A 60,948-nucleotide genomic window follows, 5' to 3' on the forward strand; every position below is an offset into this window, starting at 1 on the left:
TTACATCTGCAACCTATCAATTGGCAGACCAAGACATTTGACTACAGGGGGCCGCGGTGGCCGAGTGGTTAAGGTGTCCTGACACTTTATCACTAGCCCTCCACCTCTGGGTTGCGAGTTCGAAACCTACGTGGGGCAGTTGCCAGGTACTGACCGTGGGCCGGTGGTTTTTCTCCGGGTACTCCGGCTTTCCTCCACCTCCAAAACCTGGCACGTCCTTAAATGACCCTGGCTGTTAATAGGACGTTAATCAAAACAAACAAACAAACATTTGACTACAGTCAAACTTGTTATAGCGGACACCCGTATATAGCGGACATCTGCTCATAACGGACACCGCAAGGAATACACAATGATAATTAGTATATAAATGCAATGTATATAATTGACACCTTCCAAATGCGGAAAGTATTTTTGTCTGGAAATTGATAACATTTCTGTTTAACGGCCGTACGTGACACACAACATCTTGTTAGAAAGTTACAGTCAGTTAGATTTACCTCCATTTTCTCTGCTTCTTTTGTAATCGGTGACCCAGTGACCGGAGAAATTTAAACGATGTCGGTCTCGTTGTGTTTACTGTCTCCAGATGACTAATTACCCTTGTTTATATTAGCCAATGTTAGAACAGCATTTCTAGGCGCGTTGACACCTCACTCAACTGATCAAGCATGTGATTGGGACAATTTTATACCGATGATTGTTGTATTGCTGTGAATGGTCTTTACCTAGAAGTTGTAAACACCACATCGAAGTCTGGGACTTTACTTTTAATGACGTTATGGTTAGTCCAAAGCCTGCGGAAATGCTCTTTCTTTAGAGCAACAGGTGGACGTAATTAGGTAAATTGTAGGTTAATGTCGTGTTTTATTATAATATTGTAAAATCAGATACGATTTTGTGAATGTGAACACCGTTTATTGTTTTAGAGTGTAGGAATCGGATATTTTTTGTGTCGTATGACATGATATTTAAAAAATGATTTTGATATGCGATTCCAATACATAGCTAGAAGGGCTAATCTTTTTTTTTTTTTACATATATGGAGGAATTTGTATTATTCATCTGATTCGTCAACATATATTTCGTTCTGATTGGAAAATATCTGAATAGATCAGTCTCTTATCATTTTAAAATAAGAGGGCATATATTTTACCAAGAAATACAATCATTTATTTGATTAAAGAATGTCAGTATAGATACAAAACAATATAAAGACAATTTCCAGCATTTCATTTATAATAACACAAAAAAATGAATGTAACAATACTTATGATCAATTATTTGAACTCCAATTTCAGAAATTGATATTTATTAAAATAAGTAATATTTTTGTGTCAAATACTTACTGTTTTACAGTATGTTTAAGAAAGGCATAAGTATAAGAGCTGTAGCCGAAAAGTTGGTGTTGGTAAATCATAGATTAACAGTATTTTGAAAATAAAAGCAGATGTGTTGAGCGCCTATGAAAACAACGGACTATTAGATATCAAACGGAAAATGGGGAAAACGGGTAATGAGGAAATTAGAATTTTTAGACAGCTGTAACGTTTGTTGACGACTAACACTGCTACAAGGTATTCCTCCTTGGTGAAGGCCTCTCTAATAAATGTCTCGTGTCTAATGAGATGGTCATTTGTCCCTCCTCAATTTCTAAAATCTTGAATAGGGGATAATACAGTGTTGGCCTCGAGAAACCAAACTAGTCTTATGTTTATCATTCGTTCTAAAGTTTTACATACACAAGACATAAGGCCGATAATTGTTGGAATGGGTAGCCTCCTTTCCCGGTTTTGGGATAGGTTCTTCCACGAATCTGTAATCTTTCTGAGAACAATAACTTAGTTGGATACGTAAAGAAAGCATAATATTGACGAGTCCTATAAGTGATTATGGAATTGTTATAACATCTCATCAGGGCATATATTAGAGTTCTTTGATTTTCAGAGCGAATCGAAAAGTTCCGATAGGGTAGATCGTTCATAGCAACTTTCCTATGTTGTTGACTTTAAATGTAGGGTTTCAAAATTGCTTGAGAAGCTCATAAGATTGTATGTGCAATTGGTAGCCTATGTAGTCAAACGTCTGAAGGCCAAACATACACATTTATATTGCAGTCCTTTCGTAATTATCTGCTAAAACATCATCAAGCGGTATAAAGCATACTGCCCAAAATAGTACTTAGGAGTGTTTTCAGTAAAGTAATTAAAATTGATTAACAATATTACAATATTCTGTAAATCGGTGTTACATTGTGATATTGTAAAGTGAGCTGAAATAAAATGAGTATATTTGGTTTCGTTAGTACACAGGGACTGACACCTTCACTAATAACCCACTAATGTGAAATTTCCGCTTTTAAAATGACCGTCCTTTTCAAATATTAGATGTTCTTACAACTGCTAAATCAACTTTCTGATAATAACGATACATGATAGATTAATGTTGGCTTACATGTTTAATCACTTAATCTGGAAGCTAATATGTCTTCCTCATCCTAGAATTTGATTGGTCATGTCAGTGTTAGCCTACACCGTAGTTCTAATTGTCCAAGATGACCAAACCTAATACCTGGAAGATGACGGTTGGTAGCGAGAGCTACATTGCTTGAGGTTTGTCTTGTACCTGTTGACTTTTGGGTACAAGGGCTTACTGGTTTCTAAATGAATGAAGTCTCCTTATACTGGCTACTTGGGCACATACTGCCTTAAATCCCTGTTCAGTAAATCACTGGCAAAAATAACCCTATATGGGATTAATGGTGTCGGAGGTACCATGCTCGATCGAAAAAAAAAGTACTTTACACTGCTCTTATACCTCGAGTGAATCTGAACCTGTACATCCAGAAAGGAGTAACGCAGAGTAAGGAAGACTCCTGTTTTGATAGCATATGTGATATCTCCAAAAGATCATTGGTGATTTGCTTTGATCTGAACAATAGCTTGGAAGTCAATATTTCTCTTTCATCAGTGCGTTAGGGTTAAGATATCCCCCTATGAGATGTGAATCCATACGTCAGAACCAAGGATACCGCAGTTTTGTGATGAAAGATGAGTTGTTGGGTTTTTTTTGCTTGGGCAAAACTGTCGAGTTTTTATTGAAGCTATTCATACAAAGTGATCACGGTGTGGTGTAATATTTTCAAAGTTATCAATAATTTATATAATAATACTTATTCATGTGTTCGAAACGGAAGCGAGACATCTGATTTTTTTTCATGTGTAATGTCGGTTTAAAACAAGGCGAAAATTTGTCACCATTTTTGTTTTCTATATAACTAAACGATTTAGAAGTGTATCTTCAACAAAACAATGTTTCTTGTTTGCAAGAAATTGATTGTTTATGTGAACATACTCTTGGTGTATGTTAGATAATTGTTATTTTATATACAGATGATACCATATTGATTTCCGAATCTCCTGAAGGTCTACAAAGTGCTCTTGATTGTTTTTAAAATTATTGTGAACACTGGAAATTAACAGTTAATACCAATAAGACAAAAATTGTAATTTTTGATAAACGTAAAAATTGAAGACAGTTTCACTTTACCATATTTGATGAGCAAATAAATCGCAAATCACTTACAATTTTAAATATTAGAAGTAGTTCACCAAATTACATAGTTATGGCGAACATGGAAAATCTCCACTTGAATTGAAATAAAATTAAGGATGCTAATGTTTTGGCATAAATTAATCACAGGAGGCGATAAACTTTTCACTTCATTCTATAGCTTAATACTAAAAATGCACAAAATCAAGTAGCAGACTTAAAATAGTTTAGCTATATAAAACAAATACTTAATTATACTGGTTTTAACAACATTTAGATATACCAAAAGACTTTTACATTAAATAAAACTGTTTTTAAAACATTGGCTGAAAAGACGTTTATGTGACCAATTCATTCAAAACTAGTTTTCTACTATCCAATCATCGTCTCATGGACAATTTTATTCTATCTTTAAAATACATGGGATTTTTTTATTGTGTTTTTGTTGTTTTTTTTGTTTTGTTTTGTTTTGTTTTTTTTAAAGGTTCAAATTTTTATTTTCACAGACACGTGTCATATGCGGTTGTCTGGAGACTTCGCTTTACAGTAAGTCTTATTCGTAGTTATGTAAACAGTTAGACGATCGGTGACAAGACGGGAACATGTTCATCTGAGTGTGTTATAGGTGTATATCGCGATCGACGTATCACGTGCATTTCGGGCCGAGCAAGTCATTACGAACAGAGTCGCAAGATGGTAAGAAGTATCGGAGCACGTTCTCTTGCTTTTACGAATGTCCATGAATGAACAACATTTCATGAATATAGATGCTAATATGTAAATAATTTCAGATACTTAGTAATTGTGATGACCCTACTACGATATCAATTAAAAATAAGTTTTAAATGCCATTTTATGCAATAAAACTACTAAGTACCCAAACCTGATTGCGAATTATGTCAAGTGTCCGTCTGGTCCAGGTATGCCACCGTCTTCAATGAACCCGGATGTTGGGGCACACTCTTGCTCGGAATCTTCATCCGTTACAAAGGAGATTAATAGAATCTGTCCCTTCCTTGAGGGTGTGACAGAGAAATCTCAACCTGAGGGGGAGATTCTTGAATCCCCCGAAGGTTGAGATTTCTTTGTTACACCCTCAAGGTAGGGAATTATTATTTTTCTCCCACCTCTTTTCTTTATGTGTTTTCCCATCGGCGATCTCCGTCTGTTTGTAAACAAGTACACATGTCAAAAAAAACGCGGGAAATTGGCACACATTTCCATTCATCCATTTCACGTGGGGTGACGTCACTCACTCATCACTGTCCGACTCGGAGTAAATCACACGAGGTCGCTTTGAAATCGACTTTGTGTTGTCATTATGGCTGTGGAAATGGATGTTAAATGTTCCCCCACTGATTGTGGATCCATAAAACACCGATCTTGTGACATCGGACGGAGTTGGGCACAAGGAAATGCTGTTGTGCGATCTTTTTACTTGTGACAGTTGAACAATTTTGTCGCGATCGGTGCACTTGTGCTCTCAGTTTCAGTTGTAGGCCTACAGTTGGGGGATTCAGTTGTCTGTAGTTGTTTAGAGACTGGGGATTTTTGTATTATTGTCTAACACAATTTGTTTGTTGACGTAGCAGACGACGTAATGTAAACAAAAAAAAGTAGTTCCGGTAGTACTTCCGGTGAAGAAAGTGAGCGCGTGCAATCTGTCACACCCTAGGGTATGACAGATTGCACGCGCTAAAAAAGACAGAGAAATCGTGTACACTCAAAACGAGAGACAAATCAGTGAAAGGTGGGAGAAGATGTTATCTACGGAAACGCAGTACGAGCATATATGCATAGATAACCATAATTGTTATTTGGATGTCGGGAAACATGTTAAATCAACCAAACAAAGTACAGATCTTAACAATACTCAAATAATCCCGCGGTTCTAGCAGAAAAGGCGGGATTTATTTGTCTTATCGGCACATGGGAGCAAGTAGCACGTGCAGGTGGGTACACGTGTGTCGGGTGGAGAGCAGAGGTGGTCATTCTCTAGCCGTGCACCCGAGCAGTGCGGACGCATATTTAATTTTGGGGGTTTTTTGGTGATAATAAATCTACAGAGATAGATCGAATTTAGGGTTACAATTAGGGATAATTGATATCGCTGACATGCTTAGGTAGGTGTTTTTGCACATTTTTGTTTATTTTTGTATGTATAACGCAGGTCCAGCGTTACGCCTAGACTATCCTGCAGTTGGGAGATACATTAGTAGTTTCCAGCCAAACCGGGCACAGATTTCCGGCGATATTTATTGCCGGTTTTTTCTGGGCGGCAGGTTAAGTTGTAGATGGCGAATAATTTTTTGGAAAGAACGAGAGGGAGATTGAAATATCTGTGCTATATGCATATTATTGTAGATCGACAGGCTGCAGATATTATGTACTGTTACGTATGACATAATTTTTGATTAAACGCCGACTGCTCTACGGACACAGGGGCTGTACGGCAAATGTATATTTGCGTTTTGTTATGTTTGATCACGAAGTGGAGAGAAGACATGTATTGAACGAAGTTTTCGTTTATTATTAGTAATTATTTCAATGATATAACATTTATGTGTTCAATTTTCATTGTTATTGTGTATTAAACAAAACCATTTGAACACACAAAGAGGAAAACAAATCCCGGTGGCAATGTAAAAGGCCAGATGGCGACATGTAAGACCCATCATACCGGCAAATAGGGCACGCAGTATCTGACAGATAAGACCGGGCCAAAAGTTTTTATCAGAGAAAGCTTACATATAAGAAGAAGGCTGGTTTTTGCATTCTTTCTATATATCACGATAATTAACCTGCATATCCCAAACAAAGCACTGTTTACAATAACACCACTTTAAAATGCTAAATTGGGAGGTCCATTAACGTTCCATCTAGCAATCACGACCGGTATCCAATCCTAGAATCTATTAATATAACATACCTTGTCCCTCTGGTAACGGATCTTGCAAAAGTTTGTGAAATAAAATTTGAGCTTGCTTCGTAGATTTCTTAATCTGTGCCAGTTGAAAACCTCGGCGCTGTCTGGAGCAACCTATCGGATTTGTTGTAAACAAATGGTGATCATATCCATAATCTTCTCCTGTTTGGTTTTGCTGAAATAATCGAAATAAACAAAGTTCTCTAAATTCCGACTTAATTAATTCGTTTTTGTAGTAAAACCGAGGCGCGTTGGAAATAGTTACGCGTTTGAAACTCGAATCGATGGAACCGAACTTCACATCGATATAAATCAATTGACTTACTTCGAAATATTGTGGTATTCTGTACGATCTGATGGGAGCACAAATAAGGGTGCCAGTTTAGAATTTGTTCCTGCGTTGTTTTCATCACCAAAGGACTTAAGGTACATACTAAAGTTCACAAGGTCGTCCTAGTTGTCGATGGGCCGTAAAACATAAACAAACAATCACAAGGTCGTCATCTAGAGTGCTCCCACTAAAGTTTTTATGCTGCTTTTCACCTGATAATAATTTAAACAAATCATACTTTTTTAAATGCATGGGACATTAACATTTTTACAACATAGCATCACTTGTAACACAATGTAACAGATTTATTTATTGTTTAAGTATGTTTATAAACACTATTATAATAAGTTATTGTTTGACGTACTGTGAATGTCTTTGACATAAGAGCTCATCCTTATTTTACTCCTCCACTCAAGAATTTCTTCATTGAAATCACCATGAAACATGGCCAGGCTATCCTCCTTTATACCAATCTGTGACATCGCTTGGTCTTTTATCTGAAATATTAATATCATTTTACCATGCCATTTACCATGAAGTTTTAATTGCAATTACCAGGCAAAGGAACTGCACCAAACAACTGGGGCAGAGTTGTATGTGCAGATAAAATATGGTGAAACCCAGAGGTTCAGTTACAGCACCACTTGGTTCGAGGTGAATAATGATAACATTATAACATCGATAATCATCCTAGCAAAGCGATGCAATTTCATCGCACATATTTATGGTACATGTGTATTTGTTTCTCGAATTATAGTTTGCCATGGCTAATGGAAATTCAGACGTTAATATATCGTGACGTTATTGCTTTTAGGACCATGAACTGGTCAGGAAAACCGAGACGATGATTGCTCCTGAACCAGAAGAAACTACAGCAAGATCAAGCAAGTCTGATTCCCCAGCTCTCCCTTCGCCGTAAAAAAACTCTTTTTTTTCAAATGTGTTCGTCTACCCAAACAAAAATTCTGTTTTGGACACAGAGTGTGAAACCGAACAATGTCGGGTTTGTGGCGTGACATTTGGCGAGGATGAGGACGAGAAAGGTGTGTGGTTGGGTTGTGAGAAAGAGGTGAAAGGCAATCAGTGTCCCTATTGGGTACATGTCCAATGAATTGGAATCTATAATATCAAAAAAGGAAAGGTGACATTCGATTACTACTGCCCGGAACACAGACAATAAATCATATACAACATAATTGTTTTTAACTTGTTATTTCCACTTATGATTATTGCGATTGAACGTACATGTCAAATGTCCCTTACTATCCTGGTATTAGTATGTCCCAAGTGAAAGTTACCCGGAACTCCCTGATTGCAAGGGGGATTACACTGAGTATACCCGAGAAGTTTCGAATGTACCGGAAGCAACTCCTCAGCAAAAACGTCAGTAAACGTGGCTGAATGTTCTCAGTAAGCGAACAGAAGTAATCTATCAACATGGAGAATAAGAAAAAACAAAACATCGGATTGATTTACATAGAAAACACACATTACTTACTTTATCAAGACGTTCTAAATTTCGTGCCACTCGCAGCCACTGTTGTTCCGTATGATTACCCGAGGGAAGCCAAATTTTCTGCCGTCTGTTGTTTGCTTCCAGAATGAAATCTGCCCCCTCTCCTTTGATTGGATGGCCAGAAACACCGAATGAATCGTGCTGGCAAATGAACTCTCTAAATGGACCTGGCATCATCACCCTCGCGCTGATGTCACGGAGATGCAGTTCTTGGTAATGCGTCATATTCAGGACGTAAAACAGATTTGCAAATTTCACCCTGGAAGCTAAAATCAAATCATTCGTGTTGCAAACGGTACCGCTCCAACTATAAAAATCTTCGACGGTTGGGCGCTGATTACTTTCCCTGCATGATGTACACTATTCAAAAATGATTTCGTCTGCAAACGAAAACAGAGCAATATGTAACATCTGCATAGACTTGTGATGTTCCGATGCCGCTTGACACGCCGCCTGTGCCTTGATTCAACGGAACCCCATCAGAACAGCCAAATCCTTAAGGAACACGTCCCAAAACAACTTAAAACAACATTTTACCATATTAATTTCAATGTGGCCTAATCCAGGTTTTAATAAGACGTTGCCATATTTTAAACAAGATTTGGCATCAAACAAACTGTCAGGATGGAACTCTTGACCAGGTCCGTATAGTCTCCTGTCGACACCACAAAAAGCAATAATTGTATATTGTCATATTTTTCTCACATACAAAAAAAGTAAGAAAATAAGCTATGTGATGATATATGTTCAGATTCCATCCGATGGTGGACTCTTGTGTAGGCGGGGGGTATACAATAAAATGTATACAATAAAATGTACTTTTGCCTGCAGATGGTATGATTGTATCGGACTTTCAAAAAACCTTATCGGATTGCTATGCTCTACGTCATCTGCATTATTATCGGTATTTTCGCATTTATGTTGCTGGATAACAGTGGCTGTGACAGTCGATCGTTTTTCGCTAGTTAGTGGTGTGCCGTCCTTTAAAATTCCATCAGTCTTTAAAGTGTACCCGGAACGATTTGCTATGTTAAGTTTAACAAATGTGATTTAGGATGAAACTAAAAATGCTGAAAGTCCGACTTTCATAGCGACTTTTTTTTTAGAGTAATTGCAATTTTTCTCGAAAACACACCTGAAGCCCATAGCCGTTTACCTCGTTTCGTTGACCTCTGACCTGTGACGTCAGAGGTTTAACGGGATCGGAACCGCCATATAGGAAATATATAGAAAATAACGTGAACACGTGACTGTAATTAATGCGAATTAGACAACAATAATGAAAGTGCTGAATAAACTTTTTGAGTTAAATTTGTGAATTTAAGAAATAATTAACGATGATTCGTGTATTATTGCAAGATATACAACGAGGACGAGGATATTTTGCAATTGAATTAATAACGAAGGCCGCAGGCCTGAGTTATTAATTAAAATTGCAAAATATCCGAGTCCGAGTTGTATATCCTGCAACAATACACGAGTCAAAGTTGATTATTTCTATTCTACCATGTACTGTTTAGTTCTTAGATCGACCTCTTTCTAATAGAAAAACAGCAAAGAAACCCCGAGAAAACCTTGTAATTTATTTCTTGAGTATTGCATTATTTGTTGATGAAATATACAGGCAATACAGTACTACGATCAAGAGCATCTTTCATATGGCATTGATTTTGAAAATTAAAAAAAAAAAAGAAAAAAAAAAGGGGAAAAAAAAGGTGGGCCTCCGGAAGATTCGAACTCGCGTCGTGATAAAAATGAATGAAAGACTAACCCATTAGCCGACTCGGCTATAGTAACCTTTATTAATATGGGTGAATATTAGATATATAAAATTGTTACAGCCGTGACTCTCGACCGTGTATTATTGGCACGAGCGTGTATTATTGGAAAATAATACATGGTTTTAAACCAATCAAAACTGGCTTTGCATAGCAAACATGGTAGAATAGTTAATAACAAATGCTACCGAAACCAGGGACATGTAATTTTCTATTATAATGGGCCATATATAGCATGTAGCATCTCGCTAATTTTCTCACATAACGAGCCATATACAACATGTAACATCTTACTAATTTTCTATTAAAACGGGACAAATACAACGTGTATCATCTTACTTATTTTCTATTATAACAGGTCGTATATAACATGTAAAATTTGAATAATTTTCTATTTTAACGGGTCGTTGTTGTAACATGTATGACATTTGAATAACGGGCCGTTTATAACGACTTACATCATATAGCCTTTATTATGAGGGCATAACCGGTTTGTTACATACCAATATTGATTTCGGTTATAATACTTCTAGTAATAGAAGTTTAAAATGCAATTCATACACGATGTGAAATAAATGCTGAAAATTTTGAATTTTTATTAGCCAAAACAGCAATGATACGTTGCAAATACACTTGAAGATACCGTTATTTGTGATTTTCGGATAATTGTCCGAAATTGATCAAACTTGTCCATGAAAGATTAGTAACTCCCAGACAAGATTCATAGAGTAAACTTTCAGCATCGAGGGTATATAAAATGAGCCAACTTAGGTTAATTATTCTATAGGCAAACCTTTGAGGTACGATTTTTTTCGCTTGTAAGGAAAACGAAACTCACTGAATTCCAAAAATAATGTGTTTGATTTCAACAACTTGAAAATGTATATAGTATAAATGCAATTCTTAATAAAATTCAAGCTCAATTTACGTACAACCTGTAAAAGCATATCTTCGGAACTTGCTTGAAGTGCATAGATACCAAACGTGTGAACTCACAAGCAGCGTGTGCCGATTAGAACACCAGAAATCACAGACACCTGTGGTGCAGTGACAGGTGTGACGAGCTTGTGGACCGTAATTTCACACCTGGTAATTGTTTAGCGGTATACTAACCCACTCAAACTTGTGAATACATCTTTTAAAGTCCTGTTTTAAGTGAAGATTGATATGACTTGCGACACACGAATGGAAAGTAAAACAACAAGGATCTCGATAACTTCACGATAATGACACAATTACAAAAAAAAATAAAAAATAAATAAATAAATAATAACAAAATAATAAATAAATAAAATTTGAAAAAATCATATACGAAAATCATTGCGAGTTTATAAGTTTTAGTATTAATTATGATTAGTCACGATGAACTAAATTGTGTGTTTTTTATCAAAAAAACGGAGCTAAATACATAAAGTATCAATAATCGCCCGAAATCCCTGAGACCATGACATGTAAAATAAGGGATAAAATCTGTATATGTAGAAGTTTGTTGTAGGCTTCAACACTGGTATTCATACGTGAGAGATTTAGTCTATTGTAGATCATGATGATTATGATATATTATTTTCTGAATTAAAGAAAGAAACTACATGTACATGCAAAATTTTCAAAAGTAAATGGTCTATAATTTCCACAAAACGCAGTTACCTCAAGAGAAGAACAAAGTAGTTTGACGTCATATTCCATGTGTTAAACAGATTTTCGTTTAAAGGGAAGTAACTCATAAGAAGGTAAGACGTGCCTTACCCGCGCTTCATCGCACACTAACGTGTGTATTACTTACATAAGCAATATTTAGTGATGTAATATTTTGGAGTAATAATAAGTAATACGTGTTGTTTTATTAACACGTAATAGCATACACTAAGTTATAATAAAGAGTAAGGTTAAGTTTATTTTCGTACATATCATTTACTGGATTGCTGTAGATTGGACTGGTTTAGTTGAAATTATTACTTCAGCATTTATCATCATTTAGTTATGTTATATATGTATGATAAAACCGTTACTTGATATTCTATTGTATTACATATCACAAGTTAAATATAAACAAGTATATAACTTTGGTAGAAGCTTTATTATCATATCTTCACTACTGATTATCTAACTGTAGTTTTTTTTCCAGACCAGAGCGGTGGTTTCCAGTCAGTAAGACGTAATCCTCCTATATTGTCCGGTTCGGATCATGATGACCGAACGTAGCATATGTTTATGTTGTACACTTTTTAAAAATAAGTTTTGAAGTGTAACATTACAAGGAAAGATTTAACTACTTAATCCTTTATTCTTATCATATCGTCCTTTAACTGTACAATTTAATGCATACCCATGGTATGATAGTGTGCAATAGTCCACAGTGCAGGTCGAGTCGATCGCTAAAGAAGGACATAAACATAGATTTACGTCACCGACCTGTTATCCATAATGCATTGCGAGGTTCAGCCAATCGACTAAATGAGATGTGATCACATGATCTGTTTTACTACACAGTTACTACGCGTCCTGTTTCATTCATTAGATAATGATTTGTCAATAACGTTGCAAAAACTGCAGTGGGTAAAAGAATATGGCTTATCAACCGGTAAAAATTGTCGAAATGTTATCTATACACATAAATTCAATATTCTACCTTTGGAATTTGTAACTTAGATGTTAACAAAGACACAATAACTGGTATCCAAATTCAGTCTATTTATTCAGGAAAAATCGGGATTTTTTTTTGTTCATTAACTAGTTCCCGAACACTGGTCAAAAATTGCAGTAATATTGTTTTGCTAGCTGTTTTAATTTTCCCAACTTTCATTCCATTCATCTTTTACACTTTCAGGCATCACTCTCACATTCTCGTCAATCATCGTAATCTATTCCTGTATCATTCTCAGCTAGGGGGAATTTTCTTACTTTGATTTAAGGAATATTTTTGTATAAGTTCAAAAGACCAATTGTTTAACGCTTTTAAAAGTTGTGAGTTGTTGTCACATTTCAATTTTACTATCAATTGACTTAATTTTTCTATTAGAAACACCTAAAGGCCCATGGCATGTCAAATTATTGAACGAGTTTAATAAATTCCATATGACATAGCCACTTATGTAAGATCCTCTCTCTATATAATACAGGTACATACTAGGTTATCTATTGTAAGTTGGGGGCTTCTCGGATGGGATTCCCTTTCTTCAAAATGTCATTTCACTTTAATTTGTATACGGCAATTTCTAGCTGGAACTCTGGTATTAATTGTAAAACTGCTTAATTATCGTGATATGTGTGTTACGCGTGTTTGCACGATACACGCATTGATTGACACGTGTCCTAGCACAAAAATACATGTACATGTATGTGAATACATTATTGATAACGATTTCGGTGCTTATTTTCTCATTCTTTTATAAAAACGTGTAATTCCAAAGGTGAAGTTGTTTATAATCTTGTAAACTTTACTGATACAAAATATTGAACAATAAATTACATAAATGAATTACCCGGAGCAAAAAATCATATTTATGCACGCAACACGTGTTTTTCGCATAGTAAACACGTAGTAAAAGAGATCATGTGATCACATCTCATTAAGTCGATTGGCCGAACCTCGCAATGCACTATGGATAACAGGCCGGTGACGTTAATCTATGTTTATGTACAAGAGTAAAAAGAACAAAGTAGTTTGACGTCATATTCCATGTGTTAAACAGATTTTCGTTTAAAGGGAAGTAACTCATAAGAAGGCAAAACGTGCCTTACCCGCGCTTCATCGCACACTAACGTGTGTATTGCTTACATAAGCAATATTTAGTGATGTAATATTTTGGAGTAATAATAAGTAATACGTGTTGTTTTATTAACACGTAATAGCATACACTAAGTTATAATAAAGAGTAAGGTTAAGTTTATTTTCGTACATATTATTTACTGGATAAAATCGTTACTTGATATTCTATTGTATTACATATCACAAGTGAAATATAAACAAGTATCACTTTGGTAGAAACTTTATTATCATATCGTCACTACTGATTATCTAACTGTAGTTTTTTCCCGACCAGAGCGGTGGTTTCCAATCAGTAAGACGTAATCCTCCTATATTGTTCGGTTCGGATCATTTATATAGCGTCACAAGTGTTCAATAGTGTGACATGACCGTGCAATAGTCATTTTAGCCGTGCAATAATCAAACGCATTATGTAATTATTCAAAATATAGCTTATGTGTATAGTTATGGAAAATCAAACGCAATGAGTAATAAACGTAACATTAAACAGAACTGGTCAACTGTATAACCTGTAAGTGAATAGTATATATATATATATATATCAATTGTGAAACACATAACATATTAATTCAGTAATATATCTATTTAGTGATGAGCTTTTTAGATTAAATAATCAACACATTGTGCGTACTTCCCATCCGTTTAACACACATTAATCACCCCTGCGATTGTACACTAATTATATTTCAGATATGCTTATGATCGACAACTAATTCATAAGGTACCTTTAACATTTGAGCCTACAAGGAGTTAACTTAATATGTTACATGTACGATATAAATTCTATAGGTTATGAAAGTTATATTACATCTAAATTAACATTATATTATATTGATACTCGTGTAATATTGAAGATATGATGTAAACATTAGATCAGTATTGATCGTATGGGGAAGACGTGATAGATGGACATAGAATATAAAAATACATTCATAAATACATTATTTTAAGATAGAAAACTTGAAAACTATTATTTTACTCTATTAATTCCGGATTTCCTCATGAAGACGATTTACCTCCCATTTGACTTCAAAGCTATCATAGCTATATATGCACACAGTGATCTTGTTTGTGTCTCTCCTCTGTCAGGAGGTAGATATCATATTAATTCTATATTCAGCAAATGGAGCAGGCTGGTTATTCAATGGGAGAAAAAACCCTTCCTCCTCATCCCCTTATTAAACTTTATTATTAGATAATTTGTGGTTTCAAGATGCTGCTCGTTTTTTGTCTTTGTTTTTTGTTTTGTTCTATTTCATATTCCAGTTTCTGATCAGAACCAACCTTCCTCTTCGTCATGGCTTCATCCTTATTCGCTAAGTCATGAGGTAGCGGCTTCATCCTTATTCGCTAAGTCATGAGGTAGCGGCTTCATCCTTATTCGCTAAGTCGTGGGAAGGTGGTAGCATTCCATTTTGGATAATAGAATGTGATATTTTAGTGAAATAAGTAAATGACATTTAATACATAAAACATTAGAATTTTATGTTCCCAGTTTCCATTTTATTCTAGCCGTGGCAGCGTTCCTCTTGGCACGACGGAATTTAATATTTAATTGAATAGAAAATGAAATTGATTATATCTATACCAAATAGTTTTTATTAATTGGAATTCTCTGTACCAGTTTCCATTTAATTCTAGCTGTAGAAGCCATGGCTACCATACGCTAATTCATCATATAAATAGATTCGGTGATTTAATCAAATTTAATTCGTCCTGTCTTCTATGGGAAGACTACGAAATTATCTTAGGTTTTTATGTGTACTCGGTAATTTCAGTGTCCTGTCTTGTCGGCTTCGTCAAGAAGTTATGTAATCTCTTATCAATATAGCACTAAAACCACCAGTCACACAAAGAAACCAACGGCAACCTTGATCATTAGTCAACAAAAGAGATGACAACGAGATAACTTTAAAAACTGACCAATAACAAAAATATATGACAGAAATATATGAATACCTTACTATTCACTGTTTTCCTCGAGTCGCCTTTGTCGACATGAAGAATAAAATGTTCAAGTATTCCACAACACCAACCACTGTGGAAGTTGGCGTGTGTGCCAGAAATTGACCCGGCCGTGGTGGAGTGTGTGAATGTGTCTAGGTGTTTATATTAGGTAAAATACCTTACTGTTCGTTAGTGTCAGTCGTACGGCTACCGGAAGGGACTTCTCACTCTCTTTTTTCACTTTCTCTCCTATCTCTTATAAGCTCTATTTCTATTGGCTGTTACTCTCCTGCTCTGTCATTGGTTCCTTTCCTTATAAAAACACTACTCCCTCTCTATTCTAGCTATTTTATCCAACAATTACTTGAATCACACTCTTGTATGGAGAGGCGGTAACTTGGTGTTAAAGAATTTCTTTTTCTTTTACGGGGCTTTATAGTTTATTAACACACGTATGTACGTCAACAGTTTTCCCTACGAAAGCCGTTGATAATTCAACCGTTCGAGGATTCTTTTTATTTTGAAGAGCTAACCACTAACAAATCCTTGAATCAGTATGTAAACTATTTTTGCTTTTTAATTCAAATGCCTAAGTGTTAATCGATAATAACATATGGTCATTGGTACTATACCAAATACTAAGCCCTCTCTCCACTAAAAGCAGTAGTGGACCAAGGGAGGTAAATCTAACGGAAAATTCCGGTTGTGTTCTCATTAAATAGGTCTGGCAACATTCTCTCTGGCATCTATCATACATCTGATCTAAAATCCCCGGTGACATAAATCTTGTTGCATCAAATAATTTAATTTTTACATAGTACTTGTTGCATTAAATAATTTAATTTTTACATAGTACTTGTTGCATTAAATATATATATATTTTTTTTTTTGAAGTTACCAAATGTTTTTAAAACTTTATAATCGTTTGATCTACAATATGTCTATATTAAAGGGTTACCCCCCACCGAACGAGAGTGGATCAGGGGAGACCACCCATATATTATACCGGCCAGGATACTAAAGGGCTATAGCCGCCTGGCAATCTTTAATGAAGAATGTTTTCTTTTTCCTTTAAGTACTGTAAGAAATAATAGAGACAACAGTTATTGTAGCAGAATAACTTGTTGGAATAAGAAATATGAATACAGAAACACATAAGTACAATTATCGTACATTTTAACTATTCTCATATAAAATTGGTAACTTCATTCTTATTTTTTAATCCTTTTTAATTTTATCTTTTAATCCAAATTACTTAATATACGTAGAAACATACGTAACCAAATAAAAAGCTGGTTGGTTCTCCTCACATTTTACTTATAATAAGTATAAAACATTATTTTTGACGGAGTAAATCGAAATCCTCCTCCGTATCAGCAAACTTCGATATTCTTTTGTTTTATTAATCTGATATAAAAAAATTTTTTTTACATACACACTATAGATACAAGTTAAAACGCATACACCATAGGGACCCCCCGGACCATCTATACTTCTGGCCAAGCCCGCCAAAAGGACTAAGTACTGTACCTTACGGAAGCAGTGACGTCCTCTACTGTCGGGTGTAACCGGCTGTACTAGACCCGGGGCACATAACAAACCACTGAATAACTCCCCTTAAGTACATAAACATATACAATAATTACACTATGAACAGTTAACTCCGTTTTTTTGTTGTTTTTTTTTTATACAAATATATATACTTTCTGATAAAATAATTTTTTTTATAATATTCTTGGTAAGCCTTCTTGGCCCCTTTCGGTCGCCCTGCCACGACGTCGACATGAACACCTAAAACGTGGGACACCTATATATTACCATCATCAAGCGACTGGCGAATATGGGCCCGCCCAAACCGCCATAGAAAGAAGAAATCAGGTATTCTAGTTAGTTGGAACGGTAGCTTTGAGAGCTAGTACCGCTCATTTTCTCTCTGTGTCTTTCTTTCTGCGAGCGAGGTGGGTGTGTTCATTTGTTATCCAATGTATATGTGTGTCAGTGCCCAGGCAAAGCCCGTGAGGCTGCCCTGACAAGAGTGTGTGAGTGTACTCGTCCCTCCGGTAATAATTCTTAATAAAATGTCGTAAATGTTCGCCAGTCTCCATTTTTTACTCACTCTACGGAACCCCAAACAGATTCTGGGTATTGGAGTGCGATACGTCTTTCAACATGATCACTTTTTCGAAATTTTGATATACAAGGACGAAAGGTGAATGTAGTAACTCCAAAATTCGACAGATGTTAACTCGAATTCTTTTGGCAGCTATACGGCCTCTATCAAGACATGTTTTAGGACAGACACAGATGGTTTTTTTTTCTCTAATGGTGGAGGATAGGTTGTTCCACAAATGATTACTGGTTGGAATAAATACGTTTTGGAAGGAACTAGTATTAGTTTTGATGATGGGTAATTGGTATGTGTGTATAAGTTCCTAGGCTATGCATTTTAGATTTTTTTTCTGGGAAGATGCTAGAAAGAGAAGGAGGGGAATGATAACGAACTATGTTATAAAGTTCTACAAAAATACATTATTTTATCTGCATCAGTCATATTTCAGTCATTGCTACATACATTTAACATACTGTACGTCATATGATTAAACATAGGTCATATACCTTGAGCATAAATGTTTGTATTGTTATCAAACAAAAACCTTTTTGCACATGTTCATGCACTGTATAGTTTTATATATGTTCAGTACTATTTTTGAAATCGTATAACCCGGTAATACTTCTGATTTGCTCCAGATGACATCATTCAATTTATCCCGATAATCGTTAAAATCCCAATCTTTTTATAGCTATATACGACGTTTGGTGCATTTATTTGGTGAATGTTGGAATTTCAAATAAGCATGTAAATGACAATGGCATCTAAAATTACTATGAAAAGGATCACCTTCGTAGGAATGTCCAAACAATATTGTCATAAATAACCAGGATCACATCAAGTAAAGGTCCCGAAGGTCTCGAAACTTCAGTGAAAGTGGACACAGTTACTCATAATTAGCATATTGTCATTAAAATCACCAGTAATCAGGATGATTGTAATACCGGTGTTAAATGCAAGTTCTATAGAAAAGTGAGGCATGTTCCAATAGTGGCCGTAAGTGTCTGGAGGATCATAAAAAGTACCAAGTAAAAATTTCTGCGATTCCGACCAATAAGAAGCCTCTGTGTGATTGATATGGAAATAAACCCCATGCAGTTGAATTTGCAGTTCCCTAATACCCCTTACCAAATTTTCATAAAAATCGAATATCTAAAATTCAGCCAATTGGATGTCTTCATATGGGTTTCTATGGCAATGAACACATGTGGTTGAATTCGAAGTTCCCTTATACCTCTATGAGCACTACCACTTTTTATTCAAATCGAATAATATCTAAATCTCATCCAATTAGAAGCCTCTGTATGGTTGATATGGCAACGATACTTATGCAGGGGAATATCACCGTCCTCTTATACATCTATATACCAATTTTCATCGAAATCAAACAATATCTAAAGTTTCACCAATCAGTAACAAAGCTTGTGACGGTCATTTTGGTTAACTGATCTGAAAATTAAGGGTCAGTTGCGTACCCCATGACCATGATGAACACTCGTGTCAAGTTTCGTCAAGTGAGGGACGTAATTATGTATTTGTTACCTTGTAATAATTATCAAAATTCTAGTTTTCTAAAATATGGAACTTTGATTAATTAGTAAAATTAATTAGAATGATATTAAATATAAGGGGTATTTACACCAAAACATTCATTTTATAACAGAAGTATCGTGTACGTTCACCATCTGCACACAAGGTATGTCTAATATGTCATGCTTTTGAAAAATATTTTGATCGTATATAATTATATATATATATATATATATATATATATTTGTTCCCTGCATCATTTTTCAATTATTGAAGAATAAGGCTGGTATCACAGACGAGCAAGACAACGCATCGTTAATGATACACATGTTGTTTTATTTTTCTTGTGGCTTATTTATATTACATAACTAAATACATAATCATATACATATTTCTTTCAGTGATAGTTTAATTTTCAAGAAAAAGAAGTGTCATCATTAATCAATAAATGTACCTACGAGTACAGCTTATTGTTTATCTATATGTATAATGTCAAAGATGACATTCTAAATATCAGATATTACACACGAGTGCAGCTCCTCACAATAAATGTGATTCATGGCATGCATTGTTGAAAACATTTTTTTATCAAGCATAATTTTTGTATATGTAATACATGTAGCATAATAGAAAGAAAATATCTTAATTATTTATCAATAAATATAGCACACGATTGCAGCTCCTCACAATGTGATTCAACGCATGCATTGATGAAAAGGGCATCTATCATTTGTTTCGTTAAAACTAACGATCGTTTCCAGATGTCTTTATAATAAGTGTCCATATGAATTCATATCACGGCTGGAAACACAACTGTATGAATGTCCCTAGAACCAGAAACGGGGCGAAGATGTCTATCTTTGATGATCCGCTCTTGGAATCTGAAAAAAATACGTCGTTTTCAAAGATGCTGACAATCAAAATGTTCATCCTAAAAATTATAATAATCACAATCCTAAAATATACGCAAAAATAAATAGCTTAGGTAGTTTGAGGAACTAAGGGGAAATTGATTATCATATGAGTTTGTTTGGGGTTTTTTTCATGTTCGACTATTTTTTTAGATCATTTGGTGTCAGGAATGGTAAAGTTTAACATAAATACATGTACATTTATGATTCACTTTTCTAAGCTATATTATAAGAAAAATCTGAGTATACATCTTTATACTGACGCTGATAAAGAATGTACAACAACGGGATAATACACGTAGGTAATAGGCAAAGATTACTGGAAATAAAGACGCTCTGCTTCTGTGTTGTATACACATTGAAATTGCGTAATTGTGTTAAATTTGTAACATACCCATGAACATTAAACTTCAATTAAGCATTTGTATCAGACAGTTTGACCTTTTGGACTAACATTCATAGCTATTTAACTTAATATAATGAAAGACGTTATTTGGGAATCACAACCGAATTGCTGATAAATTAAGCTTAAGTCATATTAATGTTAATAACGCGACATGAATAGATTGCTTTTTACCTGGAACACACCCAGCTTTACACTTCCCGTTACTTGTTCCTTGGCCACAGGCTTCATCAGGACTTTTACAGCTAGACGTGTCAACTGGCAGATTAAGAAATATTCTCTATAGAACAATGCAATTGCTGAAATGATCTCAGATTGATATATCAGGTATACTCTGTTCTATTTCACCTGGATAGGAATTATGGTTTTAACAAGCTATGAATTTGGTATATTTTCTTTTACATGTTTCCAATAAGTATTCATATCTGGCCATGACGAGAAATAACTATCATCTAGTATACCTAACAGGTATATATTAATATTGTAATGTTTGCATTTGCATCAAATGTAATGCAGATACAGTATACAATAGACAGAAAACCTCTCTTGAGTATTATACGGTTTAAAGTCCTGTTACAATATTGCTAGACTGTTCTAAATGTTGATGTGAAAAGAATACCTACCACCAGATATCACATTCCCATCATCACCTGTTCAAAACAAAATTTATTTTTCTTTTAAACACGAGTTTACATTGATTTAATTACACTGTCTTTCAACCAAGCGATTAACCAAACTTCTAAGCGCAGGTCTGTTTGGTCAACGTCAAAATCATCGCACCAAAGAAAGAATATGTTTTAACGTATTTTGTATGCAATATTAAAATCAAACTAGAAACTGTTGACGAACAATTTGACAAAACGTTTCATATTTGAAATATTGTCAGTGTCACATTTGGAGATATCACCAAATTCACCTTTTTAGCAATAACTAAAGTAACATGATAAATTAAGCTTTTAACACCCCAACCCATCACTTAGTTCCTTTTGTTATGATTTACACCACATTAACATGACTTACACATATATACAAATGCACATTATGTTGGACAGGTACATGAAGATGATTTCTTATTTTGAAACATCAAAATTACGTCACAAGTCTCACCTGTAGTGTAATTTCAATATCATTCAGTTATATACATATTTGAGTGTAAATTTAAGTATGTGTCAAAATGAGTTATCTAATTTAAACTAGCTATATATGCAGTGTTTATGTTATACACCGTTAGGATATTTTCATGCTTGTTGCACTAAAATGTACAAGTAAAAACCTAATCAATATATATGTCATAAAATCTTAATACTGATAGAAGTCACTCAAATATCACAAAATTATTCTCGAAACTAGCAAAACAACTGTTTTAAAAATACCTTTCAGACATTATAAATAACTACACAAAGACAATGTAATCTTATTAGGTTTTTATACAATATTTAGAGTTTTATTCTATTTTATTTTCAGTTTACAATTTACAAACTGCCAACATTGCTGCATCGACAATAACTGCAATCATTATGAGGAATGAGGAAGCAATGGATACAATTTAAATAGCATATGCATTTCGGAATTTAATACAACGGAATATATATACATATTTGATATTTGAACATCTTGTTGACAAACCTGGAGATGGTTTATACACCTGCATAGCATAGTCTTTCTTGATACTAAGTTACAGTTATGTATCTCAACCCTTTTCAGTATTTTGAGCCAAATTAATACAATGATAAATATGGCTATGGATAAATGCAAAGTTGAACTGGATAGCTGAGGCTATTTTATGTTTTATCAGTAACAATGAATCCCTACCTTTAAAGAAATAATCATGAAACAAGTTCTTTAAACACTTTATTGTGCTTTTCAATATCTTAATAGCCATATTAGATAGAGCAGTACAAATTGTAACAGTACGATCAGTAAAAACAATTCACACAAATTAATTTTACACAAAAATGAGGTAACATTTCAGTAGAAAATTAATTATACAAAGAGAGGTCATTTTACCGAGTTTAAATATCAATAAAAACAATGAATTGAATATAGATATTACATTAACTATATGAGGTATTACCTGAAATAAACTGATTTATTTCATACTTTAGTTTATTTCAAAATATTTTAGGCTCTTTTTTGTGAAAATCGATCAAGGGAGATATCTATTTCTGACAATAACCTTTTTTAATGTAACCGAATTATATTTAGCCATGTATGCCTTATAAAATGGCAAAGTATGAAAAAAGTTTAATTAAGAAAATTATTTTTTCGCTCATATATGTCGATTTGTTTTGTGAAACTTTTTTTTTTTTTTTTTTTTTTCAGTTTTGAAATCTTTTTTATTCATCCTTTTACATATAGTATACATACAGGTACATTATATTACATGGTATAATAATGCAGACATATCATTACAGCAGTAAGATGTACAATACGTATTAAGTGATGAATAGAAAACTTAGTGACTGTGTAGAATATATGGATTTGAGTATTAATGGTCAATTTCTTGTGTTGATTAGAAACTTAATAGTGGGTTTTTGGTTTTTTTTTATATATATATTTTGATGTAATAGGATACAAATCGCATAATTGAATATATAAACTCAATGTAAGAAAATATTTTAGTGAATTAAACAGTATTTTAGAAGAATACATGCGATTTTGTGTGTTTTTCGGTAAAAATGCTCAAAATGGCTTGTGTTTTTCCAAGGGCTATCGCATAGAAACATTTTTTTTGCATTTTTTATCATGCCATAAACTCCTCTTTAAAAAAATATTAGAAAAAATATTTTCGCTTCTCAAAGATGTACATCCTTAAAAGGAGACAAAGGATTTATTACCTAGTTTAGTCGTTCAATCTCTGTTGGGTTTTAGTTAATAAGTCATAGTTTGCATTGGGGTGGCGCATGAATACCTGTAATTTTCGTTCAGATTTCTTACCTTCGCACGTCCAGGAACATTTCTCTGGTGCTGTACATTTTGAGGAGGAACAGTCAGGAATAGCTGAAATGAGTTAAAATCAATATGTGAACTTCAATATACATGTTATCGAAGTTTAATTAAAAAAAAAACCTGTCAAAATGCCACGTATATATATATATATTTATATATTTCTCTCGGTACAACTACGACAGGAAATTCAAATCTTTATCTTCGGTTCACCAACACTAAGTGTATATGATACATTGTGCTAATAAATAGATATAGCTTAAAAACACAAATGACGAAGGAAGACAACTTTTTGACTCGTGCCCTGACCGGGCCTCGAATTCACGATCTACGGCACCCAATCGCCTAGCCAGAAATATCCGCAGCCTATACCGCAGCGGTATAGGCTGCGGCAGCGGTATAGGCTGCGGATATTTCTGGCTAGGTGATTGGGTGCCGTAGATCGTGAGTTCGAGGCCCGGTCAGGGCACGAGTCAAAAAGTTGTCTTCCTTCGTCATTTATATATATTTATATATATATGTATAGAATAAAGTTAAAATATCCATGTGACGGTAAATAATAATAAAATAAAAAGTCTAACACAGATCTGCTGTCTCCCTAGTACTTTCGCGGCTACATCGTGCCGCTCTTCAGGGGATTATGAATTGTATTCGGTACATCATTTTATGACGTCATAGTTTGATGACGTTATAATAGTAGGGTACATAATTTATAAAACATTTATTTGTCCAGTTTAAAAGAGTTGTAACCAACTATATGATACGGTTTAAACAAAACAATCCATTAAAAACTTGATTGGAGCAATTACATCGTATAGATCTGTACAACAAATCTATAGATCCATACTCCGTAGTAAAATTAAAACCGGTCATGATATACAAAGATTTTGCCGTATAGTACATGTAAAATAGATGCGGTAACTTGAAATAATGTAAACTTTCAATAGTAAATTGCGTTAGTAAACACTATCAAACATAAGTTTCACATGTGTACATAAAAACAGTACATAAAATATAATATACATGTATACATGTTCATGTACATTCGGTAAGTTACTGAGAAATATATTGTATACATAATTTATTTGGTTATATCACGTTCAGAATTTAACATTGGCTTCATTAGCTGTAAGAAATACATTTCTTTATTATCTCTTTGTAATACATCAGAGTTGGACATTTGGTAAATTGGCAAAACAAAAAAATTGTCATCAGCACATATATGACATTGTTCGTTAACAGTCAAATATTGCAAGTGTTCCGTTTTTGTTTATATATATATATATCAAAATGTGTACAGTGTAAAGTATGTATATGAATAAAAAAAAAACTAAAAACTGTATCTGTTTATAACCACATTTGAAAAGTTTATGATTTCAACACAAGCAATCTTGATGTCTTCATCACAGTGTAACAAACTTTCTTCTGAAGAGAATACACATTGATGAAACATGGTCAATATTAAAATTAGATTAAAGTTATTGCAGTATTGTAATTAACAAAATGGAATTGTGTTATTGCGGTACATATACATTTGTTTGCATAATTCGTATCAATTTTCATTTTGGATATGTAGTTAGCTATCAACCAAGTAATGCTGGAGGAAGTTATTTGTTTATATTTCATTAACGAAAGCACATATACAACTTCAATTGCAATATTTGATATGCTGAGACGATCAATGTTTTTCATAAATGTAGTGACCAGTAATATAGTTTCAATGAAATCACCCGAGTTAATGAGATCTTACCAGGATCCTTCACACACCCAGCTTTGCATGATCCCTTATTGGATTCGGTTTCTTTACATTCAGCACCGTCAGCATTGCATGTGGAAACGTCAGCTGGCAAATATCATAAGAAACACAAAAATACAAAACATCAATGTGTATTTATGTTGAAAGATATGGGACTCTGTGATATATCTTACTTGACGTTACATTTTAGGAATGTTATATTAATTTGTCATTAGCAGTTATATATTTTATAGTATATCTAACAGCACAACGTGATATATAGTACAGTAGATATATTGATTCTGTAACTTGCATCGCTATATCGGTATAAAGTCTGAAATCATTATCATTAACCGCTATCCACGGACATACGTATATAACCTGACTTTTTAGTTGTACGTAATGACACCATTAATGCCAATAGACATATTAATAAAGATATTAGTACGTACCATTAGCTACCAGAGATCCTTGTGAATCTGTCGTAAAGACAATAGAAGACACCTCAGAATATACAATGCATATTAAAATGGTTTTATAATTCCTTTAATATTATCAATATAAATTAACAATAGCAAACCTAAGGATACGCGCAACGTTCCGGGAATAATAATTCAAAGTTAAATAAACTTTCTAAATGATATATATTCTGTTCAACTGCTTACCTTCGCATGTCCAGATGCATTTCTGCTATTCTTTGGACATTTTATGTCATAATTTGTTTTGGGATATTTGAACATCTTGTTGACAAACCTGGAGATGGTTTATACACCTGCATAGCATAGTCTTTCTTGATACTAAATTACAGTTTTGTATCTCAACCCTTTGCAGTGTTTTGAGCCAAATTAATACAATGATAAATATGGCCATGGATAAATGCAAAGTTGAACTGGATAGCTGAGGCTATTTTATGTTTTATCAGTAACAATGAATCCCTACCATTTAAAGAAATAATCATGAAACAAGATCTTTAAACACTTTATTTTGCTTTTCAATATCTTAATAGCCATATTAGATAGAGCAGTACAAATTGTAACAGTACGATCAGTAACAACAATTCACACAAAGTTAATTTTACACAAAAATTAGGTAACATTTCAGTAGAAAATAATTATACAAAGAGAGGTCATTTTACCGAGTTTAAATATCAATAAAAACAATGAATTAAATATAGATATTGCATTAACTATATGAGGTATTACCTGAAATAAACTGATTTATTTCATACTTTAGTTTATTTCAAAATATTTTAGGTTCTTTTTTGTGAAAATTGATCAAGGGAGATAACTATTTCTGACAATAACCTCTTTTAATGTAACCGAATTATATTTTCCCTTTCAAAATTTATTTTAGCCATATATGCCTTATAAAATGGCAAAGTATGAAAAAAGTTTAATTAAGAAAATTATTTTTTCGCTCATATATGTCGATTTGGTTTGTGAAACTTAGTGACTGTGTAGAATATACGGATTTGAGTATTAATGGTCAATTTCTTGTGTTGATTAGAAACTTAATAGTGTTTTTTTTTTGTTTTTCTTTTACATATTTTGATGTTATAGGATACAAATCCCATAATTGAATATATAAACTTAATGTAAGAAAATATTTTAGTGAATTAAACAGTATTTTAGAAGAATACATGCGATTTTGTGTGTTTTTCGGTAAAAATACTCAAAATGACTTCTTTTTTTTTTTGCATTTTTTATTATGCCATAAACTCCTCTTTAAAAAAATATTAGAAAAAACATTTTCGCTTCTCAAAGATGTACATCCTTAAAAGGAGACAAAGGATTTATTACCTAGTTTAGTCGTTCAATCTCTGTGGGTTTTTAGTTAGTAAGTCATAGTTTGCATTGGGGTTGGCGCATGAATACCTGTAATTTTCGTTCAGATTTCTTACCTTCGCACGTCCAGGAACATTTCTCTGGTGCTGTACATTTTGAGGAGGAACAGTCAGGTATAGCTGAAATGAGTTAAAATCAATATGTGAACTTCAATATACATGTTATCGAAGTTTCGATTAAAAAAGAAACCTGTCAAAATGCCACGTAATATAAATTTATATATATACAATTGAAATTGTATATAGAATAAAGTTAAAATGTCCATGTGAAGGTAAATAATAATAAAATAAAAAGTCAAACACAGATCTGCTGTCTCCCTAGTACCACTCGTACTACATCGTGCCGCTCTTCAGGGGATTGTGAATTTTATTCGGTACATCATTTTATGACGTCATAGTTCGATGACGTCATAATAGTAGGGTACATAATTTATGAAACATGTATTTGTCCAGTTTAAAAGGGTTGAAACCAACTATATGATACGGTTTAAACAAACCAATCCATTAAAAACTTAATTGGAGCAATTACATCGTATAGATCTGTACAACAAATCTATAGATCCGTACTCCGTACTAAAATTAAAACCGGTCATGGTATACAAAGATTTTGCCGTATAGTACATGTAAAATAGATGCGGTAACTTGAAATAATGTAAACTTTCAATAGTAAATTGCGTTAGTAAACACTATCAAACATAAGTTTCATATGTGTACAAAAAACAGTACATAAAATATAATATACATGTATACATGTTCATGTACATTCGGTAAGTTACTGAGAAATATATTGTATACATAATTTATTTGGTTCTATCACGTTCAGAATTTCACATTGGCTTCATTAGCTGTAAGAAATACATTTCTTTATTCTCTTTGTAATACATCAGAGTTGGACATTTGGTAAATTTGCAAAACAAAAAAATTGTCATCAGCACATATATGACAGTGTTCGTTAACAGTCAAATATTGCAAGTGTTCCGTTTTTGTTTATATATATATATATATATATATATATATCAAAACGTGTACAGTGTAAAGTATGTATATGAATAAAAACTAAAAAATGTATCTGTTTATAACCACATTTGAAAAGTTTGTGATTTCAACACAAGCAATCTTGTTGTCTTCATCACAGTGTAACAAATTTTCTTCTGAAGAGAATACAGTTTATTTCTTAAATACGGTATTGAAGTACAAATATATTGTCAATTTCTTTGGCACATTGATGAAACATGGTCAATATATAAATTAGATTAAAGTTATTGCAGTATTGTAATTAACAAAATGGAATTGTGTTATTGCGGTACATATACATTTGTTTGCATAATTCGTATCAATTTTCATTTTGTATATGTCCTTAGCTATCAACCAAGTAATGCTGGAGGAAGTTATTTGTTTATATTTCATTAACGAAAGCACATATACAACTTCAATTGCAATATTCAATATGCTGAGACAAGACGATCAATGTTTTTTCATAAATGTAGTGACCAGTAATATAGTTTTAATGAAGTTAATGAGATCTTACCAGGATCCTTCACACACCCAGCTTTGCATACTCCCTTATTGGAATCGGTTTCTTTACATTCATTACCGTCAGCATTGCATGTGGAAACGTCAGCTGGCAAATATCATAAGAAACACAAAAATACAAAACATCAATGTGTATTTATGTTGAAAGATATGGGACTCTGTGATATATCTTACTTGACGTTACATTTTAGGAATGTTATATTAATTTGTCATGAGCAGTTATATATTTTATGTAGTATATCTAACAGCACAACGTGATATATAGTACAGTAGATATATTGATTCTGTAACTTGCATCGCTATATCGGTATAAAGTCTGAAATCATTATCATCAACCGTTATCTACAGAGATACGTATATAACCTGACTTTTCAGTTGTACGTAATGACACCATTAATGCCAATAGACATATTAATAAATATATTAGTACGTACCATTAGCTACCGGAGATCCTTGTGTACCTGTCGTAAAGACAATAGAAGACACCTCAAAATATACAATGCATATTAGAATGGTTTTATAATTCCTTTAATATTATTAATATAAATGAACAATAGCAAACCTAAGGATACGCGCAACGTTCCGGGAATAATAATTCAAAGTTAAATAAACTTTCTAAATGATATATATTCTGTTAAACTGCTTACCTTCGCATGTCCAGATGCATTTCTGAAGTATTGTACAAGCTGGGGCAGTGCAGTCAGGATCAGCTGAATACATTGAAAATTTAATATAATACCTAGAATGTCGTGAACATGCAATCGAAATTAAAATCAATTGTCTTTGTGCATTGATACATATCCACGTCTCATATAATTATGTAGCATGCAAAATAGCAATTAGCACAAGCAAAATTTATTTTAGCATCATATTTTTAATGTCAAAAGTGGGAAAACAATTGTTAAGGTTTATTCACATACACAATTCAAGTTATCGATATCAAATAATCTGAATAATGATGGCGTATAAATAATATATTTTCAAGCAAAGTCTATAGAGCAATCATCAATGTTGCAGCTCTTATCAATATACAGCATACATTTTGTATAATTAACTTGTACCATTATCCCCCGCTTTGCTAGAGTGGATCACAGTGAGAGGGAGAGAGGAACAAGGGGACCAGATATGTGATATATCAGTAGCTGAATTGCAAATGTTAAAAGTTGTGTTATAGACTATAATTGAGAAATGTAGCAAAACATTGTGATGAAAATATTTCAGTGCTCGTGATATAACTGTATGAAAATAACCTTTATAAAGTTTATCTTAGAATTTGAATCGTTTTTCGCCATTTTTTCCAAAAACATCTGGCTAGCAGGAAACTTTCCAAATAACCACGAACGATGTATAATTCATGAGAGTAGAGTTAAACAATCGTTAAGTAATTCAGCTTATGAATTTTCATATCAAACGACAGATACTTCATTCACTAACTGATATGGGTGTGTGAGGTCAACCTGACCAACTACTGTAAATTCAATTTTAAAGAAATCTGCATTTTAAAGGCTGTTTTTTTTCACTTAAACCACGGATATATTCATTATGTGCATATCTACGACCCATGCTAACACAATATTCCTGTGAATAATGGTCAAGTATTTCATACTTATTGAGGAGATATTTTTTAAACAACTTTATCACAGACATCAATTTTCAGGGATTATTGGAAATGCACCGGCAATATTTTCATATTACTGTTGATATGTTGAACTTTATTTTGCTTTATGTCATATGGCTATTGTCTAATGTTACTTTTGCAATATTTAGGGTCCATACTCTTGAAATTTAATCGTATGTCACAAATGTAATTGTCTTTATTTTGAAGATTGAATGCCCTTTTTACAAAATATATCAGTTTTACAGTAAAAGTATCGCCATTAGTGATTCCATGACAAGATCTTTTTCATCTTCCCCATGCATTTGATACACTGCCATTTGTTGATGGGAGTAGACACTGTGGCTCCTCTTAGTACAACGAGAGAAGTATCTCCACTGTCATGTATGCCTCTTACGTTTTTGAAAGTTTTGAAACCAGAGGCTTGAAAAGCAAAATAAAAATTATTTTCACGAATAATCTGAAAGTAAGCCATCATAAAAAGATGTCATGGCTTTTGAACATTACCAATATATTCTGCCAAAGGAATTCGACATTTGATAAGACATTTACACGCAAATTGAACATATGGTTCGCTTCTATTTTCACTTTTCATATCTAATGACAAGATATGTAACTGCTGCTAATTCAATTTTGACATACTCGGACATCATAGACAGGTTCCCTCCATTGGTTCTATACTCAAGTTGGTTACTTACTACCGGTTATCTGGGTGGCGTACGCAATGGAGGAAACTGAGGAGAGAATCAGTCTATAGATTTCATGGATGATAGACGGAAATCTTCATAACAGCAGTGTAATAACAATGCAGTTAATATGTTTTAATACATTCATGCATGTAACTTTTACTTGAAAATATCTGTCCAAGGTTTGTTTTAAATCTATCAATTTATTGTTGATTTTATGCAAATATTTTATGCACAAAAGCAAATCAACTGTAATTCTTTTGTACAATCCAAGAATAATCCTATACAAACATTGGTTTAATCAGTTTCTATGTCAAAAAAGTAGTTCATTGCCTTCTCAATTGCCAAATAGCCATGTAGACTGATGGGTACTAGCTGATCCTTCAATAAACATTTTCGCCTTCCACAAAAGAGTTCCGACAAGGGAGATAGCCGGTAAAAAGTTTAATGATAGTAACGTTAAATCGTCTTTTATTTCAATATACAACCACAATAAAGCTAATGAATATATACATGTGTATTGCCTTTTTGTTTTAACTGTTGTATAATAACCAAATGAAAATGAAAAGATATAGAAACTTGACATCCCTGCTTAAATAGGTAGTTTAAGGGGCAATTTTTATTACACAGGGTGAAAGTATCAAAGGATGCAATAGTTTATCAATGATAAACGATATGCACTAAGTAAGGAAAAACCCAAAAAGTAAAAAAAAAAAAAAAAAAAAATCAGAAATTTATAAAAGTTTTTTATTGTCATATCACACTGACCCTGATTAGCTGTTTTAAGGACTCAACTAAATCAGCCAATCAACACCTGAACCAAGTCCCTTGGGAAAATGTGTTTCTAGGGTTTGTAGCTGTTTTCGTGAGTAAATCACATAAGGAATGGGTATGTTCTATATATGAGAATAACGAGAAAGGTATTGTTATTTGGAAAATCAAAAATATACACTCCTGCAGAATTTCCCGGTTGGGGGTTCCCCAATGCACTGTAAATGGCAGGGCTACTGACTTTGGTGCCTTTTTCCTTGTATGATATTACATTATTAGAACGATATATGTAATTCTGGTAATTTTGGTACTCTTCATATTCTGCCAACATTACAACCGATATCGTATTGGCATGCAGGCATCCAAGAAAGGGGCTGTAAAATGATCGTAAATCTATCAAAACAATAGTGTCATTATGAAAAAAAAATTGTTTAGTGTTTAAGTAGTAATTGGTTATAAGTTGAACCCTCCTCATCGGGCCTCTGTGCCGTTTTGAGGGCCGCAGATATGTTTGATGTTTCCCATTGGCTGATGTTTCTTTGCCGATTGCTGATTAATGGATTATATTCTACCTCATCTTTAAAAAACTTTTTCATCGGCCTCATTTTTTCTCCGATAGTTTTCACAATGAAAATATGTCTACTTTAGTTTAAAACCCACGTAGCATAGCAAAACCCTCAAATCTATCTTAGATATATTTTTATATATTTGGAAATACATTGATTTTTCATGATGTTTTTATGAAAATCCTAACCTTTAATACATTGTCATCATACATAAGATGGCATTTTCAGCTCTGCTTCGTTTTTTGGATTTTACGTTGAGAATGCATAAAATGTCAAATATTCTAACCTTTCACTCAAAATATATCCCTTATGCCTATTTCCTATCTTCGGATGTGGATTATATATTTAGATATTGTTTCACATGTTTCATAAATGTTAGATTAACTCTAAATTCATTCGGATAGAGACACGGTTCAGCTTCATACTAGATTTTAAAAATATAACCCAATTCCAATTTTCGAAAATACTCCCCAATTTTAATGAATTATATTTTCAGTCTTTTTGATCTTAGTAAGTGCTGTTTTTTTTTTTTTTTTTTTTTTGCCTTGCTTGGTAAAACATTTTAGCATCCTTGGACAGATCAAAACCGGTTGTCCTTGTATAGGAGGAAGACGACGTAGCTATGCGATCATGTAATTCCCGGTGTCCTGACATTTTTCGCATTCTAGACACTGGAGATGACGTGTATAGTGTGGGATTATCAGTAAATAATGCAATGTAAACAAAATAGAAATAAAGATTTATTATAAAATGAACCATGTTAAAAAGACAAATACTATATATAAGACAAAATCGAGACCCTACCTTGATACCCATGTGTGTATCTTATAGTGAACAAAGCGCCTTAGTGACGTGTACATGTACATATCTATCTAGTTTTGGATGTTACCTCCCTTGGACGGAAGCTTTCTTAGGCGCGAGTAAATGCACAATTCGAAACACCTTTCTCAGTTGGCCGCAGTCATTACGTACGCAAGTATGGATAGACTGCAGGATTTGATTAATTTCAGTGTTCATTATCTTTTATTTTGTTTTGACACACGAATTCGCATTATACATACAACGGAGGAGTACAGATGATACGTCCGTCACCCAGGTAAGTGTTTTTCAAATATCTAAGATTTGCAATACTCGCCTTATCACTATACCGAACAATAACATTGAGGGTTTCGTGAAATCTATATCGCAATATACTGCAATTTCGACACGAAATATTCCAATCCGGCAAATGTACCTTTGTTGGTAAAATGTATTGCTCCTCACATCAATAATTATTTCTATGTTTGTGTTTTAAATGTTTGTTAAAAAAACAATATTACTATCCAAATAGCAGGTAACAACAAGCATGTACATGTACGTATATGTCTTGATCAAGTCTATCAATTGATATCCTGAGATTATTTACTAATTTCTTCTTATATTAAGTTTTAATATTGGTATCCTAGTACAATCATAATACATGTATGTATGCCAATATTCTAAAAACAAATGTTCAGGTTGGTAAATATGTATGTAATGATTTGTGTGTGTCCAAACCAGAATGTTTACTTAGTATTACATTGGGCATGCTTATGAACCCTTGCACTAAAATCTGAATACATTTACCATAAAACATTTAACATTAACAAAGTCTAAGACGTTTATAGAGAAACAATATAATGTGCTCCGATTACAGGATAAAATATTTAACCCCACATAAATCGTTAAGCCAAATATTTAGACCCCCAGTGTAATAAATAATAAGGAAGATTATTGATGCATTTCAACACTTACACCAAAACCTTAACATTTAGAAATCAACGCTGACGCCGACGCCGGAGTGACAACTCTCTTCTCGAGAGGCAAGTTAAAAACTAGCCTGTTTAATATCGAGGATTTATACAGTCAGACACAAGCACACTGATTCCCAAGCAAGGCACAAACTAAAATATCTACACTTCTTTAGATTCCACGGCCGAAAGAAAATACTACCATAAGGAATATCTCGGAAACAAATGTAGTTTTTTTTTTAATCATTCTTAAATAAAATTAATTTTACTAACATTATTTGGAGCATCAATATTGAAAAATTATGAAAGGAGATTGCTTAATATAAAATCTACTTAATATGGGTCTTTTGCAGCTTCCCATTCAGGCATTCCTGAGAATTATTTTTCTAGTCTTTTAATCGCCTACTTTCATCGACACTTTAGGCTTTTTCATCACTGACGAGTCCTAGAATAACGAAACAGCTGTATGGTCAGTTTAATTCATTTGTCTCTGCTGTATCTAACTCTGATCGACTTGTTTTGAAACGTGTTGACATTGTACAAACTTTCGTTTAAACATACGACCAATCTTTTAAAATATTAGGATAAATTCTTCTGGTAGTTTCAAAACAGGAAATTAAAATTTGCATGATATGATATCCGGTATTCGGTATCCGTACCTCAAATGTGTACATGTTTGTTCGCTAGGGCCATCAAGGATAAACCTCCAGTTATTTTGTTGAAATTTCCCCCATCAAAATGTTTAATTTTGAATTCATCTTCTTTTAGAAAATATGATAAATAATCGTGTCTGAAAACTATCTCTGATAATTTTTATTGCTTTGGAAGTAAAGATGATATTATACAAGTACGTCAAGTAGGAAATGTAGCAAATTATGGTCTCACAAAGATTACATAAATGAATATCGAGCTCTCAGTTTATCAGAAAATCGTAACTTTATCAGCTAATACACATACTCTAGTGACATATATGTATTTTGTTATAAGTATGTTATGTAGCAAAATATAATCAGGCGTAACATATTTAAAAAAAAAAACATATATCATAAAACTATGACTTTCCATTGATTACGAACATTAAATCAGTGCAAAATAATAGCATTACCATTTAATAGGTCTTACGAAGATGCATCACCGCTGCACGGACTGGACATCACACCCATTTCCGTGTAAAATTAACAAACACCAACCGAGATAATCAGTGTTTTAAAACTCGTAAACGTATATAAATAGAATATTTCTGTATTTAGGCTCCGGTATCACTATATTTTAAACACATTTCTCTATTTTCAAAAAAGACACCGCCGTTTATTGAGTGTGAAATCTACGATTATAGTCGCATTAAATAAATATTTAAAGCATTGCTTACTTTTATGTATATAATTTTAAATAAATTTAATTTTTTATTACCAGATAAAAGTTTTGAAAAAATCTTCGTTTTGGTAAAGAAAACTTAGTTTAGGAACGTCAATAAGATTTGATGGAATGTATATAAGTATTATAACAACATATGTGTGTATTAGATCAGTGTAAAGAAATAAGAGATGATTTAAATTTTGTCAATTTATGAATTTTAAGCAATAAAATCTACATTTATATATATTATTTAAAGTATGAAGTTCAACTCACCGTAACTATACGTCACCATCAATAACAATGCCAAAATAATCGTCTTCATTTCGATCTAAAAATTACAATACATACAACATTCAACATAATCAAACAAATAAATTGTCAATCAAAATAATACCTCAGTACTGACAATCTATCTGAGATATCTTTCATAGATTAGTCAGTTCACTTTTTGTAAAACTCATCAATAAGAATTCTAAAAATGCTTACATTTTCTGTTGGTATAGCGCTGAATATTCTACGCCTGCTGACCGTCCTATCACTTTAATTACATGCCATGCTTTTATATAGTCTAACCATCTTAATATATGCACGTGACATGCGGTTGTAAATAATAGTTTATGGCAGCAAAGACAATATGGAAAGGCAATAGAGAGGACAAAAAGTAAAAATGTCTCCGGAAACTCAGCAACTATTAAGTCTGACAAATTAAATGACCCGACTCTTGGAAATAATCCAAAGTTTTTCATATAAGTCGTTTTTGAAACGTTTCGTAATCTTTCATTTATATCCAATACCACAGATATTTTGAAAGAAAATTAGATTTACAGGTTAGGAATATCTATCGTATGAATGCCATTTATCTTAATTACTTATTTCCTGAAATCTTATCGGCAGCATTTTAAAGTGTTTGAATGTGGGTATTCTGTGTTGTTTTAGCAAATCAATGGTCGACATATTATTAATTTCATCGCCGATTATTTTAACATCTGTCTCATTTAAACCCCAGACATTGGTCTTATAACAAGGCGATACTAAATCCAGTCGATTATACACTTATCAGCAGGTAGTGTACAAGAAACCTGGTGCTATTACAACATTCGTGAGTGGCGACAAATATCCTTTCTTGTAACATTGTTCTAACTTAAGACTCGGTTGACACTGCCTTACTTTTTGTCTTTGAGCGTTCGCCCTTGTGAGGAATGTTATGGGCTCTACTCCTTGGTCCAGACAAAAGTTGTCAACACTGGTAGTTGGTGCTCTCTGTTTGACGTACAGCTTTTAAATTGGCGGAAAGGACTGTTTGGCTAAAATTGCTAAGAAGCACCTTTGCACTTAGGAATCAAATGCTACATTTACAGTAAACGAGAATATGCTGTCATGATTTCAGAGCGACAAAGCCCTCATATTGTATACACATATTTATATTCATAAGAAAGCTCAAGCTGGTGTCGTAAGCACGGAAATATCTTGCTACTTTAAATATCGTCTTGCATCATTGGATATTGCTGTATTTCATTTAAATGTTCAGCTAAATTTAAAGAAGCAGGTTTTTTTCGTCAAAAAAAAACATGAACTGTAATATACAAATATAGCTGGTCATTCCCTCCTTAATCATTTCCCGTTGTAGTCTTACTGTTATGTCTCGACACCGTGATATAGACGAATGTGTGGTTAGTTAAAAATACTTAAATTTTAATAAGTTAAACTTGGCTGACAACATGCATTTACATGGAAGTTTTTAAAGTCAATTAAAGCTAAAGCTTTTGTGCTGTAGTATCACTATATAAACCTAGTCAGCTCTTTTTCGGTTCATAGGTTCATACTATTTACTTGTAATGCAGTATGACATGTTTCAGAGGGAATAGCTAGGGGATGGACGAGGAGAAAACAATATAGCGATGTTTCAGCCAATTTCTAATGCCTTTGTATGATCTCGTTCGGGACTACAACGACATTACCCAATGGATCATAACATTGCTATTACACTGAACAAATAGTTTATATATAACAAAAATCAATTAAATAAAGAATTTAAAATCAAAGGGCAAAATAGATTATACTTCTTGATCCCATTTTGATACTGAATTCTATAATATTGTTAGTCATTGAGAATGCAGATAAACGGAGTTATTTTTTAGAAATGAGAAAATATCCATATTGATTATAAACAATTGAAATCTGCATTTTTTATGAATAATTACAGTATTTCTGTAATTTTTCTTCTTTTTTTTACGAACCATGCAATTTTGATGTAATGATATAACAAAAGATATGTTTTATCATTACGAAAAGTGTTTTAATTTTTATAATTAATATTATACATAAGATATATTAAACAATACCATTAAGCATTTGATCCTCTTCGCTTTTAAGGTGAAGAAAATGCTTCTGTCCACAAATAACAAAAGAATATAGAACATTCAATGTCCTATATTTATCATAACTATTGTTATACTTCAAGACACTGAGGATGGGCATTGAACCTTTTAAATAATGAAACGACTTAGAACGCATTGATTATTATTAGTATATTATATTAATGATAAAGAATAATTCAATAGTACATGTACCTCGACTTATACATAAATCATGTTTTGTAATACCAAGATAATATTTGTTATTTGTTGTGCAATAATGATATTTGATTGATAGAATTAATTTCATTTAAAAGTATGTTGAATAAGTGACAAATTTGTAAATTTAGAAATACTTAATATAACTGTTATTCATTAGGAAACCAAAAATATTTCTAAAGAAACGGACATTCGTAAAAGGAGAACCAATCCAAATTGTGCAGGGAAGGGTCACAGTAAGAAAACCTCAAAGTTATGGTTGTGTTTCAATAGATAATTTCCAATGTTTGTTGTTTATTTATCTGCTCGGTTGATATGGAAAAACGCCAAAACGAAGTTTTATTTATCAGAGTTAAAAAGACCTATTCTATATCGCACTACAAAACTTTGTATTTCAGATATAAAATGTAATAAAATTACAACTCAAGCAACAAGATGTGAAGTGAATCGACATAAATCAAAATTAAAGTGGTTGTCAACGAGAAACTCGTTTAATTTAAACCTTACCACAACACCAACGAGAGGCGTTACGTGTAGACACCTGGGTGTTGACATACATATAGTCCCCATGCATCGAAAACACTCTCAATCACTTCAATATTTGTTTTTATTCATATATCAACGACATGCAATATTTACATAGTCACCATAACTGTAACTATTCCGACTTGAACAATCGTGATAAAACAATCTTACTGCGTGGTTATGTATAAAACTGTCATCTTTGAGATATATGTTTGCTGCTTGTATAGATAAGCTACAGTAGTTGTGTTTGCGATTTAAAAAAAATAATTTAAGTCCATAAAAATGACGCATGAATTTACACTTTAGTTGCGTAATCTGCAATGATGGAGCAATATTTCATTTCCCGCTGCATACTGCACACTTGCCCAATTGTGAGCCCAAACTGCACGACATGGGGATATACAAGCATTGGATAGGACAAAAAACTGTATTTGATTATATAATACCTTAGAAATATATTATGATTATGGCGGTCCTGCTACTGATGGTTTCTCGGCTACTTTGATTGATTGGTTGTATTTATATAACGGCCCGCCGATAATTTATGTTGTTTAAGAAATACTTTGGGATCAAACCATGCCATTATGCAAAACCTCATGTGTATGATAACGTTACATCAGAACTTTCGAGGCCAAAAAAATAATAAATAATATATGTACATATTAATTTCAAAAGATATTTAAAATAGAAATTCGGTGCAGTAGGTTGGAGAATGTAAAGATAATAAGTTAATAAGTAATAGTGAAACTGGCTTTACTCCTGATAGGCAAAGAGCAGAATATACACGGATAATATTGCATAATGTGCAATATACGAAACATCATCAAAGAGTTTGAATTGGCGTCCTTGGAATTTATAACACATACTCTATTTTGCAGGAGGTATTAGTTTAACTTGGAATGCTATAGGTATTATTGTAGTATGGATACAATACGGTACAAGTGTTGGGGTCAGTTTCTCTATGTAAACAGCGAGTTTCTGCGTAACATTTAGTTGACTAATAGTACACGTAGTTATTTGTCTTTACTATTTGATACTGAAGCATATGTAAAACGATTCGTATTGTTGATATTTATTTGTACAGACCATCGTATACATGCATTATCATTATCGGTCTGGTTCAGACGAATAGACCCGTTTCAGCAGTTCATCAAGATCAAAGACTATATCATGATAAGAACAGTAATAAATTGCATTGGAAAGAAAATCACAATATTATCAGTAATGGTCAAAAACGGTTACTAAGTAAAATGCGTTTTCTTAATCAGCATACACTATCACAACTTATCATTGTCATATGATGAGGGACTTGATTCTGATTTAAATGCCTTACCAATAAATCGTTAGTTCTATCTAGTCGGAATGGCTCTGACAAACAATCAAACGATCAGAGTTTGGTACATTATCGTCGAGACAGGTCTCAGCAAGTAAAAGCCTAAATCAAAAAACAATAATTACCAGCTCTAAAACCGTTGAAGATATCTACACAACAACTTACACACGTTGGTCAAATTACCTTGTAGTGCCTTTTTGTTTGGAGGTTTTGACATTTATGAAGACTTGTCTAGAAACACCGCATGTTGTTATACATTAGCTTACTTTTTCCAGTGTAATATCTTTTCAAATGACTGTTAAGACCTGTTGACCTCGTGTTTCAATTTCTATTCCTACCTGCATAGCATTACGATCTAAAAACTGCCTCACCAAAATATGTTATATAAAAAGGCGCCTTACCACAAATAACCCTATTGATTAATTTGATGATGTTAGATATTGTATTAATCAAAAAGGACATCGAAGAAATGAGCATGTTTTAAGTATCAAGGCATTTATCACCTGCCTGGAGACCGATAGAGGGTTACCACGTTGCGTCTCCAAAACATATTAATCGACGTGTTTTATAAAATAGTTTAACATTTGTTACTGCCTAATCATGATATGCCTATATGATTGTTGTGAGAAATTAAACCTCCAACAACAACCGTATTATGTATATATTGACTACGGACTGAAGTCAGCGAGACTTCTTATCTGAACATTGATATATGATTGACATATGATTTCATAAAAAAAACGGACACGTTTGTGTTGCTGGATGTATCTAAACATTTCACACGATTTCGGTAACTGATTGCGACAGGGTGTGTGGGGCCTCTTACATACGGAATCAAGTTTTATATATTCTAGCATAAATAACTCGGTCTTCATTCCTCGTTTAAAATACAGACGATGTAGTTAAAGAAAGTTCAATAGTGCAACTTCATACAACAACATACAGGATATACTAAATACGTGGTACGTGCTGTTTGTCAGGAATTCTGTATCGATATCAGTACTAAATACTTAAAAACTCTATAAAGATCTGAGAATTTATTGTCAGCATACTGTTAACCCGTACAGAGGGGAGGGGGAATGCTGCCTCTTGTACCTCACCGCATGTCGTAAAAGGCGACTAATAGTGTCCCTCCCCTTTGGGTGGATTGACCGTGTATTGGTCAGGCGGAATTGAAGAGATTAAGAATAACGCTTGCTTCACTACACTCCATGTTGATTTAAATGAATGAGAGAAAAAATCTATCAACACTCTATGTTGATAGTGGGATGCGACTTCGCGTGGTTTTCCTGTAGTATTGGGTGTGTAATTCTGTGTCTTATGTTTAGGGGACTTTTGTCAAACGCCTTTTATTCCTCTCTGCCATTTCTCCCTGTATTTTGACATACAACATGTATTCCCTTGACACCAATCCTCATATGAACTCAACTGCTCTGTTATAAATGAAACACAAAACACAACAACAAATATGGCGTGTCAAACGTTGCAATATTCAATAATTCCACATTTGTATTCAATATTTTATATTTATGTTCAATAATTTATATTTGTTTTCAATATTTTATATTTATGTTCAATAATTAATATTTATATTCAATATTTTATATTTATGTTCAATAATTTGTAAATATATATTCGATAGTTTGTAAATATATATTCAATAATTTGTAAATATATGTTCAATAATTTGCATTATGGGATAGCATGGGGGTGAATTAGTGTATCACGAGCCGAGCCCAAGCACAAGTCATTTTTCTACAACAATTCGAGTTGCTGTAGACGATTTTCAGTTATCAGGGGGTGATTTTGTGTAGCACCCACTCAAGCGGGACTATTCACGTTCTAGAGACATGCTTTAATTTTGTGATATTTTTATAAATACAACAAGGAAACATAACTGGTTTCGAAAATATAAATTTCAACAAAATTTTCAGGTGATTTCTTGTCAAATCGTGACTTTTTGTAACCGCATTGACGATCACTGGACTCGCATTTCACCCGAGCCCATACTTAGGGCAGACATCCTGGGAACCGAGACCGAGCTGTAAGGGTGTATGACCGATCTCGAAATCTGTGTATTACCAGTGAATGATACATTCATGTAATTACTTGATTATGGTGTTGGTTTTAAATGTTTTGTTGGGTAATAACAATAATACTGATTGATAATAATAACAACAAACACTAGTATGCTATAATCGGTTTTTAATTAGATGTTCTAACAAAACGTAATAGGATAGTAACGGTTAGAGTACAGTAAGTTTGAAAGAAAAACAAATATATTGAAAGAAAACTTTACGGAAATACTATGTGTTATGTTCAGGACATTTTAAAGAAAACATTTCCTAAGATAAACAGTATGCAGGGTACGGGCTACGCTCCAATTTTGAAAACAATGAAACCAACTACAGCAGCAGCAGCACAAATTCATCATACAGGTGATGACCATTGGGTAGTATCATTACAAGAAGCATATGGTAACGAGGTACATATACTTTTGGTTTGGTTTGATTAACGTCCTATTAACAGCCATGGTCATTTAAGGACGTGCCAGGTTTTGGAGGTGTAGGAAAGCTGGAGTACTCTGAGAAAAACCACCGGCCTACGGTCAGTACCTGGCAACTGCCCCACGTAAAGATGTATCTTTTGAACTCGCAACCCAGAGGTGGAGGGCTAGTGATAAAGTGTCGGGATACCTTGACCACTAGGTATTACTAATATAAGCAGAAGGCTCAGTTAACATCAGCACATGAACAGATCTCGTGATCGATCATACATCCTTATAGCTCGAGCTCGGTGTACGGGATCGAGTTGTCAGTCCTTAGCACGGGAATCGCCGAATTGGTTGCAAAAAAAATCACGATTTGACATGAAATCAATTTCAATTTATGTTGAAATTTATATTTTTGAAACCAGCTTCATTTACTTGTTGTATGTATACAAATAATATCACAAGCATATCTCTCGGATAATTTACAAAAAAAAAATACGTAAATAGCCCCACTTGACACCCTACACAAAATCAGCCCGGCCCCCGACGACTGAAAGTCGTCGACTTTTATCTTCTCTTTCCTAGTCAAGGGTCAGACTCAAAGGATTGAGTGCAGTTGACCCTGCCAGAATAATGTCAACGTACATGTACTAAAAGAATTTTACTGGCACGGTTAGCTGAAAAACAACAACTAAAATTGTTGTAGAAAAATGACATTAATCAATTATAAGCCATTGAGGATAAAACGGAAATAACCAAATCTCGGGTTCGGAACCTGTGCTCGGGCTCGGCTCGGGATACACTAATTCACCCCAGTGCTACCCATAATGCAAATTATTGAACATATATTTACAAATTATTGAACATATATTTACAAACTATCGAATATATATTTGCAAATTATAGAACATAAATATAAAATATTGAATATTTATATTAATTATTGAACATTGATATAAAATATTGAATATTTATATTAATTATTGAATATAAATATAAAATATTGAATATAAATATAAAATATTGAATGTAAATACATAATATTGAATACAAGTGTGGAATTATTGAATATTACAACGTTTGACATGCCATAAACAAACGTTTAATTGATGTTTTTGATAAGAGTGATATTTCATGTCAATCTATTTAATAACGCTTACATGGTTGACATTTATCAGTTTTTTTCAAAACGTTTGTAAAGTCTCTCAGACCACCTAACGGCCAATAATGGACGAATACTATTTTGAGTTTTCATTTGAAATCGGCTGAAGATTCATTAATGTTATCATAAATTTGCTATAATATTTCTATTGTAAAATTGTGTTTATCGTTTAAAACTGGAGATGCTTATTAGTTACACTAATTACGATATCATCATAATGGATGAATGAGATTTGTTATCAGTAAAAACAGGCCTGTAATGTAATGTCTACATAATGGAATAGTCTATAACGTTATAGAACTTGTGAACATTGGACGAGTTATCTCTCCTGATCTAGAATACCACGCAAGGATTTAGATTGGAGAGGTTGCAGCAGAACCTTAAGCAAGCACATTACATTTATCTGATCATCATTTAACATCAATCTGTTACTTTCACATGACATTTATCTTTATTATAACTTGTTATGTTATATCCACCAAGGTTTACATAATGTCTTTATAACTTGTTATGTTAGATCCACCTAGGTTTATATCATGTATTTATAACTTGTTTTGTTAGATCCACCGAGGTTTACATCATGTATTTATAACTTGTTATGTTATATCCACCGAGGTTTACATCATGTCTTTATAACTTGTTTTCTTAGATCCACCGAGGTTTACATCATGTCTTTAGATCCACCTAGGATTTCTGAGAGATAAATTACAACGTAACATTTTCAAAACTATTTCGCAATAAACATATTTCAAAGCACAAACTCAAAAAACTAGTAAACAAAACATTTATTAATCATCTGAAATTGCATTTCAAAAAATTGTCGACAAAATGATTTCATTTAAAGTTCCACCAAATACACGAGTTATCCCCCGTACCGGTTCTGTTTTCATCACATACGTTAAGTATATCGAAAACAATAGTCTGCGCTTGCTTATTTAATAGGTCATCAAGTTTGCTTCAGATCAACGAGTTCCTTTTTCTGCTTCCTCATCATAGAGAATGACAGATATGTGTTGTGATTTAGGGGTGTCTTGTCGTTCAGTTATTGTGGACGCAGTACTGATTGAAGCACATAAAATTATCCTCTTCTAGACACACCTTACACGCCACCTCATTAGAGTTCGTACGGTTACCTGAAATAAAAACAATAACCAGAGTTAGTTTTATAAACCCACTTTCATCAATATTCCCTGACTTTCAAAAATTTAAAGTATAATTTTCCATAGAAAAGCATTACAGAATTGAATTTAAATGCAGTTCCTTGGCCTCGCCTTCAACCTAAGCACGGCACTATTGTAGATGGTATTAATGTAGCCTTTGATTAATTATTTGTTGTGTAATAGATGTTGTAATTTCACAGCGACAGGTGCGACAAAATAAGATAAAATTACTGTAAATTGAGGTCCGGCGTAAAGACGCCTTTGTATTAAGTTGATATCAGTAGACTGTTTTCTGACGGTTTCAGGCACAATGCTCTATCGTGATTTCAAGGTGACTCGCGTGGTCGTCCACTACTCGGGCGGTCCGTTAATAGTCCAGTTGTGTTTAAACGACAGACAAAGTAGAAATAAAGTTGTGGGATCGTATTACACACCAAAACATCGTACAGACCTCATGCTCACACATCCTATACAGATATCGTGCTCACACATCTTACAAACATCGTGCTCACATATCGTGCAAACATCGTGCTCACACACCGTACAGACCTCGTGCTCACACATCGTACAAACATCGTGCTCACACACCGTACAGACCTCGTGCTCACACATCGCACAGACACCGTGCTCACACATCGTACAGACATCGTGCTCACACATCGTACAAACATCGTGTTCTCACATCGTACAGACATCGTGTTCACACATCGTACAGACATCGTGCTCACACATCGTACAGACATCGTGCTCACACATCGTACAAACATCGTGCTCACACAACGTACAGACCTCGTGCTCACACATCGTACAAACATCGTGCTCACACATCGTACAAACATCGTGCTCACACATCGTACAAACATCGTGCTCACACAACGTACAGACCTCGTGCTCACACATCGTACAAACATCGTGCTCACACATCGTACAGACATCGTGTTCACACATCGTACAGACATCGTGCTCACACATCGTACAGACATCGTGCTCACACATCGTACAAACATCGTGCTCACACAACGTACAGACCTCGTGCTCACACATCGTACAAACATCGTGCTCACACATCGTACAGACATCGTGCTCACACATCGTACGACATCGTACTCACACATCGTACAGACACCGTGCTCACATATCGTACAGACTTCGTGCTCACACATCGTACAGACATCGTGCTCACACATCTTACAGACATTGTACTCACACATCGTACAGACCTCGTGCTCACACATCCTACAGACACCGTGCTCACACATCGTACAGACACCGTGCTCACACATCGTACGACATCGTGCTCACACATCGTACAGACCTCGTGCTCACACATCGTACAAACATCGTGCTCACACATCGTACAGACATCGTGCTCACACATCGTTCAAACATCATGCTCACACATCGTACAGGCACCGTGCTCACACATCATACATACATCGTACTCACACATCATACAAACATCGTGCTCACACATCATACAAACATCGTGCTCACACTCCGTACAGACATCGTACATACATCGTACTCACACATAGTACAGACATCGTACTCACACATAGTACAGACACCGTGCTCACACATCGTACAGACATCGTACTCACATATCGTACAGACATCGTCCTCACACATCGTACAGACACCGTGCTCACACATAGTACAGACATCGTACTCACACATCGTACAGACATCGTACTCACACATCGTACAGACATCGTGCTCATACATCGTACAAACTCACACATCGTACAGACATCGTCCTCACACATCGTACAGACATCGTACTCACACATCGTACAGACATCGTACTTACACATCGTACAGACGTCGTACTCACACATCGTACAGACATCGTGCTCACACATCGTACAGACATCGTGCTCAAACACCGTACAGACGCCGTGCTCACACATCGTACAGACACCGTGCTCACACATCATACAGACATCGTGCTCACACATCGTACAGACATCGTGCTCACACATCCTACAGACATCGTACTCACACATCGTACAGACATCGTGCTCATACATCGTACAAACATCGTGCTCACACATCGTACAGACATCGTACTCACACATCGTACAGACATCGTGCTCATACATCGTACAAACTCACACATCGTACAGACATCGTCCTCACACATCGTACAGACATCGTACTTACACATCGTACAGACGTCGTACTCACACATCGTACAGACATCGTGCTCACACATCGTACAGACCTCGTGCTCACACATCGTACAAACATCGTGCTCACACATCGTACAGACATCGTGCTCACACATCGTTCAAACATCATGCTCACACATCGTACAGGCACCGTGCTCACACATCATACATACATCGTACTCACACATCATACAAACATCGTGCTCACACATCATACAAACATCGTGCTCACACTCCGTACAGACATCGTACATACATCGTACTCACACATAGTACAGACATCGTACTCACACATAGTACAGACACCGTGCTCACACATCGTACAGACATCGTACTCACATATCGTACAGACATCGTCCTCACACATCGTACAGACACCGTGCTCACACATAGTACAGACATCGTACTCACACATCGTACAGACATCGTACTCACACATCGTACAGACATCGTGCTCATACATCGTACAAACTCACACATCGTACAGACATCGTCCTCACACATCGTACAGACATCGTACTCACACATCGTACAGACATCGTACTTACACATCGTACAGACGTCGTACTCACACATCGTACAGACATCGTGCTCACACATCGTACAGACATCGTGCTCAAACACCGTACAGACGCCGTGCTCACACATCGTACAGACACCGTGCTCACACATCATACAGACATCGTGCTCACACATCGTACAGACATCGTGCTCATATATCGCACAGACATCGTACTCACACATCGTACAGACATCGTACTTACACATCGTACAGACGTCGTACTCACACATCGTACAGACATCGTGCTCACACATCGTACAGACATCGTGCTCAAACACCGTACAGACGCCGTGCTCACACATCGTACAGACACCGTGCTCACACATCATACAGACATCGTGCTCACACATCGTACAGACATCGTGCTCACACATCGTACAGACATCGTGCTCACACATCGTACAGACATCGTGCTCACACATCGTACAGACATCGTGCTCACACATCGTACAGACATCGTACTCACACATTGTACAGACATCGTGCTCACACATCCTACAGACATCGTGCTCACACATCGTACAGTCATCGTGCTCACACATCGTACAGATACCGTGCTCACACATCATACAGACACCGTTCTCATACATGTCACATTGTGTAACGTTGTGCGATCCCACAACTCTATAGTTGTTACGATAGTATCAGTTTCCTTTCAAATCCTAGAAACAGTCCACCTTGTCTCAACTTAGACACTCCCAGCATTCAGGGTTTTTTTTACTCTTTTTTAACTTTTTTTCAAAACTCTTATATAATATGTCCATAAAAATCAAAATCAGGAATCTGGACACGGATAATTATACGTATCTATACACAAAGAGAACCAGTTCTAGAATAATTGTATCAAACAACGTAAAAAGACATTCCCATATCATTATCAGCTAATTTCTTACTTTACTAAGATAAAATGAGATACATGTTATATCATCGCGATTTTGAAACAAAATTTCAATTCAAGTGGTAGAATGACTCAACAATAAGATATTGTTAATATGCCGCTCTTATATATCCGAGTTACTTCCCTTGTTTTATTCTCTTTTTACATGCGATGGAACCGAGGCATCAAAAGATTAGAGGGTATTTCTAATTAAATTAGGAACTAATGTCCTACCTCGGATCAAGGAAAACCAGTGATAATGTAAGCATAGCAAACAAACTAAAAACAATACTTTCATTTCCGAATGCACGAAGCGAATTTCGCGACGTCATTTATTCATGACGTCATTAATCAAGGAACTGGAGACCAAAAACAATGCATTTCTGAGTCACCATAAAGACGAGTAGAATAACTTCAGAGAAGTATTGCCGTCTAACTATCATATATTAGTATGTTAGAGTTATCTCGAGACTTACCCCAGTCAGGATCCATAATGGACATCAGAACGAATACTTCACTCATGTGCACTAGCCTAGCTGTGGCAAAAGACAAAAATGTCGCCAACAGCAAGCTGTACGCCAGCAAGTGTTTCATATCGTCGCCCTGGTGTTCAAATGACGACAAAACACGATTCCGCCTCCTATTATAGCTTCTTAAAAAAATGCCAAAAAATGGTTTCCATAAATGGGGTCCCCATGTGGGGATACAGGAATTTCCTTTCTGTGTGTCCGGGGATCTGTTGTATATTATATATGTTTCTGTGAAACGGCGTCATTGAAATGACACCTTAATAGTTCAACTTAAGAAAAATAACAATCCGAATTTATTATTGTTTTATTCATTAGTACACCAGTAGGTACATTGGTATAGTGTTGTTGTGTATCGCGTTGTAGTCCCCGTAAGGGGCCCCCTACGTATTATGTAGTTCTGTTATAACGGAGTAGTCATACTGGTCATTAATCGGTCATTATTGATTATGACCACAAGGCAGTGGACACCAAAAAAACAATACGGACATTAATTGCGAACAACAAACAATATAATGGCTTAATGCTTGGTTACATTAACGAAGGTAAAGGGAGGGGCTCTCATTCATATAGGTTACTACAATGGCCTTGTCAGTCCGTATAAATCGGGTCTCTTTTTTACCTTTACCACTGTCCGGAGAAAAACACCTTTGTAGGTTCACGTAAGTTCGTTGTACAAGTTGTCTGAAATTTGATTGACGGCTATATACTGATATAGTAGTAGAAATGTAGGTCGCGACATTGATATTGGTCAGTATACACAGCGACTGGTCAATTCTGGTCACTTATTTATCGATTTATATTGTAAATGTATTTCTTCAACATGATTCGTCTCTACTGCCCAAGGTACATTGTTCATATGTTTTAAGTTTTTGTGTGAACAAACGCGCGTGACGGAAAACGCCGTGGCGTATTCTTTGTGTTAAGGTGAATAACTTTATGACAAAATATAAAAAATAAATATTAATCAACTCGACCAGCGGTTGTTTATAGCTATAACTGCGGTTATATATTATATACATTTGTATATATTTATGTTTTAATCCATTTGAATGGTGACAAGCTTTATAATATACACATACTTAACGTTCATTTAAAATCCAATATTAAATATTATCAAATTCATTGAAATAATCGGCCATTACACCTCCCGATCTAGAGTTTAATGTTCGACCTATTTCGAATTTTTTGTCGCTTCTTATGAATTAATACTTAAAGCCCTTGTCGTCATCAGCTGTATCATGTAGCTTAGTTCGTTTGACTGTACTTTATCTAACTCTAAACTTATCGAAAGATGGTAATACCCTGTATGTCTTTCGTACAACCTTTATAATATCAAAGTATATTTAAGTATCTTTCGTTACAATTTCCTATCAGAAGTAGACATTAAGTAAAAGTAAAATGTAGAAGTGTTCCGAATACTTGTGCGTGGTTAAAGAGACCAATGACAGCGCAGTTAGACTGGATTAGCTGCCTTAATTAGTACCAGTTCTCTCCACTAGGCTGCGCTCGTAAATACAATGTATTTTCGAAGCGGAGCCAGGATGCGAGTAGAAGAAACTTCAGCAATCCGGTTTATAGGCATATTATGATGTACTCGATTGGAAAAGCGGATAGCAAACTCGCTTCGCCAAGTCGACCGGGGTTCGATTTCCTGATTATATAAGTGAAGATGTTGGAACCATCCGTCCGAAAACGTTAGTTACCATCCCGTGCTCCATTGTATTCCACACTATAAGTCCTAACAACAATAGCGCAAGATATTTAGATAATTTATGGGGTATTCAGGTGACTATATTAACCTGGCCAGGATTTGGTTCGACGGAGCTAACGTACATATGTATAAGTAATGTATGTAAAATGTTGAAAAAAAATATAAAGAGGAAGTTGTATAGCCGTGTGTAAATAACAATCATCGTTCCAGAATAGAAACTCGACGATTATCCAATGTTTATGTATCTACAAATGCTTCACTTCACAGTGACTTGGTGAATAACTATCCCTCTGTCCACACAACATGTATATGGTGGGGAATTCGTACCAACACGGTCCGTGTGCTTCACCTCACCATGACGGACATATCTGTTCTTCAATATCACCTTCCGGCTCGCGTGTAATGTGCACATGGACCCCGTTATACTCTAAAGCCTCGGTGGGTGGATGGACGGATGGATGGATGGACGGATGGATGGATGGATGGGTGGGTGGGTGATGGTGGGTGGTGAGTGGTGGTAGATGGATACAACCATGTCGGTCGACAATTAACAAAACGTAACAAGAAACAAATCCCTTTGTAATGGAAGTAATTTAATGAGCATGGTGTGGTACCGACAGTCATTATATGTGTTTATCATTACGCTGTCTGTCTCATAAAACACCTTATATATACACACATACACTACATACATACACCTTGATACGACACACCTGCAATTGACGTCTGCCCACGTAACAAATGTCGTAACGCATGTAATTCATATATGTTGGGTCAAGGTGTATTTTGGAAGATATTTTTGGATAGTGTCAGGCTTTTAAATATCGGAACATGAACAGCGATACCTACAGTATGACATTAATGCGTTTCTTTAACCCGTAATTTAATTATCTACTTTGAATATCTGTCAGTATAGTAATGTAGGCGCACAGGAAACCGGCTTCCGGTTGTACTTGTCTCCAAAACGAGGCTAGCATCAGATAAACGCCCATTATCTGATAGATAATCACAACCGATAAAGGATCCGAGTTAAACAATGTTTGTTTTTGACGGTATACTATTTACGTTTACACACTAAGTGGTGTTAAACAGCCTAAAGGCGACCAGGGCTATAATCCTTTGATGGTACGGTTTACATTATGTATCTTGTATCTTACCGATTTCTTAGAACGCACGCGTGACGTCACGCAATGTTTGCACATTTAAATGTCTGTTACCGTCTATTCCGCCACGTTTTTATTGTTTCCGTTCCATACACCTCAATCGGGAAGAGTCGGCAAGTTCCGTCTCCTTTACAGGAAGTGTTAATCAGGGACATACTTAGTATGAATCCCGATTGTAGTATGTGGTTTATGTCTGTAGAAATTAAAATGGAAATCCGTGTTAATTTTCACCAAAATTACTAATCCAAGTAGAGACCTCTGATTCATGCAATAAAAACGGCTTTGAATAAGTTTTAAAGATGTTCATAGACATCCGAAAACATTTATATTAGGTAGAATCGTTTCATATTGTTTAATGCTGATTGCCAAACACCATTAAACAGGATGGTTCTATGAGGAAAAGAATGACTTTACGATGTCCAAATTATATTTGTTTTGTTTTCTTTTTGTTTTGTTTTGGTGGGGTTTTTTTTTTTTTTTTTTGTGGGGGGGGGTGGTGGTGGTTTGGGGGGGGGGGGGTGAAAATGTTTTGTTTTTAGATCATATCTGTATGTCGTGTACATGACCGATAGGAAATGACAGTGGCTCGAGTGTACTCCCTTGGCGAACCCCATTTATACTTGTTCTTAATATCACAGAAATTGAAAAGGGACGGCATGCCAAGCCGGTTTTATCCATGAAAAATAAGTAATCTGAAAATATTGTTTAGCAAATGAGGTTGAAGACGAAGTTCACTTTTTAATACAATGTAATTTTATGATGATTTACGCTGGCCTCTTTTAGTTGACGCTAGCAAATATTTTTTACCTTATTAACGTTTAGCATGCAATATCTTATACTTTATTTTGGTTTAAAGTGTCTAAATAAGTCATAAATGGCTGGACATAACTTACTTTTGAGAGGAAAATGTTATGATGTATTGTATATGTTGTAAGATGTTTGACACTTTAATAAACAATTGAACATGAACTTGAACTATCACAGGTTATTGAAATGCAATTGACAATTATTATCTACTTACTTACTTACTTACTTACTTACTTATTTACTTACTAACTTACTTACTTACTTACTTACTTACTTACTTACTTAAACAACATTATATCTACCCCATCACTTGGAGCTTATCATGTGTGACACTATACAGTAATTTTTGCCATTTTTTTTAATTCCAAACAGGTTAATAGTCATACTACAAACATATATGCTAAAACGATTTTATTTATAACTACTCCATCTGACGAACAAATAGAGAAATTGGATTTTATCCCATCATCACTAAAAGTTTGGTTGTTCAAATAGCCTTCGTCCGTCGTCCTGCCGTCCGTCCGTAATCAATCATTATTATGCTATTTCTTTAAAAGAACCTGGCGAATCTTGCTCAAATACCACAGGCAGACTTATCTTAGTTAGGGTTCCTAGTTGTGCTTCATCAAGATTGTGACTGGTCGGTAAAACAGAATGGCCGACAAGCAATCATTTTAAATTTCGACTATTGAAGATTGTTATTGCTATTTCTCAGGAATGTTATCCATCGGTCTTCCTGAAATTGTGTACGATGGTGTCCCTTATTGTGCATATTGAATTGTGAGACTAACCGGGAAACAAATGGCTGATAGCTGGCTATCTATATTTCTTAGAATGTTCACCACGGAGTTTTCTCGATTTCCATATGTAGGTTCCACGTGGTCCTTAAGACAAAGGGACTGATTAGAGAACAAGATGTCGGACAGTTTGTTTGTTTGTTGTTGGTTTTTTTTTTTGGGGGGGGGGGGGGGGGGGGTCAAGTCTTAAAGGACTATGTATAGTTTGGGCCTATTTTGGCCCCCAATTTTTACCCATTTTTGGATAGTTTAGTTTTTCTATTAGAAACTATTGAGCGCTTAATATCAAATGAGAATATGTGGGCACTTATACCACATCTTTAGGAGAAATATAAAGTTTGTTCAAGAATGCGCTCTATGGTTGCTACATGAAAAACTAGGTAAAATTGATCAAAATTGCCCAAATATTATCATTTAAATAATTTATGCATATTCGGAAAGGTTACCATGGCAACCATAGCACAAACAACAACGAAATACTACTACAATTGCATGAGGGGTGTAGTCTATATTTGAAATAAAATTATTTGAGAGTTCAATAATGAAATTCAAAATTTAATGGATTTGAGGGCCAAAAACAGGCAAAACCATACATAGTCCTTTGACAATTAATTTTGTTATTGCTATTTTTCAGAAATTTCACCATAAACATTTCTCAGACAACATATTATTGGCATTATTATAAGTTATTATAAGTTTGTTTTCTCGGAGAATCTTTATGAATCTTTCTCAGACTTCATAATATGTCGGTTCCCCTTATTTTTTAAAGATGCGGAAAGTAAAGAAAATGACGACCTTACAAACGTCAAATAAATATAATTCAATGATGGAGCCAAGACCCCTCTGGGATCTTGTATAATCATGAAAATAAATGAAAAAAAAAGGATAATTCATGCCTAAATACCTATTGAATAGGGTCAAATATTGTGTACAACGCCGTCTAAAACAAGACTAACGCAGGAATACAAGTGGAATACAATAGCTGTGAGAATCCTCCATTACTTTACAGACAAAACTTGAACACTCACGAAGTTTTCATAGCACCAGTTATTTCTCATAAAAAGAGGTTTGATATTCCCCTGGTTTATTTCATCAGATAACAGCTCCTTCAGAAACAAACGTATCTAGCGAAAAAGCACTAAGCGCCTTAAATTATCAAAAAAAATATATACTTTAGGAATCGAAAACGAATATACCGTGTATACTAATGCAGACATTGAGATTGATCTAAACATGTGTTAGCTACTGAAACGTACAACAATGGATTTCCCTTTGTTGTGATTCGACTCCATCAGAACTTTGGAGGCTATTGGTAGGAGGGATGTTTTTATTCAGGAAATCCATAGTGATTAGAACTGTGTCTGTTGCCATCGGATTGATTATTAGAATAATCCTAATTGGTTTGTTCGTACACCCTGTGTCGATTTCAACAATGAGGAAACGCTTTAAAATCATTTGACAGGACCCAGTTTCGCCAATTTTCTTTAAATTAAGGATTTACCACCTGATTTTTTTTCGTTGGAAAGAATGACAAGATTTTAGGAAAGTTTCTTAACTAAGATTGTTTCCTCCAATCCAATAATGTTTTAATGTTTTCCTTTTTAGAATTTATCTTAATGGAGAAACTGAAGCCAGTTTTGTTTTTATAAGAAACACAATCAACCCAGATTACTTATAAGGGTTACTCTCGTCTAGAGCTCAGTTTTCTGACTTCGACTAAACTCATTGAAGGACAATTCATTATCTACAGTTCTTCAGAATGAAGCATTAATTGGCCAACAACAAGGCAAAAAATATACTACATACATCGGGGACATAAATATTATATATACGTCCCTGACAACAGCCATTCGTGTACGAGAAGTTACATGTATCATAATGTTAGCCGACTTTTCCCACAGACTCGAATCCCTATTGTAAGTTGGTAGTTAAACGGTCCGTCAAGCCTGTATTACGCGTGACAAAAGGGCTGCAGCCCCCAAAGGATCCGTCCTCTGTTCTCACACCTACTTCTCGACGATGTGTTAAGAGCTTATCTGTAACGGCACTTGGTGTGGACCCTCAAAGGAACCGCGGGCAGGTATAGGGGACACTGTTGCGATAATAGGTAGGGGCTAATTGTTTTCTGAAACCCCTACTTACGAAATGTACCTGTACGCTCCACCAGGTGTGACAAAGAGATCAAAAAGGGCCGCCAGACTTACCCGAGATATTATCGATTCATTGATCGCCTTGGACACACGTGTTAATCACTTGTAAAAAGTGGATTTTCTAGAAAATTGGAGCAATATTTTTGTGATTAACACTTCCGATAAGTCTTGGATAAATATTTATCTATTATCAGTGTGTTTCCTTGTTCGCGTGACTAGAGGAGAGAGGTGGTAGGCCAATGACTGATAAGTATCTATTTGCTTATCCCCACGTAATCGTCGGTATACAATATGGTTATTTACGGGTTTGGCGTATCTAGGATTTCCTTTGTCGGAAATTTCCGGTACCTTTTAGATGTTAAGACGCGATTGTAGCACGCGCCAATTGAATTGTTTTCAGAGTTTGTTGACTTTTCAGAGCTCGAGCCATCAACAGTTTACCGGAACCCTTGTAGAGTGAGTTTGAAGGGTGTTCTTTTCACGTCGCGACAAATTGTTATCAAAACAATGTACGTTTCGGTAAACCGTATCAAGATTCCCAAGAACATTGTTGGGTACCGCTAACAATATATTTCTATTTGAGATAAAAAAAAAATAATTTACACCAGTACATGTATATATATGGCATGTTTAGTATAAATTATTCCAATTCATAAAAAAAATCTTATTCGTCAACCAAAACAAACGCAAGTAATTATGGCATCGTTTCTTTTGACAATGACTGTTCTTATTATAGTAGAAAAGGTTGTGGAATTGGTACAAAGAAGACTATATTCTGTATTTTTCACTTTTAATATCGTATTTCCTAGAAATGGGAGGAAATAAGGGCCTCTACATCACGTGACAGGGATATTTGATATAATTATTTTTGAGTTGTACTCGTTTATTCTATCTTCATTGATGTCCTGTCGATAGGAAGTATTAAGATATAAAATATGAAAAGTGTATATATATATATATTGATTATGCCGTCCTTTGCATATTCCAAATGTCTTCACAAATGTAGCATTTCACTCACATTATATATTGAATACTACCATGAATATGTGTCCATTCGTTGTAACGTGTACCTGCGTTGTAACGTCTTCAAAATTTTAACATTTGAATATACACTGTTGATCTAATCAAATAAACAACGAAGTATTGTATTTCTTTCTGATATACATCATTATTTTCGAATCGTTCAGATATTTTTATTGTTATCAGGAAATGTCATTTGAGACAGATATGAGAGTCTGTATATTCGCAACTTATATTTGACACCGGTCAACGAGGGTCAGTCGAGGTTTTGACAACCTCTGTATCGCCGTATCTTGATGCTGAAGACTCGACATTCGAAGATACACTACTGTTAATTAGCATCTGTTTACTGTCAGTGTGCCGTCAGCAGTGGTCAAGACTGGACACTGACGAGCGTTATTAGCATAACGTAGCACGTGCTATTATTCCACAAGTAATACAATATGGACACGTGTACATGTAAACGGAAATCTTTCACGTGTGTTGCCTGGTAACGGTTAGGATAATTATGAATTAACATGCACTTGATTTTGACAAGTTGTAAATAAGTGTAAACATGTAAATATATACATAAATTATGATAGATAACACGAGACAGCCATGAAGGAATTTGCCACGGTAAATTGTATTAAATCGTAACGTGATACTCTGGCAGGGTCGTAACTGGTATGTAGGCAAACTGTATCATTAGTCCCTGGACTGCTTATAGGGATTTTGTTTCAAACAATTTAGTGATATTTGTCAGAATGTACTTTTCGAAATGTCGCTTTCTCGTTACCAGAGAAATCACGTGTTTACATCAATTTACGTCGAGACACATACGTTCACCGAATAACGATTATATTTTGAAAACAGTTACGCGCGCGCCGTTGTTATAACATAGACAATGTGTCATAATATTGTAATGAAATAAATGAAAATACCATGATTATTTGTGGAAATTACTTTCTCGCCAAGTCATTGAATATGAATATAATGCAGTATGATTTCACGAACGATTCAAAGTTATGACATCTTATATTTTTCTGACAAACGTAGAAAAAATTAGGAATTTTACGGTAACTGTTACGAAATAGTTAGTACTTGTTAATACCACAAAGTGCAGACATTTTTTATCATCTTATATTAGTCTGATGCCGCAGTAGCAACCGTGTATAAGTGATCATATTACAAGTCCTACACAGATTTTATAAGATATGTTGACGATTCAGATTTCAAATTGATAAAGGACCGGTAACCTGAAGTTTTGGAATTCAATTTTAATAAAAAATTCTTCTTTGATATCAAAACCTTAGCGTAGAGACGTATAAACAAACTTTTGTAATGTCGTAAAACAGTGGCCCGATACGTGCGCTTTTCAAAATCAACCGTTTGAGAGGACCGCATACTGGGTGTTAATTTCACGATTAATTAGGAACGATGGCATTTTGATTGTGTTGTAAACGTCACCACTCTATGTGGCCATGTGACGAAACCTTAACTGTAATTTTAATACTACCCGCTGTTGGTGATCAGAGTGGGCGGGGCTAATTGCTGACAACAGTCGCGTGGCTTTGACAGCCGAAACTCAGGGTAAACACTCTCCACGCTCGTGACGGGGATTCCCTTTGTTTGACCAATGAGGTAAGAATACTCCGCCACAGGGGTTATGTAAGCTGGCTTGTGATTGGTTACATCTACGGGAATGTCTGTACTATTCCTAGCTGTATTTATTGCGGGTGATTCAATGTTGTGATCAGAACAAATTGTGACCTTTACATTGAAACACACACACATATTGGAATATTAATTATTTTGTGGATACTCTAAAAATGTCGTCGGATTCTGAAATGTACACACCGAAGAAGGATGATTCTTTACGAAAGGTAATCAACATTTGTACTAATTACTGATCTAACACAGGAACGTGTTTATATTTATAATAATTATTCTTACACTGACTATAATGACCAGGTAGTATGGACTGTAGTTATCTATTTTCTTGGAATGGAATCAATGTTTTGGCATCATTTAGGTATGAGTATCTTTAATTAGCTGTATATCCGGATGTTTCCTCCGGAAAAGTTTTTATAAGATTTAGTTCCTGTATACAGGGACGCATATTTAGTCGAACTTTACATTGTATACACATTGTGTATGTATGTCTCTTTCTATAAATAGAGGTTAGCACTATAATAAGACTGGCTACCACCCGGAGTTTTTGTAAAGAATAAATTATTACAATAACGTATTTTACTCTGATTTTGAATCTTAGGGTTATGTTATTCATCATATTCAAAAGAACAAAATTAGATTTATACTTTTGATATTATAGATACACGAGTCCTATCTAAGTTAGTGATATTGGTATTTTTACCTCTTCAGTTTGTAAATAACACGCATTTCTCGAGATATACTAGATCCACGTCCTATATGTCATATTCATTCTATGTCGAGGTTCGACTTTCTGACGAGTGTTTAAAATGTATACATCTAATCAAATTGATAGATTTGCAAGTAACTTTTCTGAAATTTATTGTTTTTTATTATACTTAAAAATTACGGAACAAGTTTTGATTTTGTGAACATTCTAATTGATCTTAAGTACTAGACGACATATATTACACTTAATTTATGTAACTATGACAGTCGAAGGCATGTTGAATAATCATCTTGTTATGTTTTACAGATAAATAAACCGATGATGGAGAAAAAGAGAAGAGCCCGGATAAACCAGTGTCTCACCCAACTGAAGAGTCTAGTCCTTGAGGCCATGAAACGTGATGTAAGTGGTTTGTAAAATGGTGTTGATTGCTTATTTTCTGAGTAACCTGCTCTTGTCTGAACAAGCCTATCGTCTCTGTCCTTAAATGACCTTAGCTGTCGATAGGACGTTAAACAGTACAAAACCAAACCAATAAGCTAGTCCAGAGACCTAGTATATAGGTATCTGGCTAGTCCATGCCTTACTGACTTGAGCAGGACTGCACGATCCCAGATCTCTCACTAACCTGAGATCATGTTCTGTGATATATCCCATCTACCCAGGATAAACTTGATCTCGTATCTCGTAGTATGTCATTGTAAATTATTCCTAAGGTAACCATCACCTGTAACAACACGCATCCGACTTTCAATGTTATTGTTGAGAGAGATGAAATATCGGTTTACCGTATTTTGAACGCTGATATTTTATATTGAAGTTATCAATAATAGGATTTTATTATATTTTTCAGAGCGCACAAGTTTCGAAATTGGAGAAGGCAGACATCTTGGAAATGACCGTGAATTATTTACGTAACACCCAGCACCAACAGCAGCAATGTGTTGACGCGACGACCGACATGAGACGGAACAAGTACAGAACGGGGTTCAACGAATGCGCCACCGAAGTCATGCGTTACCTTGGTAACGACGAAAGAGTGACGCCTGATGTTAAAACGAGGGTCAGTGATCATCTGACCAGGTGCGTTCGAGTGATGAACAGTCGGTGTGCTGAATCCCGATTGGAAGGAAGTGATTATACTTCCCGATCATACGGAGAGGGTTTATCTATCGATATTCCTGTATCTGGATCAAATTCCGGATCTGTTCCGAATCAAAACAATAATGGTGTTTACCTGCTGAAAACTCAAGATGTTAATGGAGCTATGTCATATCATTGCCAACAATCTTTGTACACGAACAGTCAGAGGTCAAACTCACAAAGCAGATCACAATATCAAATCAACATAAACAATTCAATTATGAATGTTTCGCCAATGAGACAATTCCAGGAAGAACAAAATGTCACTTCCGGCCAGCAACATTTTCAACATCCGGGTCATGTGAATGGTTTTCTAGATCGAAGAACACCAACCGGAAACGATAATTTGGACCAGATCAACAACAACGAGGCGGTTTGGCGTCCGTGGTGATAAAATTTCCTAAGGGCCAAATAGAAGTACTATTTTAGCGAACGGTGAATCGTTTTGAACTTGAATTAATTCAGCTATTTTTAGTTGATATGTCTGTGATATTAATAAAGGGTGCAATATAGTATTTAAAATTGGTGTTTTACTCTATTGTTTTTAATCTTTATAAGTTTTCGCTGATTTCTTTTTCAATGCAGAGCATATAACAATTGATAAATAACAATGAATAATGTGTAAGTAATATATATAATAATGTAATACTATTGTTATCATGATATGACAGAAGGTATAAGTAGTCTTTTGACTGTCACATCCGGTGATGTATTTTAGCAGAGCAGAAGTCTAGATAGCTCATAGTATAAAAATGTCAATATTTTATACAAAAAAGTAGTTCTTTAGATGGAATGCAGTAGAAGTAGAAATTAGTAAG

General features: G+C 34.6%; 1 protein-coding gene and 2 long non-coding RNA genes across 3 annotated transcripts; 1 reads left to right on the forward strand and 2 right to left on the reverse strand.

Annotated features, from left to right (window-relative positions):
- Positions 1 to 23,708: 23,708 nt before the first annotated feature.
- On the reverse strand, positions 23,709 to 25,935 carry LOC117314646. Its single transcript, XR_004529555.1, has 3 exons — positions 25,907 to 25,935; positions 25,470 to 25,562; positions 23,709 to 23,773 (listed from the first exon to the last, which is right to left on the reverse strand). It is a non-coding gene; the product is annotated as an uncharacterized LOC117314646 (long non-coding RNA).
- Positions 25,936 to 29,475: 3,540 nt separating this feature from the next.
- LOC117314647 lies at positions 29,476 to 36,238 on the reverse strand. Its single transcript, XR_004529556.1, has 3 exons — positions 36,080 to 36,238; positions 35,867 to 35,921; positions 29,476 to 29,540 (listed from the first exon to the last, which is right to left on the reverse strand). It is a non-coding gene; the product is annotated as an uncharacterized LOC117314647 (long non-coding RNA).
- Positions 36,239 to 56,734: 20,496 nt separating this feature from the next.
- On the forward strand, positions 56,735 to 60,646 carry LOC117314642 (transcription factor HES-1-B-like). Its single transcript, XM_033868720.1, has 3 exons — positions 56,735 to 58,490; positions 59,294 to 59,389; positions 59,841 to 60,646. The coding sequence occupies exons 1-3, from the start codon at positions 58,437 to 58,439 to the stop codon at positions 60,519 to 60,521; spliced, it is 831 nt and encodes a 276-aa protein (XP_033724611.1). The 5' UTR covers positions 56,735 to 58,436; the 3' UTR covers positions 60,522 to 60,646.
- Positions 60,647 to 60,948: the final 302 nt, after the last annotated feature.

The sequence above is a fragment of the Pecten maximus genome, chromosome 16 (genome assembly GCF_902652985.1).
Source record: "Pecten maximus chromosome 16, xPecMax1.1, whole genome shotgun sequence".
NCBI classification, from domain to species: domain Eukaryota; kingdom Metazoa; phylum Mollusca; class Bivalvia; order Pectinida; family Pectinidae; genus Pecten; species Pecten maximus.

Coding starts and splice junctions, on each gene's coding strand:
- LOC117314642 (XM_033868720.1), top strand. CDS start 58,437: ATGTCGTCGGATTCTGAAATGTACACACCGAAGAAGGATGATTCTTTA. Junction 58,491..59,293: donor AGGATGATTCTTTACGAAAG/GTAATCAACATT, acceptor TATGTTTTACAG/ATAAATAAACCGATGATGGA. Junction 59,390..59,840: donor TTGAGGCCATGAAACGTGAT/GTAAGTGGTTTG, acceptor TATATTTTTCAG/AGCGCACAAGTTTCGAAATT.